Source organism: Netta rufina, assembly GCF_964035555.1.
Source record: "Netta rufina genome assembly, chromosome: 3".
NCBI lineage: Eukaryota > Metazoa > Chordata > Aves > Anseriformes > Anatidae > Netta > Netta rufina.
In genome coordinates this window covers 106122360-106189526 of record NC_140125.1, presented here as the reverse complement: position 1 = coordinate 106189526, position 67167 = coordinate 106122360, and the positions used below count along the sequence as shown (strand labels likewise).

Below are 67167 nucleotides of genomic sequence, written 5' to 3'. Positions count from 1 at the left end.
CTTAGAGGAAATGCACCCTCATGCACAAGTCCCCCTTACTATAACAGCATGGGTATATGCTGATATTGCTGTCTAGATTGTGGTTGCCCCCAGCCACGATCAGGCCTGGCACAAGGAGATTGTTTCCTACATGGCCACCATGGCAGCCCTCTGAACGTGTTGTGGGGATTATTGCTAATGCAGCAAAGACATGTTTTGGCCCTGAGTCATTGCTCATGCTATTCAGCCGAAATTTTCATGAGAGTTATTTACTAGCAGTTAAATGCAAATGCGTTCTGCCTTACACGGAAGGCAGAAGAAGGTACATTCCCTGCTCTCTGAAATTTGTGATCTAATTAAGGACGGTATTTGTCAAAACATCTCTGTGCCCCAGTTGCTGTTACTAGGGATTTAAACCAAAGATACCTCTTTCTCTGAGAAGGTACAATACCGAGGAAGGTACACACCGAGAATCTTTAAAAGAATATTTAAAAGATTCTTTCAAAGAATCTTTAAAAATATTTTTAAATAAATAAAACAATTTACTTTTTTTTTTTTTTTTCCTTCTGTTTGAACTTCTCATGAGCTGAGGGAGATCAGCAGAGTCTACTTTTTGTGGCTTGTGCCCTTGAAATTGTATGGAACCTACTCACCGAGATGTCTGCTGCCACACTCAGTAACAGATTGGGTCTGAAATGCCATTGTGTGGGTTTTATATGCAGAATGCTTTGAATTTTCCCCTGGGGAACAGGCTCAGTATCTGTAGGTGATCGCATAAGATCACATACATTGTTATAGGATTAGACAAGGGCGATGGGACTGCAAACAGTCAGAGTGCTTGGGGAGAGAGGAAAACCCTATGAACACTTGCAGATTCGGATGGCTCGGGGCTTCAGGCTTACAGTGACCTTTTAAAGAACTATTGCAACACTTTGAGCTGTGTACTGTTATGGTGTGGTTCATATCTGCTAAAGGTTGTGACACTTCTTTCTTTATACAGCAGCAGTTTCTGACTAATAGTCACCTAGCTGTCGGCAGTATTTCTCTTGGGGACAAATTTATCTGGGTATGGGTTTTGTGCCCTTGTGCCTTAGCTCCTGTGCACTCATCCGGACTGGAGGGAATAGCAAGATAGCTGTTTCACTGACGTCCTCTTTGTGACAACATTCTTGTTTTGTTTTGTTTTTCATATTTTTTATTTTTTTTTAGGCTTCTTTCATAACCGTTTAAGTCATCTCCTTTCCAGACTGGAGTTGTAAACCATTTGGTGACTCCTGGTGCAGAAGTTGCCCAATATCTGGCATTTCTGTAAACATGCAAATCGTGCAGCGCAGTTGGTTTGCTGAAAAGCTATTAAAGAAGCATTTTCCCTTTTGCTTGGAAACTAGGCTTGGTTTCTCTCAGCTGTTATGGGGTGTAAGAGGAAAGATCCTCCTGGGGGTTAGTAAGTTGTTACAGATAAGAGGAAAGAAAGGGTGACAGTAAATGGGCAATTTCCCTGCCAGAAGGAGGGGAGCAGTGGGGTTTCCCAGGGGTCTGTGTGGAGCCCTGTGCTCTTCCTTGTATTTATAAGTGCTTTGGGAAGATAAATTATCACCCAGGAAAGTCAAAAGCAAAGAAGACTGCAAAGAGCTGTAAGGGAATTCAGCACACTTGGGGAGGAAGCAAGGTGACAGCTGTCACTGTGGCATGCTGTGACATGAGAGTGGCGTGTCAGCTCTGAGGAGTCATATAGACGGGCAGGAAAATACTTTGCTGCAGAGACACAGCAGTGAGATCTACACTGGTTATTGGTACCCAGCAAAGATATTGTGACTGGAGAAAATTCTCTGAAATCATTCATTTCAGCAATAGACAAGTGTTAGTGGAAATGAAAGAAGAGGAAGAGAATAAAAAAAAATATTGTGCCATATAAAAAAATACCCAGTGCTACTGTACCTTGGGTGTTATGTTTAGTTCTGGTCACCTAACTTTAAGAAGGGGTATGGTACAACTGAACTAAAACAAGGATTTCATAAGAGACATTAAGAGCTTCCTTGCAAGTACAGATTACAGAGTGTGGGACTAATTAGCTTAGAAATGAAGACAGCTGAGTGGAGGTGCGATAGAAGTCTATAAAACAGTTTGAATGTTTTGTAGAAGATGAATGCAAAACTGTTGTTAAATATTCTTCATAAGGTAATGTCTGGGTGCCATCAAATGAAATTACCTGGTAGCAAGTTTAAAACAAATGCATGGAGACTTTGCGTGTCCGATGTATAGGCACACTGTGGAGTTGGTTGTTTTAGGCTGCTGTGAGGCCAGATGTATTTAGCAGTCCTAGAAGGGGTGAGATATGCTCACCAGGGATAAATGCTTAGATGCTTACTCTATCTGAGACCTGGATGCCACCTCCAGCTGACAAAACCAGTGACTGCCTGAAGCTGGGAGCATGTCTGAGAAAAAGATCACTCTGTCCTTGTCCTGTTTCTTAGATGCTTCCCTACATGTGGGGCAGCTGACAGTGGTCTGTGGGTGTTTGTATGCTGCTGGGAGAACACCGAAGCATTACATCTGTGCCGGGGAAGGCTATAAAGGTTTGTGTAATCTTCCCAGTGTTACTCTCCCTGTGGGGGCCGAGGGTGAATTACACGGCTGAAGTGCACCAGAGCAGACTTGCCAGGATGTGACTCAAAAGCCAGGCTAAGCCATAAGCCGGGGCTGTAGGCATTGTGCTGGTCTGCTGTGCTACCAGCAGCCTGCCCAGGGGTGCACGTGGCACAGGGAGGTTGCTTTGAGCCCTGGGAGGTGGGAATTGCAGGCACTGCGCCTGCAGGCCTGAGCTGGTGTTATAAGGTCACAGCACGGGTGACGAAGGCCTAGACGAAGCACCTAAGGAGCAGTTTCAGAACGCATCTGACCCCTGATCTTTCCACGGGAGAAAGGACAGAACAGGAACAGGCTGAGAGATGGCAGTCTCATCCATACTGAGGCAATGCCGTGGGGAAGCTACTGCAGGCTGAGTGTCCCTCCCGCTCCCTCTCAGCAAAAGAAACCAATCCTTGTAGATAGCATTGAATATGAACAGGCATCAGGCTGTGCTGGGAGAAAAAGATAAAAAACAAAAACAAAACAAAACCACCAAGTTTCGTATTTGCAGTTATGGAGAGTAACTGAGCTCCCAAGTTACTCAAGGAACATAGCAAGAACTGGCATTTGAAAATCACCACCTGCAAGAAAAGGTACAAGCAGCCAGTGCATTTCTGCATTTCCCCCATCTCCTCTCTAAAATTGTCTGAAGATTTATGTGAGCCTTTTTTTTTTTTTTTTTTTTTCTTTTTTTTTCCTCCTAGGGACTTGCTCTGTGGTCCTCCATTATTCACAGATGAGTAGGACTGACAGGAGGACAGCTGAGTCTCTGACTTTCAGTCCAGCTCATCGGCCCTGCATTTAGGAGGCCGGACCTTCATCTAACCACAAACGTCCAAGCCTGGAAATCCCTCCTCAGAGGCAAAACAGATCCCAGGCCCTGGCTGGCTATTGTGCAGAAGCATGAAGCTTCTTCCATGGCTGCCTCACGAATGTTATGAGGCTGAGCAGTCAAAAGGGTTCGATGGCTCCTACCCAAGTCAACCTCAGAGAGTCTACCACATGTAAAGCATGAGTAACACCCAGCCTTTGAACCACAGGTAAACCACTTCAGTATACTTCCATTAAGGTATGTTCTACAAGTAATAATTGCAAACAGCTCCCTGCAGTCCATAAATACGTTCCAGCACCACAATCTCTCTCCTTTTCATATGGGGCAAGATCCTAACGCACTTGAAACCAGAGCAACAACTGAAAATATTTCCATCTTGTTTTCAACCATTGCTGACAACCTCTGAACTGATTAGAGAGCGTGGTGTGGTTTTGTTTGCTTGGTGGTTTGTTTGTTATTGCCTTCATGAAATCCAGGTGTAACACACACAAAAAAAAAAAACGGAGCATAAAGGATGTGGTTGCGGGATAAAACGTGTTTGGAAGAATGAGCCTGACTGCTGGTAATCTTGATGGTGGTGTTTCTGTAATCCTGCTGAAGAATAGAGCATGAAAGAGCACAACACACCTCTGCTGTTCCAAAGGTTGTTCTGCATTTAGCACCAACAGACAGAAGGAATCATGTCCAGCTTAGTTAGATGCATCCTGGAGCGACGGCACGGTGGATGCAGGAGGGAGTCAGTGTGGTATTAGCCCATTATTGTTTGCTTGTCCTCGTTAGCTCCCTGCATTAGCAAAATCAAAGATTATGTTGCAACATCCTAACTGGGATGAGTGTTTATAGGGAGCAAATTATTTGTGAAGAAGTGCAGTTTTGGCCCATCTAAGCTCTGATCTGTATTCCCCAGATGTTTTAGGTTGGACTCCTGAAGGATTTAGGGCGCTGCTCACAAGTGGCAAGAGACCAGGGTCTTCTATACAAGCTGGCTGGAGCCGTCGCCCTCTCTTCACCTCTGAGGAACAAAGTGTTTTGAGGTAGGGCTTCCCTTGCTCAGCAAGCAGGACAGGTGTACTTCACACAAAAATTTCACTTGGACTGCAGAAGGAAACAAGTACTCTATAGCTTATTGGTTAAAACCTCCATCTAGGAAGTGTTACTCACCCATTTCCCAATTAATACTGACATATTTTGCAGACCCCGGCACACTTTCATCAGGAGAGGCTGAGATGACCTCCAAAACCATCTCTCCTCTGCACCTCTTCACCCTCTTAGGACTAGCTCTGGCAATCCTTTTGCACAGGTATCCCCCACCTGCAGCTCTGAACTCGGCCATTCACTTGCACTGCAGGTAGGCGACACCAAAAGAGAGTTTTCCATTTTCATGAAATTAAATAAAATTAAGCATTTTGAGATTCTGGCCCGCCTAAAATAATTTTTACTTATTTTCTGTTCAACACTGCAAGCCCATCTCCTCCGCCCCCTTCCCCAGTGAAATGTGTGTGTCCCTAATCCTAGGATCTACTTAAGCAAGCACAGAGGATCCTGAAATGGCTTCTTTTCCAACTGCTTTGTCTCCAGCTGGAGACAATTACTGATTTGTCCAATTCTCACCACATACATTATTAAGATCAAAGGCAGACCTCAAAACATTAACGACTAATTTCAGTGTTATAGTTCTAATAAAATAAAAGCGGGCCACTATTAGGCAACATCTCTTTTGTATGTGGTAACTTCTTCATTGAATTCCGAGTTTTTTTTCCTTCCCAGATAGAATTAATCATAGCTGCAAGGATATATGGATTATTGCCGCTTTTAAATTTGCAGCAGGGTGGCAGATGGGAGTAATTTGGGTACATCCCTAGCAGGAGCATGGAGAGAGGCAGAATAGTGTTAATAATTTGTTTTTTTCCTTATTCTAATAAAATTCTGTATTCAGTGTTAGAGACACTTTTTGCAAGGGTCTCCTTTTATCACATGGCTTGGTAACAGATGTTAATTTGTTCTGTATTGGTGCAAGGAAGAGGAAAAGAAAGTTTGGTCTTCTGAAGAGATTTTGATAAGTACGGGGAGCAGTAGGCAGGTGTCATAATTAAGGGTTTCAGAATTAAGGAGTGGTGAATGTAGAAGGTGGAAATGAAGAGGGCCAGGGAGTAAAGCGTCTCATTAATATAGGGGCAAAGGCAGTTGCAAATCATTTGCTCTCCCTGAACTAGAAGATAAGAAAAAAAACTTTCTTTTAAAGTATTTCTAGTTCAGGCTCTGCTTTCCAGAGAAAGCACCTGCCTCGTCAGTTGCTATCTCTGGTAAAGAAACTTCATGGCCTTCAAATCTAGGCTGAACAACCATATATAAGGCAAAATGCTGCCCTGGACCCACTGTTGGCTCTGATGATGATGATGATGAAGGCGTGAAGCACAGCTTGCCAGCTACAGCACAAAATGGAGCACAGAGGGGACCATATCAAAATGGGGGCAGAGGGAGGGTGCCTGGGTTTTAGGAAGTTGTGCCTGGTGGTTATGACCCTTGCCTAGGATTCTGGAGAGCTGAATGCCAAGCCCTGCTCAGCCCAAGGGTGTTTGAACTCCCACCTTAAGGCAGAATCCCACTGCTCAGGACAAGGCTGACCTGTGTGCTGGCCCCAGCAGCGTGGTGGTGGAGTGGTGGGGATCCCATAGGCTCTTTGTTTTTTTTTTGCCCCTGTGGTGGACCCCAACCGTGCCAGGTCAAATTCTCCCTCAGCATGAACCCACCTGGCCGCAGGCTGGCTCCAGCTACCCCTAGCTGGATAGCCAAGGAGCAGTAGGCAGCCCCATCTGGGTGGGCGCACTGAAAGATAAAGGAAATGTCTTAAAATACGGTGGCAACATTTGCTGGGGCTGCTGTCAGAGTCTAGAGTTGAAAGAGGCATTGTCCCCATCACTTCAGTGTGACATCTCATCTTAAAATCCTTTTTTTTAATTTTATTTTAAGGCTGAAATGATACACAGGCTATAGTGGTATAAAATAGGGCTCTGGATTATAGTGGAACCGTAGCATAAAAAGTAGGTGTCTGGATTTTTCCTCCCGCTTCCCCACTGCAGCATCACAGACCCAACGTGCCTGGCGTGCTGTGCCCTAGATGTGACCGCAGCCACAGAGAGTCTCACAAGGGCCAGTCTGAATGCTGATTTAGGCATCCTACCTCAACCCGCAATAGCCATTAGCTCACTTCTACCACTTTGCGAAGTTTCCTGCAGGAAGGGAAAGATGGGATTGCTGTAGCATAGAGGCCAGCTCCTCAGCTGGTCACTGGAGCTTTGCCCCTTCCTGGCAGGTGGGGATTGGACTTTGTCAGATGAAATACTACCAAGCCAAGACTTAGCAGCATCTGGTTAGATGTTCTGTGCTTTCTGAGAGATTTGTTGTTACTCATCCCAAATACTTTGCTCTTGTATCTGGCATTATCTGACTACTGCTTTTCCTCCAGCTACTTGCAGCGAGGTTCTTGCCTGCACACAATCGCAGCTGATAAATCTCTTCTAAAGAGATCGTCGCAATCTCTTTAATCAGCATGCTGGAGTAATCCCCCGTGAACAGACCGGCTGCAGCAAACCTTTTAGTAGGTCAGTGCCACCACCGATGTCTCTCCTCTCTTCACCCCTGCCCTGTGGCAGCCATGTGGCAGGAGGAGCTTCAGAGTGAGCAGGAAATGAAACGACCGTGGGTGCCTGCAGGAGCTGATAATACACATCTTGCGTGCATGTGCTGTTTGGTGATGACAAATCTGAGACCAGCATGCAAGGATGAGTAAGAAGAACACAAACACAACTTCCTTGAGATTTAGCACATGGCAAATCCCAGTGACTCCCATCTTGGGGCATTCCCTACTAAACCAGCACTTACCGTGCTCTTTTGTTCACTCTTTGTTCCCTGGATGTTAACGATACTGCTGACACTGCAGAGGTTACGGTTTGTTCCTGGTTGCACGTGGTGCACACACGTTATGGTAAACTTACCTGTATTGTGGGATGGGTTATTGAAAGTGCAGGCAGCCTGGATGGCACACCTGCCTCCAGCAAACTCTCCTCGTCGGTATTTTCTTTTTAAGTTGCTGTGGAATCAGTAAAAACATTTCTAAAGTAAAAGGATTCATCCAATGAACCGTAGCGAGAGGTCAGCTCTGTTCAGACCCACTCCAGCAAAAGGGAGAAGGGAATACCCAACCCGAGGAAAGGTGGCTGTGCTGGCTTTGTAAAGAAGACTTGTTTTATGTGCTGGGGGTTCAGCGTGTTGATTACCACACCAGAGGGGCTCCCGGTAAAGCAAGAAGAGGAAAGGAGAATTGGGAAATGGGACGAACTTGTCTAAATTGTCAGGACATATTCCCATTTCAGACAGGGCACTGTAGCTCCATGTTTAGGGCTGCCTGGAGAGACCAAGGAAGTACGCTCAGAAAAAAAAATGGGGTTTGCTTTGGAAGAGAGGAGACTGTAACCTTTAACGTTCATTTTTGTGCCTAATTTGCAGGTCAGCTTCAGGAGGCCTGCACGCACTTGAAAAAATGACAAGCTGCGTCCAGTCCTGTGGGTCTTACTCATGGGACTTGTCCTTACTCATCGGATCAGCCCCCGCAAGGTCGGTGAGCCTGCTTGCATGATCGAGCCTTTCGGCAGAGAGACCTGCTTGTTGCGATGGGTCTCTGTTTGTTCTGCACGCTGCAAAAATACAGCCGACTGCGGAAGGCAGCAGGAATTTTACCCGTGCCAGCTCAGATGCACACAGGGTCTTAGTTGCCATAGGACTTAGGTCTCTCAGGTCTATTTATGTGATGCACTGTGAAGGACATTCCTCTGTGTGCCTTTATTTCCCCACACAAGCAAAAAATGTGGCCACCCTAAACTACAGAGCAGCCAGGGATCAAGGAAATGGGGCAAGCTCCGACAGGGGCTCTGCAGACCATAAAACCACGCGTTGGAGCTGGTCCAGGCGCAGATGCAGAGACCCCCCCCCAGCCCTGAGGATCGCAAACATCCTGGACATCCGTTTCGACGTGGCACCTCCATCAGCGGTGTCCTTGGCCGTGGCTACTGCCAGCGGCTGTGTTCTCCCCGCAGAGATGGATGTGTGTGGATCGCCCCGCTCAAAATAACAATGGTGCTTCCTGGGGCATGGAAGCGCTGCTGGTAGCCTCCTTTGTGTCTCCGCTTCCTGCCAGATCTGAGCGGCTGGAAGGAAGGATGGTCTCCCAGCTAGGACGCTGGACTGGTAGGAATAAACTTCAGATCTGGTTTCTACCTGCTCTCTCCCGTGGGATTTTGAGGAAGTCACTTAAACTCTGCCTCATCTTGCTGCATGTTAGGAACAGCAGTGATTTTCTGAGAGGAGAAAAAGTCATGAAAGTTTGTGGATTAAATGGAGAACATGCTCAGGTAGGCTGGGGCACTCAGGCATTCTGTTTGCTAGCAGTGAAAGTATCACAGTGGCACAAATCCTTGGAGTTTGTTGTGTTTCATTTTTATTTTTTTCTTGTCCTTGGGTGTCTCCCACAGACACCTGAAGTTCAGCTTGTTGTAGGCAGTGCCGCCTAAAACCAAGGGGGGACATTACCCAGTTGTGTCTAACTTTCAAAGTTAGAAAGTTATCTTCAAAGTTGTCTAACTTTTCAAAGTTTTCTACCTGCAGGCAGATCTGCCCATGAAGGGAAGTCCCCTTCTTTGAGGTCAGCACATGGCTGCCGTGGTGGTGTGCTCCCACAACATTGCCATCACTGGCAGACAGATCAGGCATTTGCCAATCTGTTTAAAAACCTCTATTTCAGGTGAACCCGTTCTGAGGAGCAGGCATCCAGACCTGCTGTATGATAAGAGTGGAGACTGATCAGCTGCCCTTGCCCCATTGAGATGGCACCATGGAGGATTGCTTGGCAGCCTAGGATGGTGCTTGAATTTCACCGTGATTAGTGGTTTTGATAGCGCTTTTCCCATCCCTGTGTTTTGCTCAATGGAAGGCGTTTTTAAGTGGGGCTTTTGTCCCACTCAGTAAAACAGTGTTGATCAGATCAGAGTAGGGAATGAGAGTAGGTTTTGCTGCAGAGCACAGAACAAGGAGCCAGAAGGGAAGGCACATTAATGACTTGGGGTATGACAGGCCCCTTGAGAGCAGCAGCGGGCTGTGACAAAGCCATACTCTCAGCCAAAGTTGGTGCTGTTTCCAAGTCAGCTGTCCTGCCTTGGACAGGCCCTCTCCCTCCATGGAGAGGGAGCCAGCAGTTGAAAACTGTTGATTTTCTTCTAGAGCTCGTTAGGAATCGATAATATTACAAACTCAATTCTCTCTATTTTTTTTCTTTGGAGGAGACACCTTAAATATAAGCAGTAAGGTCAAAGGGGGACTTGAGGATGTTTCTGGTGTGGTTTATGAAGAAGGCCCTCTCACAGTGAATCTTTACCGAGCATTTTAAGGTGCCTGTGTTTCCCAGGCATCAGTCCCATCTCTCTAGCAGCATTCCAAGCTACACCCCAAGCTGCTCCAGCAGGTAGGCTGATGTCTGAGCTGGGCCTCCCTGTAAGCAGCTTTGGCCACCACAACCTCCTTTGTGTTTTGAGGAACATGAGCATGTTGAATTTGCCAACACCAACGCATTGAATCTGCCCATGCTTCTGCTTGATCTTACTGAGCTCCTCATAGAGAGGAGGCCAGCTGTGAGGGGCACCAGCTTCTCAAACTGTTCCTCCTATTTCCAAATGGAAGATGTTTCTGCAGTTAATGGTTAAAATGAGGTAGTTGCTCGTGTTTAGCTGTAGTTCTGCTCTGGCTTTGCTTAAGCACATGTTTTCAAAGGCTCTTCTACGTGCACAGATAGCAACATGCTTCTAAACCAGGTGTGCTGGGCTTCATGGCAAGGTTTTGGTAGCAGTGGGGCTGCAGGGGTGGCCTCTGTGAGCAGAGCCCAGTAGCTGCCCCATGTCAGACCAGAGCCAGCTCCAGATGGCTCCAAAAGAGATCCACTGCTGGCCAGAGCTGAGCCAGGGAGCAATGCTGGGTGGGCCTCTGGGACAGCAGAATTAAGAAAGGGGGAAAAAAACTGCTGTGCAACTGCAGCTGGAAGAGTGAGGAGTGAGAACATGTGAGAGACAGCCCTGCAGCCCCCAAGGTCAGTGCAGCAGGAGGGCAGGAGGTGCTCCAGCCATGCAGAAGTTCCCCTGTGGCCTGTGGAGAGGCCCCTGGTGGAGCAGGCTATCCCCCTGCAGCCCATGGGTTCCACATGGAGCAGATCTCCACGCTGCGGCCCATGGAGAGCCCCCACAGGAGCAGGCCCTGGGTTGGAGCTGCAGCCCATGGAGAGGAGCCCACGCAGGAGCAGGGGGTCTGGGGGGAGCTGCCACCCGTGGAGGACCTGTGCTGGAGCAGTTTGCTCCTGGGGGATGGACCCCGTGGTATGGAGCCATGTGGGAGCAGTTCTTGAAGAGCTGCTGCCTGTGGGCAGCCCCCACAGGATCAGTTTGGGAAGGATGGCATCCTGTGGGAGGGACACCATGGGGAGCAGGGGCAGAGAGGGACTTTGTGGGAGCAGTGGAGACGAAATGTCAGGGACTGACCACAGCCCCCACTCCCCCACACTGAAGGCTCACACAGTGTGCCCAGCTTGGTCCTGCGCTGTGCCCAGCCTTACAGCAACCAAGTTCATTGCAGAGACTCTCAAGCATCATCTACAGGTAGTTTAGCGCTGATTTAACAAATGCAATTTAAAGCCCATTATCTAGTATTGTCAAATTGGTCAGGCTTGAACATGGTTTTGCTGAAGTCATTTTCTAAATGAGTCTTTCAAGCACGTCATTACACTGCTGCAGAAATCTGTACAGATACGTTCTCTTGTTTCTTTGCACTGCATTAGACCAGCTTTTACTTGTACAACAGGGCAGTTCGGTTCAGAAGACAAAATACTTCTTTGACATTTGGAAAATTAATTTGGTAAAACCTCAGATCTTGTTCTTTTTATTTAAGATGTGCTGAAAAAAAAAATCTTGGGAAGGCAAGTTTTAAAAAAAGGAAGGAAGTACAACCAAAAACTATCTACTCTTCTTCATATGCTATAAAGCAACACAAAGAGCTTATGAGTATTAAAAATACTTTCACAACGCCATTAAATCTATTTATCTTCTCAAGGTCCAGTGTTTCCTTTTTGTCAGTGGACTTTGGCTACGCTTCTTTATGATCTCTTTCCCACTTCAAGTCCACAAGCCTAAAAAGCGTGCTTTATCTTTTCCATGGTGCATTTCCCCCTTCCTGTTCTTGCCTCGTCTCACTCAGCTTCAGAGATTTAGGATGGTCTGAAGACAGGACAAAGCTTCTGCTGTGTCTAAAGATAGCTACTGGGCTGGATAGTAATGGGATATGGGGCCTTTCACCCTCTGAGTTGCTAATTTGGTGGTGAATCAGATCAGGCATGAGTGAAACATGCTTTTCTTCAGTAGCTTTCTAGTGGTCTGTTTGATATGATTTACTCCTGTTCATTTCAACCGAATCCCATTTGTCACAAATCACCACCACAGTTGAATTAACCTGCTCTCAACCAGACCCCTACAGCTATGGTGAGAGCCTCTGGAGGTATCTGTCCTGTCTGGACTTTCTCCTCACCCAGGTCCTGGCTTGGGGATCAGCTTGGACCCAGTCTCTGTAAGTGGTCTGGATGCGGCCACCCTGCAGAAAGCTAAGCTGGGCAGATACAGTCTGGTTGTCCACCGACCTCAGGATCAAATAATGGGTCTGAGCCCAGTATCCACACCCCAGTTTCTGAATCCTAGAGACATATTTGTCATCCAAAGGCACTATGCAGAGACCTGAAATCAGACTGGTCGTTTAGTACCCAGGGAGGCATCTCTTGGGTGGTTTCTTCACCCCAGAGGTCACCCTATGCAATGTGCTCTTAAGGGACAAAGGAGATGGGCTGGATTAGCCAAGCAGGGCTGGAGCAGTGTGGTCTCCAGTCATATTTACAAGTAGCTTTATGAGAGTCCCAGCTAACAAGACCAAAGGAGCTGAAACATGAGTAGGAGCTGAAAGTTTGGAGCTTTTTTTTCTGGCATGGCAGATTTGCTGCACGGCTTTAGCCAAATTTCTCCCAGCTTCAGTCTCTTGGCATTTAAAATAGAGGAAATACTTTACTCCCATGATGACTGCAAAACTCATTGAGGAGCCATCAGCGGAGAGTTCCTTAGATCAGCAGATGGAAGGGTTTGTGTGGTATTCATTATTTGCATCGCAGACCTCCCTTTTTGTCCGATCAAGGTTTTTTTTTTTTTTGCCTGGGTGTCTTGTTGGAACTGCCACCGGCAGCCTAGTTCTGGGCATGCAGCGCACATTTTACCTGCTCTCTGAACATTGATCAAAGCTGCTGGGAGGAGAAGCCAGCAACATACTAAATACATGTCAGTTCAGTTGTTTTCACACGCAGAGCTTTGCTTAGCCTGCTAAAGCTCATTGTCTGCAAGCCAAGTAATTGAAGGAGTTGAGGCCCTGTTTAACCTTTCGGGAAGAGCAGATGATCTGACATCCACAAAGAACTTCTTTGTTTGAGGAGTTAAAGGATCCTCGCAAGGTTAGGCTCAGACACTACAGCCCTGCACATGGTCACTAGCTGTAGTAGGTAAGGTGGTGGCTGGGGCTGGGATGTGGGAGACCTTGGGGTTGACAGAGTCCTCTGCCGAGGGAATTTGAAACTGCACCTCCCACCCATGAGGACGTTGCCCAAGCCACCAGCTCTGAATTTGTGTGCTTGTAAGGGAGACAGAGAAAGACACTACAAGCACCCTCAACCCTCATATTGGAATTTCTGCTTTCTCTACGGTAACTTGAATCATGATTAATCCACAGGAGAAAAAAAAACAACAGCAAACAAAACAAAACACAATTCTGGCCCTTGACTGACTAGGAGACAGGGAAATTTGGGCTCTGGTTCCTGCTCCTGTGAATACGAGAGAGACTGCATTTACACTATGGTACCTTAGAGTTTGTTTTGTGATGGCAGTCCCCCAGTTATAAGCTCTGTGATGAATGAGGCAGAATGGATTTGATCTGGGAATGTCTTATTGACAAGAGTCAGAGCAATGTGAATTTCACCCCACAACCACCCAACATTCAGTGCAGCTATTGATTTATATGCCATTTTGCATTCTGCTGTGAAAATGTCTATAATGAATTCACCAGTGGTGCCTTTTTCTTTCTTTCACTTGTCACTCATACTGTTTTCTGTGTTTCTGCCTGTACTGGAAGAGAATTTGGACCAACACGCTGAAGAACTGTCATTCCTTATCTAGTAACAATCATACTCAGCAACTCTTTTCAAAGCAACATAGGTAATAGGAGGAAAATTTAATTGCACCATCGTTATTCTGTTTTCTTTATTTCCTTTGGGATTGATACCTTGGCATGTGCAGTTGCAGATGCCCTCTTTTAACCCGTGTCACCCTCTGATTGATCACCATCGTTCTGCACCCTGGAAAAGCACGGCTCTGCCTCACCGCAAGCTGGAGCAGGCACCACGTGAGGCATTTCTCCAGTGTCATGCCTGGTATTAGCTAGCTATGTGCAAGCTACTTTGGCATCTTCACCCCTATAAATCTGTCCAGTGTAATGAGGCTTGTGGGTCATTTGAGGTGGAGAGCCGTTGGCTGGAGTGCCAAAGACCTGTCTTTCATCCACATCCTCGTGTAAGCAATTCCACATGTTTGCTGTCCGTGAGGGTGCCACAAGAAGAGAGGAATCTTGAGAGAGCAATTAATTACCTTACATTACCTCAGAAACCCGTTCGATTTGCCAAATTCTGCAACAGTTTAAATTTAAAATGAGCAACGGACTCATCCAGGTCCCACATAGTGTAATGAATATCTTGATTGCAGTTAATTAATAACATGCTCCCTTTTATTCCAGAACATGCCCAGAAAGCCAAGTGTATCATTAGCACCTACTGAGGGAGTAACAATTAATTAGGTTTACTGTTTATGTCCAGAAGAAAACCAATAACTGTTTTGGGATGTGGAGGGACCTTAATGTATCCTCACACTCTTATAGCTTTTTTTTTTTTTTAATTTTTATTTATTTATTTATTCATTTTGTGCTGAGAGGGGTGATTCTTGCTCTTCAAGACCTGGAATAAGCCATGCAAGTCTAAAAACAGCTGGGCCAGTGCTTTTCAATTGTACTTAACTCATCCCCTGTTGGTGCCTTGGCAATGAGCCTAGTGTGATGTGAGGCACTACCTCGTGACCCTGCAATCCATAGACTGAGAATACTTAAAAGACTCTGGTCAACAACTGAAGAAATATTTTCAGGAGCAGACTTCCCTAAAATCCAATTACTAGAAGTAACTGCCCTTTTCCTGCAGGGCCTTTAGACTTGCACTTATTCCTGCTTGTCCCAGAAGAGCACTTGGTGGAAGGTCCCTTCACAAGCATTTTAGAGTGGGCTCTTATCTTTTGAACCCACAAAGAGGCACCTTCATCTTTCTCCAAAGCCTACATATCCACAAACCAAAGTGCTTGGCACATCAGAAAACCCTCCACTAGACACCTGAGCCTGGCTCTTTGAGGATAGAGTTTGTGGGTTTTTTGTTTGTTTATTTGTTTGTTTATTTTCCTGAAGATCTTAGTCTGAGGGAATTTCGGTCTTTTTTAGATTGATATGACATGGAGAAGCTCTCCTGCCACCATCCAAACCAACCTCTAAGTGGAAGTCAAGCCATGGCAGTCTTGACTGAATATTCTTGACAAATATTTTTGTGACAAAATTCTTGACAATTCTTGACAAATATTCTTGACAAAATACCCTTGACTGACTATCTTGACAAAATATTCCAGCACAGTATGCTGGAGCTTTCTGCAGCTGCATAGCTTTGGCTGCACCTGGTCTTTAATCGATCCACATGAAGCAGGAACAAAAATCACTCATGCTTGATGTGAAAGGCTGTGTGGAAATGCCCCACGTACTGTCTGACATGAAACAGGAGGGCTCAGAAACACATTCTCTTCCTCAAAGGGCCAGATGAAATAGCCTTTGAAGAATGGGACTATTAAACAAGCCGTCGCAAGTCCTGGGACATCTACTAGGAGTAAGCTTTTAGTTCTTGTGCCACATAATTTCCTGGCCTTTTTTTCTGGTTGCACTTCTTTCTCTGGTTCCCCTTGTTTGCAGGGTGGTTGTGGCTATGGCAGAGCTAAAAGTGCAAGCTATCAGGGAGCTCAGCTCCAAACTTCCACCTTCCCCCTGTCTGGCATCTTGCCTCTCTGGGGTGGATGATGCAGCCCCGAAAATCATTCCGTGACACATCATGCAGACGTAGGCAAGCGGTGCAAACTGTGGCAATCAGATGATAATCCCCTATGAAGGAGCACAAATTAGAGAGGAAATGCTCATTTTCAGTAAATGGTTTTCAAATAAAACAACCATGACAGGACAGCTTAAAAAGCTTTTTAATTAGTCAATTTTCCTACCACCGCTTAGTACCTTATGACGGGTAAGCTTTTTATTGCTTTACATTTCTGTGCCAGCTTGTATGGTAACTCAGTAGCCTACATCACGCTCCGGTAGCAACAGAAGTTGCACCAAAAGCAGCTGACAGATGGTTGAAAGCAGCCTTAGGCTTTATGGCCCAAAGGTGCAATGACTTCTGACAAAAGGATAATCGGGTAGAGCATCATTTCTTTTCCCGTCCTCTCTTTTGCCAACCACACCAAGAGGAATGGCGAGGCAGGCTCCATCTCAGGAAGGCAGTGCTGGAGGAGCACTGTGCTAAAGCCCAGTCCTACACAGCTGTGCTGCTCATGGGAACGACCTCATTTTATTCTGCATTATGCAAGTGAAGGGGAGATGACTTCCCTGGGTCCCTCTGTGGCTTCTGCTGCCCGTGGCTGTGTTATGGTGAGGGCTGCAGCTCTTGGCGCTGCACATTTCCCTGAGGTGCACTAGGCCGCTCGCAGGGCTGTTATTTATGTGCAGGGGCTGAGGGTGTCCAACTCATTGTTCAGCTCTAATTAGTCTTCCCTAGGGACTCTCACACTGATGCTGTAGGCACTACTCTGTCCTGCTGAGCTGTGTTTGGTTGGGAGCGATGCAGCAAGCAGGAGGGCTTTGGTGGAGGCCACCCGGAGCCAGCACAGTGAAGCCCTGGGTGCAGGAGCATTTGGGCCTCTCTTTGAGTGTAGGCACTGACACGGGACTGGGTGCCAGCATTTCGTCTCCTGGGGTTTCTCAAAAAGCTCTTTTGGGCAGAAAGTCTTCAGGCCTGTGTGTTTGGATGCACCGTGGTGGACCTTTCTTCTCTTCCATTTCCCTTCTTCCAAGAAGGCTGTGACACAATCCTTTTCTTCCCCCACTTAACACCCCTGTTAAGCACCAGATTTCTTACTCCCTCCAACCTTTTCCTAGAAGTGGGACTAGCTCCTCTGGGCCTGTAACAGCCCCAGTCCCGGAGTTAGATTTCACATGCTCAGGGACAAGTGAAAAAGCCATAATGGATGTTGTAAACACCGTAAGAAGACAATCAGTGTTTAATGAGCTAGCATGGAAAAATCAGTCAGAACATGTGTGTGTGTGTGCCCACGTGTGGCTCCATGTTCAGTTTCTCCTTGGATATTCACTGGGTGAAGGGCAGTGTCCCCTGCCTCACAAAATCCTTCTTCTAGGACAGACTGCATTGATGTAGCTGGTCTGCTGCTGCGATATTGTGACCTGCCCCTGCTGGGCCTCCCTGCTCCTTCTGAGGTCTCCTGCACCCTCCTGAGACCTGCAGATTTTAAAAAGCAGAACTAATCCAATTGCTTTGTCCTTCTCTGTTGGGATTGCTTGCCAACCCTCGTTCTTCTGTAGAAATATCAGGAAGAAAACTTTTGATCTATCATTTTATTTTTATTTAGATATGTGTTTTGTTTTTTTTTTCCAAAAATAATATTTAATTTTGGCTTTAATTTTTAAAGATTCCCTTCAGTCTAGGTGACACAGCCTTGTCATGGATGCTAAGACACCCAGTGATACTGCAGTTTCATGTTACCAGCCTGAGTTCATGACTTGTACATGGAGAGATCCCCTGTGTAATCCCAGCAAGTCCACCAGGTCACAATTTATAATGTTGGACTATTTATAGGTACCACTCTCAGATAGATATGCTTTTGTCCAAAGCTTGGTTTCAGTTCAGTGTCCTCTCATAAAAATCGTGGAGTAGACAAAATATTCTGGACAGAAATCTGCTGAGCGGGAGAAATCTTTAGTTGGAAAGTACCCTTTCTGCAATCTCACCCAACCCAAAACACTGGCTTACAAGTTAGAAGTTGTATCACTTTTTAATTAAGTACGGACTGATGTTACCTTTAGAATCACGGGCTGGAGACACCGGCTTCTAATGATTAAATATCTTGATCCCTATTCCATAATCCTAATGTTCTGCCAGTTAGCTATCAAAGTATGTCCGGAGCAGAGCAAGCATTTGGCAATTTAGCAGCCTTCAGTGATTTAAGAAAAACCCCAAATGACTCTGTAGTATATACTCCTATTTTAATCTATAAGTAATATCTACAGCTGCTGAAGAAATACTTTTCAGCATTTTCTGTGTCTTCATAAGCTTTGAGGAACACTCATAATGAACTCTTTTCCCCAGCTATGAAGTGCTTGGTAGTTTAATAACTAACTGTACTTTGGACAGGAAGGCCAATTCTTCTCCAGGGAGTGACTTTAGGATTCAACACAATAAAAAGGCCTTCGTCACAGCCTTGTGTACATGGCTGCAAATGCACACTCATAATAGCATTGTCTTTGAGGGATGTTGTTGAGTGGGCACAGCTGGAAAATCCTTTGCCACGGTCCATCTCCTTCGATGATAGATTGCTTAAGAATTTGTCTTGAATTGTGTCCTGTAGCTTCCTGAGCTTGTTTGCTTGTGTGGTATTTAAATTCATTCAGAAGTCTGCGAAGTATTTGGATAAAAAACTGAGCCGTGTTTCTCAGAGGAAGTTACCTGGTATTGCCATAGTGCCAAATCTGGCCAGAGGGCAGTCACACAGCCAGCAGATGACATCAAGGCAGTCCCTCCTCTGACAGACAAGTTTTTATGGCATCATAACTAGCAAAACAAAACTGGGCAGGGTAGGTGGTCCTCCCTAGCAGGAGCTCATCCACCTCTGGCTGAATGTGCTGTGAGATTGAGCAAACTGAAGATGGGAGTCCACCTGTAGGGGTGGCTTCATTTTTTGTGCTGAATCCCTCTTTTGTAGGTTTTCCAGAGGTGGATAACCTCTCCACTTACTTCAGTGGCTGGTGTTTCTACTTCTCTCTTTCCTTCGGTTTGGTTTAAGAAGGCCACCACCCCTGATGCAGCTATTCTCATTATTTGATTTTGGCTTAATCGTAGATACTTTAAGTGTTGCTTTTACCAACTACAGACTGTTTCTGAATATCCTACAGTAGGGTGGCCAAAGTTTCCAAAAAGGATTCATTAATTGCCTGAATTTAGCTCACTTTTCAAGCAAATGTAACACAGAATCACTGGATCACAGAGCAGTTGAAGTTGGCAGGGAGCTCTGGAAGCATCTGCTCCATCCCCAGCTCAATCAGGGCCACCCAGAGCAGGGTGCCCAGCACCACGTCCAGGCGGCTTTTGGATATCTCCAAGGAGACCCCACCGCCTCTCTGGGCAGCTTTTTCTGTTGCTCCAGCACTTTCTGAAATGGGAATCTGTTTAAGATGCCACAGATAGCATACAAGAAGAAGAGGCTACTCCAGCTGCTAGTCTTTTTTTGAGAACTTGGTCATAACCCTGTTACAGGTGTGCTGTAACTTACATCTATTTCACTCCGTCCAACCCACTTAATATATTTTGCTTGGGCTATTTCTTCCTGAAGTTTTTTGAGCTGGGGGTGAGTTCAAAGCATGATGTCTCTGTCCTGTGACCGTTTCCCTTTGGTGGCTAAAGGGACTCTCCCACAGCAATGCTGAATCCTCCCATCATCTTCTTGCCCGGGTTTTTCAAGTCCCTTTGGGTTGTCCCCATATCTCTTGGGAGGGAGGAGAAAGTTAATCAACTCCAAGGAGTGAAACTCAGTGATGTTCACGGTTCTGAAAAGTGAAAACTGGTTCATGCTGAAAACTGTGTGAAAAACAAGTTTTTCCACATGATTTCATTTGCTTCATTTGCCTATATATATATATATATATATATAAATCAGTGAGAAAATGTCCATTTCACTTTGGAGGTCGAGTCTTATTGCTGTTATCACACTGAGGCTGGCGCTGGCAATCACACCCCAGCTGTTAATGAGGTACTTAACATGCATCTCATTACTGAACCAACATTTCTGCTCTGGTGTTTCCCAGGCACCATTATCTGATCTTCTAATTATCACAACTTAATTCTTGTGTGGGTAATTAGCAGATGTATCAGGGTTCTCTGTGTGAGATGCTGTGCTTGTCATTAACCTCAGAGCTTATTTAAGACTGCGTATAGAAGGTCCTGTGACAGTGACCATGACTGCCTGGTTTGAGGTTTGGTGGTGGCTGAGCTGGTGACTGGCATGATTTGTGGGGTGCTTTGGGAGGCTGCTGCCCTCCGTTGGCCACAGGTCACCATCCCCAGCCACATTTTATGGAGCAGGGATTGATGCCAGCTTAAATCTAAGGTACCTGGCTGCAAGCTCTGTTGGTTGAAGACTCAATGTGCTTTGGCTGGAGTAGCAAGGAACAGTAACGTCTGGTAGGAAATAGCAGATGGCATGAATTTCCTGTATTAGCCCATCAGAGCTCAAGAAACATTTGGATAATGCTCTCAGACACATGGTATGATTTTTTTGGGTGGTCCTTTAGGGACCAAGGAGTTGGACTCAATGATCCTTGTGGGTCCCTACAAACTTGGGCTATTTTGTGATTTTTGGGAGCACCCACCCTCATTTCTTCTATGTTTTCTATAAGCCATCTCCATGCCAGAATCTAGTGAGCCTGCATTACCACTAGCCCAAAACAGGAGAAGCAATGACCTCCTCCATCAGTGAGGGCAGTGCGAGGGGAGGAGGTGCCCAGGCAGCAGGCAGAGCAGGGGGACAGAGCAGTCAGCTGGAACAGCAATCCTGGATTCCTCACCAAGTCTGGAGCCCTTTTGGCTGGATTTTTAGGGCCAAACCTCCAAAAAATTTCTACATGATGGCATTGCACTGCCTTGAAGAGAGTGTGTCTCTGTAGAAGCAGAAAATGGAGCAGAAATTTAATATCGGGGAAGGGGTTGTAAGTGTAAAGTGCAAGATCAACTATGGAGGGGACAGCAAAGTGCTCTGGTATCATCATACCAAACTGGGGAGAGTGCAGGAGAGACTAAAATGAGATCGTATAAATGAGGAAAGCTGTAAACCAAAGCCTGTGCATGACTCTGTGTGTGTTACACCATACAGGCTGTGGTCCTCAGTAGGCAGCATGCCTTGCAGGGAACAATTGTGCTGTCCTGTGAGGGCATAGGGGTTGTCCCGCTCTCCTTGGCTGGCTCAAAGGATCTTGAAAGGAGTCAGTGGGGAGGGGTGGTGGTTCCAGCAGTGCTTCTGCTCCCTGGAATACAGCCACGAGGGCCTAGGGACATCCACATCTCTGTGTCCCCCAGAAACAGCCTCTGAAAACCCTCAGTGATGATGGTCCTGTCCCCATGTCCACATCCTCTGCACCCTCGATGCTGCCCCTGGGCACTGAAACAATGTGCATTTTGCAAACCCCTGCAAGCATTCATTCCTCTTCTGTTATATTAATTTCTATAGGAAAGAAAAAAATGCATCTCTGTCCATTGAGCCTCTACCCATCACCTCTTCCAGCATCCTAGGCAGTGACACTCATTTTCCCCCTCCGTGCTGTCGACAAGCACCCCTGCTGTTTCCATTTGTAGGCCGTGGCTTTGCCATTGCTGGTCCCAGAGCAGCTCATCTCCTTGAGAGGAGCTGCAGATCCCTGGATGGCTTGTGGAGCTCATCCTGCCCGGTCCCATGGTGTAGGACTCACCATCGGGGCTGTCTCGGTCTGCGTCACTCCTCCGCTGAGCACTTCCCCATGCGGGCTGTGCCTCCCCGGCTGTGACACTAGAAAGCAGATGTTTGTGACTTCTCTCCCAAAAAAAAGCTGCAGTCGAATCCTGGAACGTGTTTACATTCCCAGTAGATATGCAATGTGGAAATGTCGTGAAATAGGAAATAGTGTCCCAGCTGAATGAGTAAAAGGCATGGGATGTAAAAAAAGAAAACACCGCTATCATCATTTCCGAGAGACTTGCCAAATTCTTCATTTCTGTGCTGATTTGCACATCCTGCAGATGTGTCTGCTCAAATTTCCCTTCTGGTATTTCCCGCTGACACGGTACGTCAAGCGCAGGCACACATTTACCTGGATGAAGAGCGAGTGCAGCTCATGGTAAGTGAAATAACTATTGGCCGTGGAACAGCGTGAGGAAGGGGATGTGACTCCGTGCGCCCACGTACGCCGCAGACCGCATGCCATGTGTTGTTCCTCGCTTTCTAAGCAACTGCAAATGGTTCCCTGCTGCGAGCCTAGAGCTTTTGCAAGGGAGAGATGGTATTCACGCAGCCCCGAGAGCTGCTGCTTGTCTCCTGACAGCTCCTCACATTTGTGCCTGATGTTAGAACGGAGCCTGCTGAGATACGGGGACCAGCCTGCACAAGATTTCCGAGTTGATTTCCAAATCTTGTTTAAACAGAAATCGCTCTTTTTGTTGGTCTTTCCAAGGGTACCAGCTGCATGTTGAGTTGCAGGTACTGTTGGGAAACATTGCACGGGAAGTGAGGCTAGGAGGGCTCAGGCGTTGCATAAATATTGACTGGTTTAAAGGTTTTGATGATTACTTTTTTGTAATAACCTAGGCCCCAGAGATGTTGTTGTGAGCTTCTATTATGGCAGCTTCTACAAAATACAACTTCTACCTCCACCAGGCCAGAGTCTGACCCAAGTCAGATGTGACTCCCAATTGTCTCCTCTGCTTTACCCAGGTTGAGGTCAGAGCAGGGAAGAGCTCAGCGCTCACCTCAAGCAACACCCCAACCTCATTTTTATACATCCAGAGCCATCTGCCTAATCAAAAGATTAAAGGGATAGAGCTGTGAAGGCTCAGCTCTCAGGTGAAGGCTGGCTCAGGGGTGTGAGCTCCTGGTACGCAGAGGATGAAGAGGATCTGGCCAGAGTGAACATCTGTAGGGACACTAACACAGTCCTTGTATGGCATGGCTGGGACCTTCTCATTTGTGCACAATATGACGTGCACAAGCAGTTGAAGTGGATGACCACAAAGGACAGAGCTGCCCAAGGCGGCAGGACCACCCTGGGGCCAACTTCACACCAGCAGGCCTTGCTGGGCAGCACAGCATCGGTGACCGTAACAGGCCCGATGGTGAGTGGGATTCCCCACATTTCTCTTAAAATTGTACTTTCAGGGCCCCTCAAATAGAGGAGATACAATCTGACAGAGCGGCGGTGTGATGTGGTGTACTGAGTGCCGGGATGCTGGAGAAGGGGGATCTTCGTCAAAACCACCGTAGGTATAACGACAAACAAATCACTGAGCAGCATGGGGGAGATAATATCAAGGGAAGAAGATAAATTAAGGAGATGCGTTTTGAATGTTAAATTTGAGTCTTGCAGGCTGGAAATGTCGAAACAGAGGTAGCCTCAGGGGACTGGAGCGCCAGTCCTGTGCCAAGCACAAGTGGAAATGAATTTGCGGGGTAGTTTTCTGCTCGTCCCTAGGAATCCTTGTACCTGACTGTGATTAGTGCTCAGGGCTGCCAGGAGGCCCGGGCCAGGAGGAACAATAGCGAGGAGAGATGAAACGCAGAGATTATGGTCTTGTCTATACAAGAAGGGTTGTATCGCTTTATCTAGGTGGATTTGGAGTGATGTAGTTAAACTGGAGAGAAACCTCAAGCGCAGGGGCACTCCAGCTCCCGCTGCAGTGGGTTTAACCCGAGCTGCAGCACGGCACCGCCTCGGCACCTTTGAAGGGCTGGGGCCAGATGCCTATCTCGACGTCTAAGTGCTCCTGAAAATAACTTCGCCTCCGTGCTGCGAAGCGGGACAGCGGCGGTCAGAGGTGGTGTGAGGACAGGCAGCGGGGCAACCAGGCCTGGTGGCTCCGGGCCTACCCTGGTGTGGGGACGTGTGGGGACAGGGGGATCTTTGGGGTGTTTGCAGGACATCCACCTCCAGCTGGAGGATGTTGGGGCACGTGGAGAAGCACGGCCAGTGTGAGCAGCAGTGCTGGGACATGGGGGAATACCACAGCAAGTGCTCCCATGCCACCCAGGCTGGCTGCCAGGCCGTGTCCTCCTCCTGTGGCCATGGAGGAAAAAGCCACCAGAACAGGCTCTGCACCTTCCTCGAGCTGAGATTGCCCTGCTCAGCAAAGCTTCTTCACATCTGTGCAGGCCTTGCTTCTTGCCCTGTGTGGCTAATCCACCAAAGATGATTAGGATTTTATTTTGTTTTCCAGGCTACCTAATGAATGGGTTATCCTCTTAAATTCTGTCAAACGGAGAAGTAATTTTTCCTTCTGAAAATCATGCACCGGCCATAAATTCCCAGCAGTCGAGTCCAGATGTGCAGTTATATTATCTACATGCAATGTGAAATCTGCTGCAGAAAAAGAGGGTAGCACCAGCCACTGCTGCCTCATGATAGCTGTATGAAAGCAAATAGCGATTTTTCTCAGTATGTTATATATATATATATATATATTTATTTATTTATTTTTACTATTTTTGATGGGCTTGATCCTGTCAGACACTGAGCACACGTTTGTCTGCACCTCTGCTGACATTAACACGAATGTGATATTGGTGAGAAAGGTGTTTTGTTGGTAAATCACCAAGCTTTGCTGGTAAATCACCAAGCAGCAGTTGGCTCTGTGCAGAACCCAGCACCCTCTCCCCTTACATGCACATACAGAGCTTGCATAACTCCTTCACAGTGAAAGCAAATGCTATTATTAGTTTATAAAGCAAGTTTTTTGTTGAATTTGGCAGACAGCGTGCATGTGTAAATTCCCCCAAATTAATTAAAACGTTTAGAGCGATGGTGGAGATAGCAGTGCTGCTCATCTAATAGATAGTTTTAACAGGTTCACAAATGCTTTTATGTAATTAATTAATGCTTGGCTACCTCAGGTGAAATAATCTGGGCATGCATGTTTCCTTAAATCAGAGCAAAGGTAGAGGGGCAAATTCATGCTCTGTTTAAGCAGCTTCCATCTAGGTTGGTCTGAAGCCCATTGCGGGTTCTAATTTATCTCTGGAAGACAAAATGTGATCTGAACTGACTGTATGAGCAGAAGAAAGAAAATGCATGAAATAATAAATAAGGCCCTGGCGCTTGCCAGGAACCGCTGCCAGAATATTCTTCCTGCCCGAATTAGCTTCTCTCCTTTTGTAGTCATGGAGCAAAACCAGACTTGGACCTGGCGAACGGTGGCTTGTGCCGACCCCGTCACTCTGGCGGTGGCAATGCCATTTGGACAGTGTGGCAGGGCGCCAGCCACCTTGCCTGGCTTGCCTCCTGCAAGGAAAAGCAGGGATGGCTTGGTGAGTGAGCTAACAGCACTAATTTGCCTGAATTTAACGGGATGTATTAAGGGTGCTTCAGCCAAGCAGGGACAGCTAATGGTATTACTGTGAGTGTGTTTGGGAACACTTCAAAAACGATGTGTCTCAAATGTAGCTCCTCTGCCTCCTACCAAGTTCCCAGGCTCAGGACTTTAAATCTGGGCTCAGTCCTCCCCCTGCCTGGTGTACGGGGCCACAGGTACACACAGAGCTTGAAATGCTGCACAGCTACAAATGAAAACCTTGCGGAGAAAGCCCACAGCTGGAGCTGAAGCAGATTTTCTGAAATGACCAGGCAATCCCAGTGTGACTGCAAAAGTGGCTGAGGAATATAGTCATTTCTTAAAAACAGACCCCATGTGTGCTGAGGCTGCTATCCGCTGATCGCCGCAGCATATAAATACACACTTACTCACTCTCTGTTAATGTTCACCAAGGAGGATTGCCCGTGTTTTCATGGGTAGAAAGCTGTATTTTAGCTCTTTACTGCATCATCTGAGTAATTCTTTGATAAATGGCTGTCTGTTTTCCCTGGGCAAAATCAGGCAGAATTAATGACTGCAGTGTAAAACAACCAACCTGGCTCCCAGATTAAGGTGAGGGAGAACCTCTTCCTCATCTTCCTTTGCAAGCTGGGCATATCTGATCTGAGTCACAGAGGGAATCAGCTTAGAGACCTACCGTCCCACTTTCACCTCCTCGCTTTTCAGAACAGCATCACACTTTGAAACTCTGCCTAACACTCAGCCCATGCAGGTACCTGAAATGCAAAGCTGTGCTACCTGCAGACAGGACGGAGGCACCCGGCTGGTTCATATTCAGCTCCATCCTGTAAGCCTGGACACAGCTCAGAAGCACATCCAGCTTTCTATAAAATGTGTTTCCAAGTCAGTGTGATCAGTCTCTGGACACAGCTCGGTCTGTCTCAGTCCCCTGATGACAAGGCTGCTTCTCACCTGGTCACCTTCTGACATGATAAATCTTGCAGTCCAGGCTGCACATAGCCTTGCTCTGAGTGGGATTTTCTCGAGCACACCTGCCAACTCAGACCCATAATACATTTTAGGGGATTCTAGTGCCTAAATCTGAGACCGTTTCAGTCTTTTCCACATCTGTGTCCAGACCAGGACATTTAGAGCATCCTCTTAGGAATTTCCAAGTTATCACTTACATTCCTAGTGAATGGTCTGCAGGACTGTGTGCCACTGCAGAGCAGCTTCAGAAGGTTCTGCATTTTACCCTGATTAGTTTGTTATGAACATTAAGGAGACCCCTGCAGGGAGGTTGATAGCATTTTCACTGGATGGTTGTAGCTGGAGCTCATCTAGTTTTCATGCAGGTAGTCACCTAGGGATATCTGCTCCAGTGAACTTTGGTGTGGAATGGACATTAAATTAGAAAGCCAGCATTGTTGCTTCCTGCATCACGTTCAGTAGTTTCTTTCCATGACTCTGATGCCTAACAAGTGAGCTCCCACCCTGGAAAAAAAAGGCTTGTAAAGTAGATATCCTGCACAGCTGTATGTGAGGGTATTTCCTATTTATTGTTTAAAGAAAATCTCTGGAGTAAATTGTGGAAGAAAAACACGGGAATAAATGTGGGTTAGGTTACTCCCTTGTAAAAGACACAGCACTTCAAAGAGTGTGAGGCAGAGTGCTCACATTCCTCCTTTGTTTCTTCCTTGCTTCCTTTGACAGATTCCTCTTCTTGGAAACACAAATCCTAATCCATCGCGCAGCAGATTTTATCTCTGCCACAGGTACAATTCTGGAGTAACTCCACTGGCTCCAACAAAGTTGTTCCAGATCTAGGGCTGAGCAAGAGACAGCAACAGCAGTCAAGTCTCTGCTCTCCAGGACCACGTCTGGGTGCTGCTGTAACACCTTGCAGATTTACACCTACGTCAGGGCCCTGCAGTGTACAGTGCTGCTCCCTCCTCCGACGAGGGAGCATCCTGGTCACACGGGATGTATGATCCAAGACAGGTTTACAACTTCAGCTACTGCATGGCTTTGCTGTCTATCTCATAGTGTTCTTTGTTTTGCCTCTTTCTTGATTTTCCCTGTGTTGTTTTCCTTCTTTTATTTTGTTTATTTATACAGATAAACGTGTTTGTGCATACATACATATGTGCACACATGGAAGTACACTCTTTCTGGCCTCTCATGAACAAATCTCATTCTAGACAAACACGTATGCATGTATATACTTTTATACATATATGTCTATTCATATAAATGTATACGTAAATATTTTCACAACACCGTTCTGGCCATGGAAACTGGATCTCTGACGTGTGTTGGCATTTCTTGACTTGCATTTCAAGACTTCAGTCAAGAAACAAGTAAACACCATCTCAGTGTGAATGAACTGAATGCAGCCTTGCAATGATCCTCTAAACATGCTCATGAGGATCCACCTGTTCTCACCCTGAAGGCACCTTCATCTGTAGACACAATCTCTGCTGCTGGCCTTCTGTTCAGCAGAGTTCAGAGGGGCTCAGCACTTCCTTCCCCAGGGAGAAGGGCAGGTCTGGGACATTCAGCATGATGGAGCATCGTGCAGAAGGAAAGGTCTGACCGTGAGCTCAATGACTATGCACCATCAGTAAGCCAAGGTGACCAGAGCTACCAAGTGGGTTTATTGAGTTTTGGTGGCTGGGTGTCACTTGTGCCACAGCTGGGAATTGTCGGCTGATGGCCAAGCCTGGTATGTTTGCTACTCAAAACCCACCAGTCTGGCTGTATGTAGAGGGATGCAAATTGCACCATCTTTTTATAGAGACATCGGAATGAAAGAGATGTTTTTAAAGGTCTTTTTAAAATTCCTCATCCTCATCTGCGGTTTTGGTCTTTGTCATTCAAAAAGTCACTCTCAGAACAGCCCGTGTTTCCTTAATGGGCTAAGGAAAGAGCCTGTGCTACTTTTGGATTCTCTTCTCTGCAACAACAATTGAATTTGGCCTGGAAGTACGGTAGTCTGCAATTAATGGAGGAAGCAGATCGTCAGGTTTCTTTTTCTTGGCTTTATGAATGGGCCTGAACAGTGTCGCTCAGACAGCGATACCATCCAGGCAAGGTGAACACTACACAAAAGGCTGATTTTTAACCAGTCTGGAGAAGCAGCTATTTTACTCTGTTCACCAAAAGCCTTTCAGAAAAGAGACCGTGGCCGTGTCCTGGAGGGAGACCTTACTTTTGTTCTTTCTTGTTGTGTTCCTTCGTATAAACATATCCAAGACTGAAAGTATTTGGCTGTTCTTCCCGTCTGGAAACATAACAAGAGTCATGATGATTAGGTAAGTTAGCTGTGGGGGTGATGCATCTCGCTTTGTCTTAGCCACCTGGCAATTAGGCGTCTTGGCTCCGCGAGGCACCTTGGCTCTGGGAGCTGGTGGAGGGGAAAGAGGCACCTTTGTGGGCAGTTCAGCCCCTGCCTTCAGCACCTGTCTTGGGACGGGATGGCTGGCTCCCCAGAGGTGTTTGTCTCTGCCATACCTGTTGAGGAAACATGTGCAATTAGATCAGATCACGTTTGGCACTGAGAAGAGTGAAGCCATCCCTCTATTCCTAGTCTTAGCCTCATGCATCTACTCTTTATTTGTCTTTTCTTTCTTTCTTCTCACAGCCGGCCAGCGAGTCTCCGAATTTCCACTGTCGTGCCTCGGTGCTGTGTCCCTGCTGTCCTGTGAACGCTGCTGTTCCGTGTGAAAATTCAGACTTTCTGGTTTCCAAAAGGCTGCTAAAATGAAATGTCTAAACTAACAGGGACACACTTTTCAGGCAAAACTTCCTCACCTCCTAGACTGCACAGACTTGTGTCTCTCTCTCTCTCTTTTTAAAAAGCAATAAGAATTCTTTATGCAAGGAGTCTAAAAAGACATCAAACAAGTGAGAAGATCACTTTGAGCTGTGTCCTCATGTCTCTGTGTCAAACCATGCCCATATGCAGTTTTATCAGCTGTTTCAGAGCTGTTATTTTATATCTAATGTTGTTATGCTTTGGGACAAAGATACAGTGGTGCTTCCTGGATGAGTGTTTTTCTGCTATGAAAAACAGAACCCCTTTCTCCTTCCCTAAAAAGCAGCTCCGTTAGAAGTCTCTTTAAAAAAACAGATAATTTGCTGTCTACTTCTGGTTAATGCTTGATTTACACTGTTGTTACTGGGCCCTATAGAAAAGGGCTGCTCCTATCACAACATTTCTAGATACATAAACAGTCAAGACCAGCCATTTGAAAGTTCCCTCTTCTCTAACCCAATATTATTTAGCTTTTGCTTTGATCTCACGCCTGGAAAAAATCTTTTCCTTGAAACACTGCAAGTTTTCACAGTTCTAATAACGCATCAAAGCCGATACCGTATGCAGTCCAACTAGTCCCCAGCATTAGCTCACTTTGTGAACCCAAATACGTCTCTTTCCCCCTTCTTTCAGTTTTAATTTTGTGCTTTCTTTGCAGAGGTTCTGGGGAGTAGCATGCTGCCAGTGCGTGGGGAAGCGAGAGGGTGAGGGTGCTGGCTACGGCCAGGCACAGCGCCGTCAGATGCTTCCTCCCAAAGGACTGCCAATGCCCTGAGCACCTCTAGACGTCTCGTGAGCACAGACTGCTGCTCCTGCCAAATTGCATGGCGGTTTTGGGGATGGAGACGAATATCCATTGAGTATTTACTTGATGCTATCAAACTCGTTTGTCTCGTAACCAAACTCCGAGTCCCTAGAGGTGAAATTCAGTGCATCAATCCGCCGCTCCATCTACCCATCTTTAAAAGGAACATCATTAACATGCCTTGCACATGAACAAATGTGGCTTTGTTCCATGTTACTTCATTACTGCATTATTTGGGGCTGATAGGTCTGAAAGCCAGGAGGCACCTTTATGATCACCTAGTCTGATCTCATGAGTACCACGAGCTAGTAATCTAGGCAGTAACCTGTGGTTGATCTGTATCACGTATTTTAGAAAAATAGCCAGTTTCCCATGGCAGTTTGGACCGATCTCCCTAGATGTGCTGATTTCCAGCAAGTTGTATGCCAAAGGGGGGAGCGGAGAGCACAATAGCAGAGCTGGTATTTGCTGTGCAGATCTGGAAGAGGAGTTTCACCCTAGGAAGCCAGACAGGCCCAAATACAAACAAAGATGGAAAGAGCACCACTCTGTAGATCTGAATTTAGATCTAACCTCTGGCTGAGGGCCTGTTTCCCATTTTAAGTCAAAGTGGGAAGCAGTCTGCTAAAGGAAGAGAATTTGCTACCGGGATACCGTGGATGAGCTCTGAAAAAAATACATCCATCTGGACTTGGTGTGGGGTGAAGAGACCTGTTCTGGAGGAATAGAAACACCTTTAGAAATGTTCATAGGTTTATGTTTTCCTTTCCAATTGAAAAGTCCATTCTTGGTGTTGACTGCATGGTCAGAAAAGACTGACCTGTGGAAATGTGTTAGCTTTGCTGAAGGACTGATGAAACAGACTCTAGCCCAGGAACCTGCCCAAGGTTTTTTTTTGCCTGCTCGCTTTGTGGGCTTTCAAGATCCAGCCAAGGTGACTAGCCAGGTTTCCTTCTACAGAACCAGTATAGGACTGGTGCTTTAATGAGGTATCAGCTCCAAACCTTTGGTCCCAGGAACCCCTCACTCTCAGGATCTCCCTGAAATGAGATTAGCTTTGCCCTACAGATTTATTCCTGAGTGTGTCACCTTGGGCCAAGAGGAACAGCTGCTAAACCCAGAGGATTTGGCCATCCAGGGAAACCAAGCACCCCATGGATGTGGACCCCCTTACAAGTTTGCTGCATCAGAGAAGCAGCAGCTGTCAACACATTCTCCATAAATTAGAGGAAAATGGGAAAGAGGAAGGACAAAGTTATCTTGGGCATGCTTCGAAACCTATGCTCTATGATTTCACCCTCGGAGCTGGACATCGGAGCACATCATCCACCTAGTTACAGCTCTGGCCTTGCAGACCCGCCTGGGGGACGGAGACGAGCTGACTGCTATGCTAGTGGGCTTTAAATGTGAAATGCTGGGGTAGGGGCTGAGCAGCAGCACCCTACAAAGGGTCCGAGAGCAACGCAGCCACTACACATCCCATCAACGCTCCAGGCAAGCGCTGGAACAAAAGGCAGAGGCAGTAAGGGGGGCTGTGGTGATTAAGTTCTGGGAAGATTATTGATTTATTGAACGAAGGTCAAAACTACTCAGCAAAAAGGCAGGAAATCTTAGCACAAAGAGGCTCAATGTGGAAACAAGGAGCCTTAGCGTCGAGCAGGAAAAAACAGCGCACACGAGTGTAAATGAAGCATTTAGGAAAGCTAAATAAGGAAGGTCAAGGCCTTTCCATGACACAGATCGGTGGGTGCAGCGCAGCAACAAGCAAACAGATCTCAGCAGGCATGACTGGCAGCGTTGGCCCCTGTGTGATGCATGGATGGCCGGCAGAACAGAGTGATGGGTGATGAATTAGCTCCAGGGCCAAGGAAGGATGGAGCTCCTAAGCCAAATCTCCTCAAAAAAAAACACTAAAAAGGCCAAGGCCTGGCCTCTACCAGTGGATCTGGCTGGCATGGCGCTACCACAGCCTCCCTGCTAGGTTCCCTTTAGCTTCCAAACCACAGTGGCTACATCCTAACCACCTGTCGGGAAGGATCTCAATGCAAACTCCTAGACCGTGCCCAAGAAGAGCTTGGGAAAACGCTGTCTGGCCTGGGTCAAAACACACCAGGGATTTCGTGGATGGCTCTGACTGGTTCTTAATCTAGACACAGGGGACACGGGAATCTGGTGTAGCCTTTCTGTCTGAAGCATCATTGGAGGCATCACCAGAACTGCTGCTCTCCTACATAACTCATGAAATTTTCCTTATTGCCCGGTGTGGTTGTGTGGTTTGTAAACCAGGAGGGCGAATCCACTGAGGAGCCAGCCAGGAGAGCATGAAGCGGATTCCCCAGCCCTCAGTGCTTACAACCAGCAGAAGCTGCAGGTGCCCAAACCCTCATGCCTCCTTCCTCCCTCCATCAGACCTCAGTTTCCCCAGCTGTGGCTTTTCCAAGGCGAAGGTGTGGGGCTGCTGCGGGAAAGAGGCTGCTGAGGGTGGCGCGGGAGGGCAGCAGCAAGGGCTGGGTTAGGTGAGAGCAGGCAGCCTGCCGCAGTGTTTTGGCACGCGTCTCCCCGCTCACGTCTCCTCTCTTCTCCGGGAGCAAAGGCAGACGGTGTTAAAACCTCCGTGGCTGCTCCCCCGAGCAGTTCTTGAGACGGGAGCTCACGGCTCCTGCCGTCTCCCTGCGGCGTGTAGGCTTCTGCTCCACCCCACCCTGCCTTCCCCTGGGCTGTCTGATTATGAGTGTGGCTTACCTGGCCACGAGCGTGTCTGTGTATATGCAATCACTCATTTGTTTGTGTACGCTCGCGAAAAGACAACAAAGAAACCAGTGCTGGCAAACACGGCTCCTGCTGGCTTCGGAGAAAAGCTGTGTGCATTTATTTGCTTGCGAACAAAGTCATACCAGTGGAGCTGAGCTGAGCGTGGAGCAGCTCACCTGAAGATCCCTGCTGCAAGACAAGAAGGAGCAAAGCTCTAGAGGGATTTTTCTTTGCAGGGCTTTTTACTGGAGCTAGCATTCATTAAAACGGTGCTTTGTGGAGAGCAAAGCACCTCATAGGAAAGTACAAACTGCCTTTGGCTCTCAGGCCTGAGAGTCACATGTGACTGCTCAGGTAAGGAGTTTAGGGTCAGGAGCACATATATGGGACATCTCAGTTACTCGTCAGTGGCTTAGGGACTGCTCTGGAGACTGAGAAGATTCACCCAGTAGAATAGGTGGATCCATCCCCCATGAATTTGTCTCAGCCACTTAGGAACTGCAAATTTTAAATCCCTGCTTTGAACCTTTGGGCTCCCCAGTAGCGTGTGGCAATGGATTCCACAACTCCTCGTACAAGTCACTTGGGGGTGGATGATTTTTCACCAAATCTCTCGGCGTGCCTGGCACAGCTGCCTGGAAGGGCAGGGGTGAAGCTGATGATGTGCACCTAACAGGTGAGGACACAGAGCAGAGGAGGCCACGGTACCACTCTTTGGAAGAGCAAAATACGGGCCTGGGTGAGCAGGGGAGCAGGAGCTGGTTGTGTGGTGGCTCTCAGCCATGAGTGTGGCAGGTCTGTTTGCTCCTCTGGCTCTAGGTGCTGTCTCCTGCTGGCTGGTGTGCTGAGGTTGCCCACAGCCAGGCTTTCCTTCCCATCTGCAAGGCTTTTCCAAAGTCTGTGTGCAGGTAGCAGTGCTGGGAAAGTGCAGAAAGGGCCACGGAGCTTAACCAAAGTAAGGGAAGGCTCCTGGCCAGGGGATGGCTGAATGGACTGGGAAGAGAAACAAGTGGAAGAAAACATGGTATGAGTCCACACAATCATGAACGGCAGGGAGAAAGCACGTCGGAGATCAGTGTGATCTCCAGTAAGAGAGCTGGGAACCACCAAATGAAACTCCCAAGCAGCAAGGTCAGCTCAGAGGAAAGGAGACGGTTGTGCTCCCAGGGAGGAGGTGAAGGTGGTAGGTGCCGAATATTTACATGAGCTCAAATTCACAGAAGAAATATCTATTGATAGTTATTAAATGCAAAACCGCAACCTCTCCTCCAGGATATCCACGGAGTCAGGAAGAACGTCCCGGAGCAGCAGTATTACTGGTCTGTCCTCTTATACTCTTCCCTGGCATCTCCTTTTTGCCAGGAAGGGAAAAGATCCTGAGATAGATGGATCCTTGATCTGGCACACTTGGGCTTTCTTAGGAATGCAGGTGTGTTCTCCATGTGAAGGTAAAAGACATCTCTTTTGGCACTTTGGACAATTTGATCCCACTGATCTTACCTAGCCAGTGAAACGAGGTTAAGGTTAAGATGAGTGCTTAGGATACCAGTGCACAAATGGCATCTCCCCTCTGCAGCTCTTGGCCCAAAATGGCTTCTGACTTGCCCGTGTGTCATCCAGGTCCAGCAAAGAGGAGTAACTCTTCTGTTTGAGGGAAAGAGTGCCCTGCAGCCAGAAAAACTGGTAGAGTTTGCCTAAGGTAGCTGGACGTGTTGGATGGTCGTGGATGCTGGTGTCCTCTGCTCAGCGTTCGGGCTGGTCTAGCTGCGTGAGATCATTCAGCCTAACAAACCACCACGTGTCACCTAGCGCCAGCAGTCAAATCACAGCCTTCTACTTCAATTTGTCTTTCCAAATGTGTGTATCTGGGAGGTACAGCAGCAGAGCGTGCGTTCAGTGATGCGGGATGCAACAGCACCTTTTCCACATTGGGCTTTTCTTTGGAAAGGGGCACTGCATGAAGTGACATCGCCTTTATGGGTGCTGAGATCCCTGGTGTGTGTGAACCCATTTGGGTGCAGTTCACACAAAAAGCGAGGTCACCCAGAGATGTGGGCCACCCAGCCTGAGAGCTTGGCTCAGCCACGCAGGAGTCATTTCCTCAGCCTGCCAAAGCATGAAGCCGGGGTTAGCATATGCTCGTGTATGTCATGCTGTTCATCTGATAACACTGCCTGATGATTAATCACTGTAATTAATTGCACGTTAATGTAGCTCGCTGCAGCATATTGAAACAGCAATGGAGATTCCCTCCTCAGCAAAGCAAAGGAGTCCTGTGGCTTGTAATAGGACAGGTAGAAAAAGAACTTTGTTTTAAATATCTGTGATGCAACGTGGTGAATCCACGTGTCCTCTGTGTTGTCCTATCTGTCCTTCCCATTCTCCCCTCCCTTTTACCTCCTCGTGTGCAGGACTTGCTCATTACCCGTCTAGCAAACTTGGACATGGAGAGATAGTGGTTATCTTGGACAACCTCTTGCTCAAAGTACAGGACCAAAGAGCTGTGCCAAGCCTCGTCTGCCACCCTGGGCAGAAGCCCTGCATTTTTGTGGGGAGAGGCATATCATGGAGCTGCCACAGGGTGGGATGCTGCCCTGGCGGCGTGCAGATAAGGGAGGGTGCTGGGCAGCATGAAGGAGCCATGAGGCTGCTCTGGGGGTGTGTGTCCCACCCCTCCCATGGCTCTGTACAAGCTTCCCCGGGAGACTAACCCACAGTTCAGTCATTTCTACCCCTTGAGCTCTCGGGGTGGCAGGCAGTTCTCCACTCTGGGGTGTGATAGGACCGCCTCTGGTCTGGAAAAAAAAAAGCTAAATCCTTCCTAGGCTATACCTATTTCATCTACAAACGAGGCAGTGAATGTCAGGCTGGGAGAAAGGAGATTTCCTTCCTGCAGGTGACTCACCTGTGCCTCGGAGGCAGAGTCACAACACTCTTGGACAAGAGTGTTCGTGATGGAAATGGATGGACACAGCAAGGACCAGGTCTGTGATGAAACCAGTCGTGGTACAATGGCTGGATGACAACAATCCCATGAAAAGGTCATGGGAATGCAACATGTGTGAGGAGAGTCAGATGCAACCATGAGCAGGTCCTGCTCTGCTTCTTAGCCTGAATTTGGCCCAAAATGTAAATTCTGCAGAATTCTTGGCTCTGGGTTATTTCTGGAAAGAAGGAACCAAGACAGAAAAATAGGAAATCTAAAACACATCTCTAGAAACAGAGAAAAGTTAACCCATGCTTGGTTGTGTGTAGTCAAGCTGTAGGTGCCAGCAGAAGGAAAGCAGTCAAGAAGCACCCACATTTCTGGCAACAACTGCTGCTGCAGCACTGGATTGTAGTTTTCCTTGTGACGGATGGGAGCACGCTATCGGTGATTCTCATCTGGCAGAGGACTGCTGAGAGAGGTGCAGGACAACACATGGAAATGGAGCTCATGAGCAACAGGGCATTAAACAGAGCAAGAGGACGACACCTGAGAGCTTGTAGTTGACCTGAGCTCATGGCTACTGAGTGGTTGGCAGAGATATTGCCACGCTCACCCTGTCCCCAGGGAGGTGCCCGATGCCCAGGGCTGGGACAGGCCCTGGTGCCAGGCCCTGCTCCTGGCTGGGGCACTGGGACAGGCCCTGGGGACAGACCCTGCCCTCACAGCCCCATGGAGACACCCCCAGCCCGCAGCCCACCTGGTGCACTGACACTGGGCTGGGTCAGAGGAACCAAATCCCCCTAAAAATAATGTGACAGGAGTGAGATGGACAAAGTCTCCTCCTGGCCCTTGCCACATGAACCCCTAATGAAGGAAGTGGAGTCTGCTAAGCAGTGGGCACCGTCAAACCCAGATGGAAGACCATGGAGTACAGACTGTGCTGACACGTGGGGCCCTGAGTGCTACTGAGATGATTCTTGCTTGTAGTTCTGTGCCTCTATTCTGAATTTAAAGTGGAGGTTCTCCAAACTAGGTGACATTTTATGTAAAGGCACCCAAGATGGAGGTTTCTTGCATCATTGTGAAAGGCTTTGAGCTAAAAACTAACTAACTAAATAATAATAAAAAATAAAAGTCATGTAAGGGTAGAAAAGGCCTCAGATGTTTTATCCTAACCCTGAAAGAACAGTAAATGGAAGTGCTGAGGGAAGTTCCCAGTGTCAAACACACAGCCCAGTGGAGTGACAGGGCCCACGTTAGAGATGCAAGATGAGAGACTCCCCAAAACGAGGTAGATACAGAGACTTCTGTCCTTTGATTAAAGAGGCACTTAACCAGGTAATCCTGCATATCAAATCTATTTTTACAAACTAGTATCTGCTGTTTAAGCACATTGCTGTGAAATGCAGGCTTTGACACGAACCTGGTAAGCACAATTATCCCCAACCCAACGAGCTGGTGGAAAACCTATCAAACTCAGGGGAAGCAGCTGGAGCAAGATGAGGAGTGATCGGAAGGCAGTCAAATGGAGGATAAATGGGAAAAAGCTCAAAAAGTAGGAAATGGACGTTGTCATTTTAGAATAAAACATGAGTATGTTGTATAATAGCTAAACTTTGTCTGAAACAGACTTGATCATGTGGTGAAAGGGTTGGAGAACTACTAGGATTTTATAGAAATTTATTTTGTGAGGGAATAGATGATATATTTTAGAGAAAAATACATTGAGAAGTCCAATCTAGGTCTGGGAATTCAAATCACGAGTAGTTACATCCCAGAGGGACAAGTGTAAGAAGCTGCTCTCTGAACACTTATTTCTCACTCGTGAGCAGTTGCTATGAGTAGCAATGAGTGTTTTACTTTCCTGATAAAAAAAAATAATTAAAAATCTGTTGCTCTAAACGGAGGACCTTCTTTCAGTAGTCATCTACATGTTTTGCACAACTGAAACTGGGAACAAGAGTGCCTGGCTTGCCAGAAGCCCAGAGCAGGGCCACTGCACACAGAGCCAAGACAAAAGAAGCTTCAGGAGAGCTGGGGTCCGTGCGACTGCTGCTTCTCTGTGGGAAAGATGCTGCATTTTCGGGTGGTACAAAACAATTGCCACAAGCAGCTGTGGGGGTCCTTGGATGGGTGAGGTTATCCCAAAGGACGCATGGGAAATAGGCAGCATCTCCTCCAAACCCAGAACAGAGAGCCCTAAGCTGGCTGCTTTGCCCAAGAAAACCTCAGACGAGCACCAGCCACAGCAGGCTGGGACAGCTGAGCCCCAGGGCATGGCACAGCCAGAACCAGTGGCCTTCTGGTGCTTTGTAACGCTGGTGCTGATGTCTCACTGGAGACACCCTAAACAAGAGCTCAGTGTACGTCCAAGCTACGCATGCACACACGCTCTGCTCTCTCCTGTCCGGATGAGCCTTCTGCATGGCACATTGGCCACTAACAGAGGTCATCCCTTATGTAAGCTGCTGTTCCAGCAAAATGTTTCAAAAGATGAGGTTGTTCAAAGACGAGCTTGGAGTGGGTGGTGGTTTCTTTCAGAATTCGGTCACCAGAAGAAAGGAAGAGGCTGCGAGCCCTTCTGGTTTAATTATTGAGCCTCTCTAAGATACAGTATGATTCATTTAACTGCTCTGCCCCTGCTACCCCCCTGTGGAAAATAGAGACAGTGAATTCTTGATGCCAGGCAGCTTTATTTAGAGTGTAGATAATTTATACAGACCATAAACGCAATGTCAGTGTTGTGGAACTGTCTTTCTCCCAGCGTGGACACCAGCTCCGAGTAACTAATGTTTTGGAGACTTCTCTAAATCCCCCAATTCACATGGGACTAGGGGACAGGAATGCTAATTGTTGAGCCACCAGCAGCTCAGCTGGGCAAAGCACTGAACTACTTTTCTTCAGTTTCTCCATCTGTGGGACTGGGATGTCTGTCTGTTTTACAGTCACGTAGTGAGGATTGATTTATTGTTTAATGTGTGTAAAGAATTAAAGAAGTACTAAGTATTATTATTATCAAGCCAGAAGGGTGAGTCAATGACCCATTTCCTATCTGAGCTTGCCTTCAAGGTGTTGATGTTTCTGGCAGATTACAGGAATTGAATATCTGCCATAGGTTGTATTCATATAGAGATGCAAATAAAGCACTTTTTGTGGGCATTATGTTGCTTCAGGGCCTGTGATTACAGAAGGAAGATGCATAGATTAAAACTGCTTTTAGATCCACAGCATCTCCACAGGCTATGCCGTTTAACCTCTCTGGGAATCACAGCAGTAGGTATCTCCACATGCAGAGATGGCTCCACGGGGCAGACAGGGAGAGTGGATAGGACGTTGGTTCAACTGCAGCTCTACTGCAGGTTTCCTGTCAGTGTTTGGCAGATCAGTCTGGAAAATCCTCAGAGATGTGCTGTAGGCAAGCACAGATGTAATCCATCTGCTACAGCTCTTAAGGTACAACGGGTAACTGGTGCTTACCCGTGTGTCATTCAGGCACACAGTGCTGATTTCTTATCCCTTGACCGTGACACCAAACAGAGAGCTCATTCATCCTTTTTCCTTGCCTTTGAGCTGCTGGATACAGTGTACTGCCAAGACCATTTATAAAAGTTAGTCATTATTTATTGAGAAGCATTAGTGTTCCGAAGTCTATCATTAAATTTGCTGAAACTGATGGGATGCTTTCTTCAAGTATATGAACACACATGCCCTCCTGAACCCACCCCAAAGAGCTCGTGTAGTCAAAGTTTGCATTAATTGCTTGGCTATTCACTGGCCTTTCCCATACCCCCTTCTCCCGTTCTCCCCCGTCCCATGGGGGCATGTCCATTCTGGTGAAAGTGATGGCTGACGGCACAGTCTTGTCCTCATTAAAAACAGTAAGGTCTTTGCCACTTGGAAGTAAATGTGGGTCTGTCCTAAAGGCCATGTTACAGAGGGGAGTTCATCTGGATCAAGGTAGATTGTGACATTTAAAAGTAAATAGCCTCTTTCCACAAGAAAAGTGCACAGTCTGGGTACTTGTCTCCAGAAGCAGCTAAGCAAAAATGTTTAATTTTGTTTTATTGTTTGGGAATGGGACCTCTCAGAAGCTTTTTAGCAGACTTTCTTGGGATTTTATTTCAAATCCAGACAACTTCTTAGTTGTAAACTAAAGAAATCTGAAGCATTTTTTTTTTTCTAATTGTCAGTGCCTAAAGTGAACCATGAAGCCATTTCCTAGTATTTAGGTAATGAAAAAAAAAAAAAAAAAAAAAAAGGTTGTTGAGTACTGTCATTTTCTAACAGCATACTGAAGACAAGTTACTGCATTTAAAACTCCTATTAATTGTCCACTTACACCTTTCAGCACTAAAATATATGTGCAAAGCCAGCCCAGAATTCCCAAGGACCATGGGTTAAGTTGAAGCAGACAGACCACAAAAACCATGGTCCTATAGCTTTTTTAAGATCTTTTTATGCATCCTTGGTGCTGGGAGCAATTGATTTCATCAACATACCCAGGGTCCACTGAGAAAGTATGAAACCAGCTGTTTCAGAACTGAGTCTTTGTTCTGTTTTATTTCAAGGCTGAATTTAAGCTGTCAGTCAAATACCAAATTCTGGGGCAACTATCAATCCTTGTCAATGGGATTGGCACTGGCACATGATCTTGCCTGATCCTGTTTCCTCACACTCACCTGTTCCCTGTAACCACTCCCTTGGCTTTGTGTCTCGCTGCTGACTTGGCACCATCACCCACACTCGCCTTTTTTTCCTAGAACAGCCTCCCACTTAAGCCTGTCAAGTGCCCACCCCTCTTCCGTCAAAAATGCCTTTATCACAGATGAAACACCTTTGCTCCAGTCTTCCCTCAGTGTCTTGAGGTGTGCCTGTTGCCTTAGCAAGGTGGTGTCTGTCTCAGTAATAAGCTGATATATTATCTGTGCTCTCAAGTCATGAGGAGGTCAGCAGGGCTGATGCTTATACTACCAAATTTTGTCTTAGGTGGATCTGTAATGGCCTCGCACTCATAAAGACATGATACTAAATCAGTATAGCCAACAGTCTGTAAGGAAAGGCAATTATTTGCCAGAATTTTTAGAGGTTCCCATTCATATTCTTGTTCTCTTTTTTTTCTGTTGGACCCTTTATTATTGGGAAGAACTGATGGCCACCACAGAGAGTCTTAAAAGTAATCCTAGAATGACAGAAAATGATGAAAATTGTGAAGTAGAGAACATGCTATTGGTATATTATGCTTAAATGGGCAAAAACTGTTTAGCCACTAGTGCTGCCTGATAAAGATAATGGAAGAGAAGGCCCAAGGATATTTTAGATCTTGGAGACAAGGACAAGACTGGGACAACAATCTGAAGATGTGATTTTCATCTTCATTGTCTTGTCTCCTTGGTCCGTTTCTAAATCTACTTCAACAGTTGTCACTCGTACTCAACCAAATCTCAAGACAGCTCTTTCCATGTGGTGGTGTTGCATCTCTCCTTGTCCAGGTCCATCTGTTTGGCATGTACTTGTAAAGGCAAGGAAGGGAAAGACAGTAAAAGCAGTAAAAGAGTGAGAGCTGAGGAAAACCAGGTAACAACATCACAACAGAGAGAAAGAAATTGTGGAGATAGTGAGTGGCCTGCTGGCAGGAGGAAGAACAAGGAGACGAGAAGATACCCAAAAACTATGCCTTAGGCAAAACCGAGGTCTATCCAACTGGGCATTGCTAACCAAGAAGAAATGCTATTCTCTTTGTCCTCATGTTTTCAGAGAACAGCAAAGCACACTGGCCTGCCACATACACTGTTCTGGGCCTCATTTTTGACAGCCAGTTTTAACAGGTGGCCAGAGTAAATCACACACCTGTCAAGTGTAATGCCAGCCTAGATGAGATGCATGGCGTTAGAAATCAGCAGTAAGCCTACAAAGCATGGCAGAATGCAAGGAAACTGGTGTCTGGAGAACTACCAAAATCAAACTGATTTCAGCGTTGTAAATAGGATTGAAACCAGCAGCAGACAACTTCACTCTATAAATAAAAAGAGAACAAGGAAGAGGAAGTGGTTCTGCTTCGCAGTGAAAAGCGGTAGAGATAAAAGATAATATCATTTTGGCTCCAAAACTAAATGAGTACCTTGCTTGAGTTTCTTAGTAGGACACTGGCATAGAACCCGTGGGCAAGCGCAACTTGTTTAATGAGAGGGTCTCTGTCTCGGTGGAGTCATGGTATAAGCAAAATCTAAAGGGTTTGCTGTGTACAAACCAAAGGGAACTGGCAATATTAAAGAGCTGCTACATGAAATTGCAGTTCCAACGAGAAGGAGGCATGCTACCAAATCCAGCTTGGTATGCTCTGGCTGGAGAGTTGCAATCATCGTGCTTATTTTGAAGGGTGGCCCAAAAGCCATCTGGGAAGCTTGAGTCAGTCTGACCACAGAAGTACATAGGCTGTAGGAAAAAAAAGTGTGACAGTAAGACTAATTAAAGACATGTGGGTAAATGCAAATGAAAAAGTGCTATGGGGATCTATCTAAAGATGGACAGTGTAGAAATAACATGCTGAGTTTTTAGAAAAATGATACCTTAGGGAAATGCAACGGATCTACCCTACTTGGATTTCGCTAAGGTCTTTGTTATTGGACCAGATAAGATAGCATGGACTGTAACAGTGTGAAAAGACCTTGTGAAAAAGGGGATGGCAGCCAGGTACTTCACACAGGGAGCTGATGGGCTGGAGGGAGAAATTCCTCCATAGAGGGTGAGAATCCATCTGGGAAATACTCGATAACATTATAAATGACTGTGGCAGGAATGACAAAAGAACGGAGTGCGTTAGTGAAATGCGATGATGTCCATCATCGGTGTAGACAAGGACACTCGAATACCAAGTAAATTTTGCCTGTTTGCAAGTATGATAAGGCAGCTTTTTTCCTTTAGCCATTTATGCAGACTTGTTAGAGCACTGGGAAATTGGATCACGCTCCCATTTTTAATGTTTCTGTCTTCACCTCCACTGACAAAGGGATAAGTTATTCTGCAGGAGGTATATGTCAGGAGGTAATTCAGCTTACTGTGGCTTGGCTAGGTTGGCTTTGCCACATTACCCTGAGGAACAGCAAAGTAAACATTTATTTTGGCCTGTGCGTGGCACTTGCAGGGCAGATCTGATGAGCACAATGATGTCACGCTCGGTTTTCTGATCTCAGACTGGGCATAAAGGTAAGAGTTACATAAACAGCCCTTGGGTAGGTCTGCCGCTCTCTGTGTGAGATGGTGGAAACGAAGGAAAGCAAGAAGAAACGAAGGAGAAACTTGCAGTCTGGAGTCCATGGAGGTTTCCTCTGTCATAGGAATAGTCACGCAGTGGGGTGGATGGAAGTGTTTAAGGCCAGGCTGCTCTGGGGCTGGCAGAATTGGGCAGTAGGCTGCAGGGAAGTTGCATCTGAACAGTTGTGGTTCCCCTTGGCTTGTGTCCCCGTGGGCGTCCTCAGGAGCCAGCCAGCCAGGAGGGATGCCTGAGCTCTGTGGCTCTCCTTGGCCTGGATCATTGCGGTGGCAGGAGCAGCCAAGTCCCGAGACTTCATCCATGGGCACACGGAGTTCAGCTTTGCCTCTGCTCACAAAGAGCCTTGAATTAGCTCCAGTCTGGAGAAATCTGAGGTGAACGTGCTGTTATGCCAAGTTATGGGACTGCCACCAGACTCGGGCCTGCTTAGTGCCGCTGCCAACGCTGAGCAGGCTTGATGAAGGATGGATCGGAGGAGCCAGCAGCAGCACATGGCAGAACAGGCTAAATCAACACAAGGCACTGCCCAAAGCACCAGCCTGCATGGTCCAGAAAGCTCAGCAGCTGCTGTAGGCACAAGCTGCCTACAGATACCAGTGCTGAGCCCCGCAGCTGGTGGGATTCACCAGCGGCAGGTGCTGCAGGCAGGCAGCCGGGGCTGGTGGAGCAGGAGCCTCTCGGACCACGGTGCTCTGGGGATGCAGTGCTTACGGGCTGGCATCCCTTCTGCTGTGCTCAAGGGGAGGATGCTTGATAAACATCTTCAGAACTGCACCAAGCACTTCCCAAACCCGTGTTATTTACCTGCCTTCCTGCTGGAGCCGTTTGTTCCACGTCTGGTCGCCTTCCCGTGGCGATCAGGTGCAGTTCCTTAAGCTCTTGCTGGCACTCCAAGCTGAGCGGCTGGCAGGCAGCACTACCAGGGCATGTCAAAGGATGAATCACCGTCAAGCCGCGAGAGACAAAAAGATTGATTACGGAAGAGCTGAGAAATAGGCAGCGATAGTGACTCACCACATCCCACCCTTTCTGCATTCACACACCTGCCAGCTGATTCATATTTTTCATTCTGCCTTGTTTTCTCCTCCCTGTCAAGGTGATCAATCAAATAGGGGTCGATCAATTAGAATTTCCTCCTGAAGGAGGGAGGTTGTGTGTAAGGCATACAGCCCTTTTTCCATCCCCACCTGCTCAGCCCCTTTCTCTGCCCATTGTGTAGGGCCCATCATTTTGGGGAAAGGAGGTGATGGAGAGCCACCACGTAGGGTACTTGGTGAAAACCAAGGGATGGAGAGATGGACGTGTCCTACTGAGTGCCTGTTTCTCATCAGGTGAGATCTGCTGTGTTCCCTGTCATTGCCATTCTCCTGGCACCCAAAGGAGGTTTTCAGCAGGGTTTATCTTTGGGCTAACAGTTGTCACTGAAGCTGCTGCTGTCCCCGATGGTGCCCTCACAGCCACATCTGGCAGCCCTGGCACTCCCATTCTGTCTGCTCACGGCACAGCCCCCCGCCAGGGGCGTCCTGCTGTCCCCTCTGGCACTGTCCCGAGAAGTCCCCCGATGTCTGCTGGTGGCACAGAGGGCTGGCATTTGTGGAAGCTCTTCAGAGAGGTCCTCATCTACTGTGGTTGGCCAAAATCTGCTTGCCAAATGGTAGGCAAAATGCCAAATCGCTGCCAGAGGGACGTAGTGGGGAAGCCAGGAGATGCCAGGGTGGGGAGGGTTGGAGACTGGAGGACGGGGAAGCCAGGGGAGCCTCTACCATTGACGGCTGTTTTGCCCAGAGCCTGGCACAGGCTCAAGGGAAGGGCTGCATTGCAATTCCTCTGGTAGAAATGCAGTGGAAGGGAAAGAAGAACAAGCATGGCTTTGAGAAGGAGCTGGATGAGCATCTGTTGGCTTCCAAAACAGGGGAGACATGAGGAATCACGAGCAGGGGACAAAAAGTTTGTCCCTACAAGTGGATGTCATCATCTGCAAGTTAACAGACAGTATGGAGAGCCTCTGAAAATCCCACCCTGCATTTCTAATATTTTCCAGGGCACCTAGAACCCAGGACAGACATCTCCTAAGATCAAAAGGGAAAAAAAAAAATGAATCAAATGTATTTTATTTTGCAAGGCGTAGCCTTTTTGATCCTTTGCCTACTTGCCTGAAGACTGTCAGGAAAAAAAAAAAAAAAAAAGTGAATTGGAATTGTCTTAGGGAAGGGTAAATACATGTCTATAACGAGAGCCAGTCAAACTCACAGCTCTTATCTAGGATACAGCTCTAAAAATAGCGCTGTAGGGTTTCAGGAGTGTTCAGGCTCAAAAGGTCTCAGTGACTTCACCGGTCTGCTTGCTTGGGTTTACATTTACGAGTGGTGTCATCTGCTAGCACCTTTCCAGCACGCTTGGCTTAGCTCCCCAAAAGTCGACGGGGTTCTCCCTGCCAAAGGCATCGTCACCAGCAGCACAAGATCCGTGGGGCAGATTCTGCCGTCCGGGACCTGACTCAGTGCTGGGGGCTCCTGCAGCTGAGGGGCTCCTCCTGTGTCGGGGAGGAAAGGAGCTGTTCCTGGAGCTGGGATGAAGTCAGCAATTAAACTTTCACTGACTGAGATTTAATGATGGAGTCCTGAGTGTTTTCAGCCTCTTCTCACTGTTTGGTTGAGCAGGACAAGGAAGGAAAAGCCAAAGGAGGCTTTTCCTCTGAAGAGGCTTTCAGCTGTGTGACTCCTAAACCACGAGGAGCCCAGAGCCTCTCCATGTCCCAGAACTGTAAGCTACAGCCTCGTATGAATACAAAGGTCTGTGGGTGTTTTTAGCAGGTGTATTTACATGCACTATGCACTCATTCATGTATACTTACATGATAACACGCTGCTAACGCCCTCAGATTTCTGCATTTGTTTGCTCTCCGTTTTCCCTGTGGGTCTCCCACTTTCCTCTCTTCTCAAGCTGTGATTTCAAGATATTTCTGGGCTGGGAGCAGCCACCCTCAAACACTTCCCTCTTTCCCTGGCCAAGAAAAAAATAATAATAATAAATAAAAAGGAAGGGTCTTTCACCTGCTTATTTTTAAAATATGAAGCATTTGTAGTGCTGCAGTCAAAGGGATGGGCCAGGAGAAGACCCCGCAAGCTGGTGCTGGTGGGAAGGGATGTAGGTGAAGTTGCAGTTTACCTTTCTTGCAGGGGACCTGGCTACCAGCAGCATGTCTCGCTATAAGCACCGTTGCCTTGTGCTCTCCTTCCCTCCCCATGACCATCTGGTGCTCTTCCAGCACCGGGTGTGACTCCTTCTCTTGTGTTCATATCATAGAAGGTTGGAGAAGACCTCCAAGATCACCTGGTCCAACCATCCCCCTACCACCAATGTCACCTCTCAACCATGTCCCTAAGCACCACGTCCAACCTCTCCTTGAACACCCCAAGGATGGTGACTCCACCACCTCCCTGGGCAACCCGTCCCAATGCCTACATGGCACTGAGTGTGGGGGATCCCTTACCCTTGAAACCAGGGCAGATGAGGGGTTTGAGGTGCCACGCTGCTCAGGGGAGGTGTCACCCTTTCCAGACCCCTCAACTGACAGAAAGCCTGGGGAGAAAATGCATTCAGGAGCTTCTCAGTTAGAGGATCACAGGAACCACGGGCTGGATCCTGGCACTGTCTGTGCTGCTCTGCCCAAACACCCCCACCACGTAATCCACACGGTTACAAGAAGGTGCTCACATCTGTCCCAGGGAACTCTCAGGGGGTAAAACCTTCAAAGATGAGGGCAAAACATCCTCCTGCGGCACGGGGTGAGTGGGTACTCATTGGTCCCGTGCACGGCACCCCAAATTTCCATCCTTATTACTTAATACTTCATTTGCACTTAACGATGTGTTGCCGTTTTCTTGTGTGCCGTTTGCCTTTATGACTGTTCTCCCGGGTGGATTAATCTGTCATTAGTGCATCATGTTTTAAAGGCTTTTCTTTTCCCCTGTTAAACAGCTTAATGGGCTCAGCAGGCACCCGTGGGTGTGTGCTCTGCCCTCTGCGTGCGCGCGGCCGGGGTGCGGCCGGGCACCCTGCACGCACCCAGCGGGTGCCTGGGGGGCCCCCGGGACACCTCCTGGTCCCACACATCCCCACCGGGGTCACGGTGGGACCTGGGGGTGCTCAGAGTCAGAGAAGACCCGTCGGGAGCTTCAGGAGCTGTGTGACAAACCCTGGCTCCAGAAATGGCCCCGGCTTGTACGGGCTAATGAATAAATAAGTATAGATTCAAAAAGATTTATTTATAGCCCTTGGTAAGGAAAACAAGTGAACTGTCCTTGGTCGAGTGGTATAGAGTAGCAGAATTAGGAATAAACAGTAGGACTTCAACCCGGTGACTTCGTTTGCCTTTACCTACAGCCATCCGTGTACGATGATAGACCAGATGTATGCTTCCTTTATAAGGAATATGAAAAAAATATCCACAGATATTTTGTCAGATTTACACAATAAGGGGTTTACATAATAGACACGCTGTGATTATTTAATGTCTTATGAGATCAGCTTTGCCCCTGGTCTTTTCAGAGAATTATAGGGCTGGAGGAACCTCAGAAGATCACCCAGTCCATTCCCCTTTCATTGCTTCTGCCCAGCAGAATGATTTGTTGGGGCTGACAACATGCACATACAAAAAAAAATAATCTATTTTCTTATCCACCTAAATTAACAAGAACACGAGTGCAAAGCTGACGACAATAAATACGCCTTTACACTCACCTTAAATCCATGCGTACATAGAGGAGGGTGAGACCTACGCCTGCCAAGGGGTAATTCATACATCTGCAAACGTGAGCGTCCACAGAAGTGCTGACACGTGCAGAACACGAGCGCTGCCGCATGAGCTCATTCCAAGGCAATCATTTCCTCCTGGTGAGTGCATCGCTCTCAGCCGTGCGGTGGGAGCAGGGCATGGGCCTCCAAGCGATACCACACAGAACCTGATCCTAATCTCCCCTGCACTGCAAGGGCCCTGATCCTGCTGATGTGCGAGTCGGGAACAGAACTCCCCGATGATGAGGTCCCTGCACCACAGGGGTTGCCGGCTACGTCCCCAACCTGTGTGTGCAGTCGTGCTCCAGCAGCTCCCCAAACGTGCGATGGGGCGTGCAGAGACCTCCCCTGCACCTCTGCTGCAAGACCGAGGGGAATTCTACGTCTGACACAAAGGAAAGGTCTTGGGTGGCAACAGGGAAGAGGTGGAAAGAAGGCGGTGTTGATGTTTCCAGACATCCACTTTGGGAACACCACCTGCATGTGGCTCCCCTGTATGATCAGCTCCGGTGGATTTGGTCCTTTCTTGCAAGGGACTGAAGGCTTCAAAGCTCGTGGCGATGGTCGTGAACGTAGCAGTCTCCAGTGCTCACATCCAAAGGCCCCAGTTCAGACCAGCATGTGGAAGCCTGCAGAAGCAACGCAGCTTACAGGGCTTGAGCTCGAGGTCAACGTCAACACGTGCTGAGTGCTCTTCTGCACCAAGACTATGGCTTCATAGGTGGCTGTCCAAATTAAGGACTAAAGAAACTCCTCTTTGAATGAAGTCTATATCTTAATATTCATGGTGAAGCTCCCAATGATTGTGCCTGCATGGCTGGTAAATGGGGCAATAGATCGGCATCAGGGGACACAGTTATCCCTCCAGTCCCATGCAGGGAGGTCTGCAGTCATGCAGGTACTGGCACTGATGAGTTTCTGACCATGCTCATTGCCTATGGTAGAAATTTTCTGTCTCTTCTTGTTTCAAATCAACTTTCTTTGAAGCAAATGTAGACAACAGAAGGGACTTTTATTATTTATTTATTTATGTATTTATTTTGAGGTGCTGTGCAGTTAATTTTATTCCTTTCTTGAAAGCAACATCTTCACTTCTGCTTGTGACCCTGGACATCTCTGAACCCATCTGAATTAGGCCAGTAAGTTAATGGCAAAGGCCAATCAGTAGCCCGTCATCACGCATGGGCTGATGAGCAGCAGCTCCATCTGAGAGCATCGTTTTGTTCCTCCTGTCTGTGGGAAGTGGTGGTGTTGGAGCTCCTCTGCCACCGGGAGAGGCAGGAAGATGGAGGGCACCATAAACAGGGCTCCACAGCCCTCCAGCACTGAAACCCTTGGAGGGAAACCTCCAGATATAGCAAAGACCTGAGATCTGGGACCCGGGGTCGTTAAAGATTCCCTCTGCCTCTGGTGTATAAACCACACAATATAGACAAACCCTGGTTCAGATAAATCCCCTTGCTGCTTCCTGGTGCCCCTGCTGCTCAGGCTGGGTGTGAAGCTCCTCAATTCTCCCCTGTTGCTGTTATCCTTGTTAGCTCTGAGCACTCACTACTGTGATTACTCCGATTCTAGGGTCCAGGAGATGTAGTCATCAACCATGAGCTCATCTGACTATGGAAACAGAAACCGAGGAGAAAGGTTTCTTCAAAACATTGTAAAGCAAGAGATAAGAGAAGGAGAAATAGTTAGAGAAAATGAAGCAGGAGCAGTCAGGATGGCAGACCACAGGTGATTTTAACACATTTTAGCATAACTGTGGTACATATATTTTGCCTGCACATTGGCAGAGGATAATTGAGTTTGAGGGAAAATGAGAGAATGAGTGCAGTTCGGTGTTATTCTGCAAGGTTTTGTGATTTTAAAGCTTACTCAGGAAATACCTAGCCTGAGTCATCCCTGGATCATGCCTTTCTTTTTTCACAGCCACCCCCAGCTCACAATCCTCCCAGCATGGCACTTCCCTCAGTAAATTCGCAGATGACACGAAACCGGGAGGCATAGCTGAGTCACCAGAGGGCCGTGCCACCGTCCCGGGGGACCTTGATGGGCTGGAGAGGGGGGGAACAAAGATTTGTGAGGTTCAGCAAGGAGAATTGCAAAGTCCTGCACCTGGGGAAGAACAACGCCAGGCACCAGGACGTGCTGGGGCACCCAGTCTGAAGGGATGGACACGGGGCTCCTGGTGGACACCAAGCTGAACATGGCCAGCAACACGAGCCTTCACCTCTACTGGCACCAGCAACCTCTCCAGGCTCATACTTCCACCATACTTCCACTGGGAGTTGCTTCATCCACTTACCGGTTTCTGCTCAAAGAAAGGTCCTGGAGAAGGGCCGAGTTCCCCAGCGCAGGCGGAGGTGCTGTGCCGTGGGCAGAAGCACCTGCAGAGGAGAAATTCCTTCCTCCGTGCTCCTCCGTGCTGCATTTCCACTTGTCTCCAGTTCAGGGAGTGGAGAGGGTGACAGTGTGACATCCTCAGAAAGTCTGGTGGTGAAGCGTCTGTCTGGCAAACCTTCAGAAAGTTTCATCCCAAAATCTCTGCTGCCTCTTTCAAAGCCTCCCTGTGGCTGGAGATGGGCCCCTGCATATAAATTCGAACCTAGGTTAGGTTTAGGCTAGGATTCCACAATGAGGCCAGGGCATAAATCAAAGTTTTGGTTTGGGATTTGAAGGCACGGATTTTCATGAGAGCTTTTCTTGCAAAATTTAACCTCAAAACCCTCTCTGCTACTTTCTGGCAGCGAGATAACTGATCGCTGAGTAGCAGCGAGCCTGTTATATGTATTTTAAGCCTCACATTTAGTTCATCCCGTGGTCTGCCTCGGTCTCCTATTTCCCAAGAACAAGTTTCTGCCAAATGGTCATGGAGGATTACATCCTTCCCTGTAGCATCTGCATTTTGTCACGCCTTCCCTTCAACCACAAAATTGGTGGCGACGCACAACACTGAGCCTCATCAGTGGAGTAGATTTGGTTACGCCAAGGCTCTCTGTATAACCTAATCCAGCCCAGCTAAACTTGCTTTCAGAAAGGAAGGCATGAAGATAGATAATAAAAAACTGTTTGAAAAGGACTGAAAAATGGAAGAACCAATCTGTGAGTGGCCACGGACCAAAATGTTGTAACTGTGCTCTCCTGCTTCCACAGGAAGCTGGAGAGCAGATAACTCAACCCGTGCATTTTTTCTACAGCCTGCAAAAGTTCTGTATATATTGAATTTGGTAGAGCTTTGCTTTTACTAGCAAGAGGCATCTGCTGATTTATTATTATTATTATTATTTATTATTTTTTCCTGTAGGAAATACAGAGGAAAAGATGCAGGCCAAGCTGTTGCTTTGCCAAATACCACAACCAAGCATTCTCCGCTGATCGTGCTTGTCATTATTTTTATTACGGCCGCATTTCATGTGGATTGCAAAACGTCGTAGAAACGTCATCGCCCTCTTTAACCAAAGGTATATAACAGTAATAATTGCCTCTTACAAGTTTATTTTTTTTTTCATCTGTGGATGTCAGAAGCTCTTTAAAAAAAGTCAGCATCATTATCCTTATTTTATGACTGTGAAAAAAAAAAAGAAGAAAAAAGACAAAGGCCAAGCTGTTACCTCTAGCTTCAGGCATCCTTCTAGCATCGGTGAAGACAGAGAGTGACGCAGTTATTTGCCAGGAGATCTGGATGGCTTTGTGGAAGGGACACATGCTCCCTGTGGCTCCCACAGGGGTGTCCCCCCAGGGCGATGGCACCGTGTTTCTAGCATTACCAGCAGAGCCAGCCTCATGTGGCTCCGTGCACAGACAGGACTTCATGCTTGGGTTGTGGCACCACGATTTTTGCCAGCCAGTACATGATGGTATAAGAGGTAAATCATAGAAACAGGAGTGTATGGAGTGCACTCTACAGCCCTGCTTTCCCAAATACCCAAACCCTATGTTTTACCTCTGCTGGGGAACCTGGTCTTCCAGGTCCTCGTAAAAATGATGCCAACACCACCGTGATTCCCTAATCTCCCTTTCTCTTTCACGGTGGCAGCATTGTTGGCAGTGATTCATTCACTGCTTGGGCTGACCCGAAGTGATGGCCTTCCCCAGGTGCTTCTGGTATGACGTTCCCTCCTGCAGGTGCTTTACACGGCAGTTCTCCTAGGAAACATTTTCACAAATATCTTCTAAATACCGCGACTGCCAAGTAGGAGGTGTTTAAGGAATTTGATGCTTAAAATAGAGAAAATAATGAAGTTATTCACCTAATTCTAGATACAATTATACCAACTTTAATGTAAATACAACTGTCAATGTAGGCATGTGTGAAACAGAGCAAGGAGTCTCGCTACCCACCTGCAGAGAGGACGCTGGCTCCGCTTTGCATTAATGCACTGTGAATGGCTTCCGACCCACTGAAATGCCCTGTGGGACATCATATTAATCTCCCGCACATTTTGCTTATGATGGTAATAGGTGAGTGATCTCCCTGTCCTTATCTCAACCCGTGAACTTCTGCAGCGTGGTGGGGCTGAGCTCCCTGCTGGTGTGTGGCCACCACACTGTGCCACCAGGCACGAGAGCAGGGAAAGGAAGACTGAGAAAGCCTTTCTCCGGCCTTGTGATTAGGGCATTCATCTCCCGGCTTGGGGACAGGGAAGCCGAAGCACCCAGCAGAAGGGTCTGACCCCATAGCTGACCCTGGCTGGAGCAGGATTTTGGTCTGGGTGAGCTCCTGAGATCACTCCCAATCTGAGTTACCCTACGGTCCTATAATGCCTGCTCCTGAAACTCAGGAGACCATCGGGTCCAACTCCCCTGCCAAAGCAGGTTCCCCAGAGCAGGCTGCCCAGGCAGGCGTCCAGATGGGCCATGAATATCTCCAGAGAAGGTAGCTGTGCCCTGCAGCCACCAGGCTCAGGGGCTGAAGGAGTAGCCAAAGGTAAATCCCAGGCTTTGTCATGCCACAGAAATCAACCTGAGGTGTGTCGCTGTCACACGTGGAAGGACTTGGGGAAATAACAGCAAGCAGATAACTGCTGGTGTGGTTTAACAGCACAAGAAAAGCTTCTTACACTGAGTAATCCTCTTCTGCTGCTTGCTTCAGTAGGTTGGTCCTCACGGGCCAAAGCTCGAAGCATTTCTCCTGCTGTTTCATCCTGAAGTTGAGGCTGTGTTCAAAGCACTCGCCTGGAGAACAGTCTGCAGGGAAGACCAGTGTGGTAGGTGCAGGTCCCTTCCAGATGTAAGCAGCATCTGCAGAGTATCCCTACACTGACCACGAGTGTTAGTAGAGAAAAATCCTCGTGTTTGATTTTTATTGTGGATTTTTTTATATTTTTTTTGGTCTACTTTTATATGAAAGAACCCATGCATGTGAAATGTCAAGCGTCTGCTGAAGCACATGTTTGAAGTTCAGAAAGACCCACTAGCGATGCTCTCCCTGATTATCTTCTCATCCTGCTGTAACCAGCTGGAGTAAGGTACAATTTGATGTGGGCAAGAGCAGAGGAATCAAGGTCGTCATTCCTCAGGAGCCTGAAAAATACTTTGGTCTTCTGCTCTCCCGTGATAACAGCACTGCAACAACACTGATTGCAGCACTTGGGGAGGTGACAAAGGGGCAGGGGGGTGGCTGCCCATCACCTCCACTGCCTATATCCAAAGGATATGTGCTGGGAGCAGGATCCCCTGGCCCTCTGCTGGGGATGAAATCCCTTCCCTTCACCAGTCGGTTCCCGCTGGATCCCCCAGATGACTCTGCACCCACGGCACACAGCACTTCCCACACAGCACGCGCTATCTGCTGCACATCCCAACCACCCTTGAAAACCTCTCCGATGACCAGCTCACGAACGGAGATATTACAAAACCTCCGTGAGTCATTTTCAGGCTTTGCTTTACTTATTTATTTATATTTTTTTAAGCGTGGTTTTAAGCGAGTGACCCAAACCCAGTGCTGCCTAGCCAGGCAGCGGCGCATGGCGGGACGAAGGTTGGTGCTGCATCGCTGACAGACAGCTGCCTGCTGCCCCTGCTTGTCATCACAACAACCCTCGTTCAGGCTCTGAGTCATCTCCTGGAGTCCAGAGGCTGCCCAAAAGCTTGCTGATGACAAGCAGAGCAAGGCTGACCGGCACAGCCTGTGCCGTGCACCCCGTTTCTGCTGCGGGGGTTGTGCGCCGGTCGGGGCTGAGCCCAGGGCATGGGCTCCACCAGCTCGCTAAGAGTCCCTGGAGGCTGTACCACCCTAAAGACACCTGAGTCATAATCCCTTGTCCTCCTCCTTCCTCCTGGGAGTGGCAGCAATTTGCTCTTGGCATAGACCTGCAGGAACAGACTCCTAGCCCTGCTGTGCGGCCAGCGGACAAGCCTCTGCCCCGCTGCCCACCTACACCCTGCCCACCTATGGCAGGAGGATGGGAAGAGGGAAAAAAAAAAACCTGCTGGCTCCTCCACACCCGGGCCCCAGGTCTGGGTAGCTCTGAGGAGTCAGAGGTGTTTTTTCCTGGGCTGGTTTTCTTTTCTTTTCTATTATTTTTTTTTTGACAGGGATTTTTCTTGCGGAAGAATTCGTTCTTGCTCTCCATCCCTGACGCGGGAGCACTGCCAGGCTCTGGTTTTCTCTGGCAGCCTCTCCTTGAAGGTGATCTTCCACCCGAGACGCTGGCCTCTTCCCAAGGCGGCCCCCTTTTAAGAAGGGGCTGCATGGAGGAGGCAAGATGTGGCTCTCAGCGATTTCCTCTTCGGAGCCAGGGCTAAACACAGCTCCTGGAGAAGGACCCTTCTGTTTGGAAAAGCAGGTCACCTCCTGCTCTCCTCTGGCTCCCTGATTTAATAACTGGTGTCACGGATGATGAATAACCACTTACCACCTTGGAATCTCCGTGCTGGCAAGTTACGGAGAAGCAAGTGTCTACCCCCAATTCTGCATTTCCTTCCCCTCTGGACTACTGGAGCATGTGCATTAGTTCATTCAGGGATATATTCCTGGTCTCCCCATTTAACCTACTTATCTTAAACTATCTTATCCCATTTGCCCCAGAATTTCTAAAAAGATCCTACCCACGGACAAGATCATGCTTGTGAAATTTTTGTGTGTATTGGTTTAGTTTTGGCAAAGTTAGGAGGTAGTTAAAATGAGACTTATAATGGAAAGCTAGCTGCTAGCGTCTCTCCATAATACATGTCTACCTCGCAGGAGAGTTGTGAGGATTAATTAATTTGTGTTTGTTAAGCACTTTGAGATCCTAAGATCAAAGGTTCTATAGAAATGCAAATTGTTATTATAATGATAAATTCTTTATATGAGCTCATGTGTTTTGCCTTAGAGGCACAGTCTCACCCTGAGTTGCGTAGTTATACACGTAAATCTTCAAACATTATGATGAAAATATACCTCTGAGGGCCTGATCCTTCCTTGTGCTCCAACGCTTCATGCACAGAGCTCCTTTTGACTTCAGGCAGGTCCTGTGCATGGGACAACTGCAGGACCGAGGGTGTTTGCCGAACAAAAAGCCCTCTGCGTGCCTCCGGGCATCACATTGAGACAAATTCCTATTCTCACGCCCTGAAGCTGCTGCCTATAGTTACGTCCATCTCGCTAATGAAAGGACTGAGCAGAGCACCAAGTTCAGATCCGAGGTCTGACTCTCCCAAAGCTGAGTTTGTCAGGTTCCTTCAACCTGGGAGAGGAGGTGGAGGCTACGTCCAGCTCAGCCACAACCTGTTGCCATCTGCAGTGGACATAGGACTTCATTGGCACCACCAAACATGCTTCGTGATGCACCAGATTTGCTCTCTTGGTCCTTCTGCTGGGTGCTTTTGCAGGAGAATGAGGAACACAGGCTCTCAGGCACTTATTGCACAAGTTGCCCGAGGACAGATGGGTGCACCCCCCTCCCAAACAGAGCTCTCTGCTCTTCCTTCCCCCTAGCACAGGCTCAGAGAACCACGCTGCCTGTTCCCAGGCTGTGAGGGCATCCGTCTGTCCTGTTCATCATGTCTGTCTGAAGGAGAGCCAGGAGAAGGGCTGCTGGGCTCTGCAACAGGCACCTTCCATCCCTCCGTGCCCTCCTGGCCCTGGCCCCGACACAAAGGCACTTCTCTACTCGCACCTTTAATGGATCAAACCATACTTGGTTTAATCTCCGGGTATGGACATCCCACCCCTCTCAGTACCTGCCTCAGGACTGCGCTACCCTCCAGGAGAAGTTTCTCCTGATGTCCAACCCGATCTTCCAATGTCACAACCTATAGCCATTGCTCCTCTCTATACTGCCTGGCAATGCCCAGAAACATTTTGCACCATCTTTGTAGCTACCCCTAAGCTATCCACCTCTTAAATTGCTCTTCCCTAGGTTAAACTAATCCTGAGTTCAAGTGCAATCATAATCCAAAACGTGGGGCTTCCAGCTGTGACGTGTTTCTTCACGGCCGTTTGCAGCTGATGACACTGGACCAGATGTGCAGTGGCTCTGTGGGTATTGCGTAGGTGAAACTGCAACACTTCCATCTCCCAGAAGATGAATGAAAAGTAAGGAGCCAACACGCTTTCTCTTAACATTCATTTAACATTTGATCTGTAGTCTCACAGTACTTCTGTTGCATGAAATCCTTTCCAGAAGTGAAATGTCTGCTCCAAATGCTGCACTACTCCCTTCCCCTGATATGGAAACCTTTGGAAGATCTCACTTAGTCTGTGAAAGCCTTTGGCTACATGTATACACCTAGCATTAGCACAGACAAGAGTGAACATTTCTCATGTTTAACACATCCAGACTTTACAATCTTCCAAATTTTACCCTCGTGTCTCATTTCTTCCAAAGGGTTTGATACAGATTTGATGCATCATCCAGGCTATTCACATCTAGCCGCCACGCTATCGATTCCTCCTGGTGGAGATGATCACTCAAGCCTAATGTCATAAACCCAGGGAAGACTTCTGATAAGCTTTTCTGTTTTGCATTATGGTAAGGAACAAGATGTCCTTTGCATTCCTGTCACTTGTCTACCTGAAGACAGCAAAAGCCAGCGGAGGAGAAGGCCGTGGTGAAAACAGGGACACCGAGGATGACTCCCAGTCATCCTCACCTGTACCACAAAGCACAAAACACGTGCTGAGAGCTCTGTGTTCAGACACATTAACCAGAAGCCAAGCCTTTGTGAGCAAACATCAGTGGGCACCATGTGCACACACAGCGCCCTGCGGGGCTGGGGGATGCACACAGGGGCTTTTCTCTCCCTGACCCCATGGTGCAGGCTGACCTCTGTTTTTCAAGCTAGCTCTTGGGGAATTTTGACGTTGTCTTCAATGCCAGCAAGGCGAGATGACTCTATCTAAGCCTGTTTGACCATTACGTGTTGCCTATAGAAGGGATATAGAGCTCTTGTATTAGATATAGTGAATAAAAACCTTACAGCCTGCCTCAGCTATGAGGGCTGAGCTCACGCAGAGGCCGACAGCTCGCAGTATCAGGTCTATTTAGGGATGTGCCTGAGAGCACTGGCTTTTTTTTCGGTTTCTTTTTGGTCTCAGATCCCAAAACGTGAAGGACTGGAGCCGCCCCAGCTGTGGGGTCAGAGCAGGGCGCTTTGTCTCATGGCGCATGCCTGTGGACGGCTCCTTTTGGGTACACGGGGGCTGCTTCCCCCAGCGAAGGCAAATTAGGAAACAGAGTTAGGAAACTGAGCCGTGTGGTGAGGGTTTACGGTACCTTCACGAGGTTTTTGGCCGCCCGCTGCGAGGAGCTGTACGCTCTGTAACCTTGCTGTGGCGAGGGGCTATTTCGGTTTGCTGCTAAAAGCATGTAATACCGTGTTTGCAGCACAAAGAAGCTGCGTGTTTGGAAAACGTGTGGTGAAAGATGTCCGGGATGTGTTTTGGGTACAAATTGTGTACTCTTGGGACTGTTTTTGCACGGCAGGGGCAGTGTGTAGGAGGAACTGTGCATGAACAGGGGTGGCGTAGGGCTGCTTGTGCAACGGCAGGGACAACGTACAGCTGTTGGCGCACCGAAACGCCATCTCTTATTTAGAAACCGCGAGAAAAGAAGGAAAAAATCGGGGAAACAGGCACAGAGACACACACACCGGGGCCCCCTGTGAGGGCAGAGCCCCGACCCGCTCAGCGCACCTCAGGGGAGGGGCGGGCGGGCTTCAGCGCGGGGGGCGGGGCTTAGGGTTGGTGGGCGGGGTCTGAGCCAATGGGCGTGGCCTGAGGAGCGGTGTGTTCCTCCACGGGGCGTGTCCCTCCGCGGGTGCGGTTTGAGAGCGGTGTAGGGGCGTGTCCCTCCCCGGCGCGTGCTCCGCGCCGCCGACGTCACAATAGCGGCCGCTCGCGGCCCCGGCCCGGCCGCAGCCGCTCGGGGCTGGTTTGAGCTGGTGCGTTGCCATGGCAACGCCGCCGGCCTATAAATAGGGGCGCCGCGCCGCCGGCACCGCTTTGTCAGACGCGGCCGCGCCGCCGCCGCACCTCCGCCTCCCGCCGCTCCGCGCCGCCCCGCGCCGCCGGGGAGCCGGGCCCCGGCCGCAGGCCTGCCTGAGGTGAGGCCGCGTGGCTGCCGCAGGGCCCCCGGGGATGGGTCGGGGCGCGGGCAGGGGCTGTGGGGAACGGGGAGGGGACGGAGAGGCCGCGCGGGGGGGACGGGAAGGTTCTGGAGGGAGCGGGGCGCTTCTCCTCAGGGGGGGCTCTGAGAGGGATCTGTGGAGAATTAAGCGCCAAGGAGATCCTTGAGCGCAGCGGCTGGGTGTAATTACGGTGTAAATGGGAAATAACGGGGAGGTGGGGCCGTGCGGGAGCCTGCAGCCCGCTGTGCGGCACAGCCCGCGCCGGGCTGTGAGGGGAAACGTGGCTCGTGCGCTGCCCCACGCGGGGAGGGGGCTGTGAACGCTCTCATTAAGAGTTTAATTGATTAAAAACCCCGGGCTGCGTGGCGCGGAGCTGCAGCATCGCGCTGAAGGCGCCCCGCGACAAGGTGCAGGCTGTCTGTAGGAACAAGTGCCCGAGCAGCTTCCCCAGAAGCCTTTAACTTGCTGGCTTCTGAAAGCCGCTTGGGAAGAGCCTTAAGGGCTGACTTTAATCCAGCTTCTGGGAGAATTAACGCCGCATGCGGGGGGGAGGATGAAGATTGCTAGGTTTCATTTTGTTAGAGCTTAGTCGAGTTTGAATCTCAGATCTAGTTTGCGTGGTGAGAAATTATATTTAAAAAAAAAAAAATAAATTGGAAATGTCCTTGACAAGTAACCCTTGGCAGTGGCAGTTCAGGTGCCATATGTTTCTGAAGGCTGGGATGAAGTTTTATAATCTCTTGCCCAAGTCGTTACGTGGTTGAAGTATAATGGGTTTTAGTGTGCACACTGAATGAAATGAATGATTCTAGCGGACTTTGAACCTTGTTAATCAAAAAAATCTATCAAATGTAACTTAGGTTATCTTGCATGTGTAATAAGTGCCCTTTTTCACAAGAGGGCAAGCAGTGATGTAACTCAAGATTACTGAATACTTTACAGCTGACATAATCCTCAATCCTAATCTGTACAGCTAGATTATGTAGAAAAAGTGCTGAGAGGAGACAGAGGGCTGGACACAGTTACATGAAACCATATCTTCCCCATGAGTCACTGGCAGCCTTGCGCTGCTGAGCTCTTTACAAAGCAGCACACACTCTGCTTGAGCTAACAGTTGAAGCAGGATGCCGTGCTATATTTGGAGTGCTCGGGAAAAGTGACCGAGGTAACTTGCCGGGGACTTGATAGGCTTTGGGTGGCAGAAGAATGTGCTTTTTGCTTTTTAGTTCTGGGTTTCAGGGGGTGGCTTGCTGCTTGGTTTGTTAACTGTATGGATTTACTACAGCCTGCTGTAAAATCTTGTTAAAAAGTGTTACTTGGAATTGCTGTCAAGGCTTTATGTATGTATGCGTGTGCATCACAATTAGGGACCACTGTTCTCGGGTGTATCTGCCACTCCTGACAGCTGAAGTTTTCTTTTAATGTAGCGTGGAGGTTGTGGATAGAAGGACAGGGGAGCTCCAAGCACTGACAGAGCAACTTCAAGGCTCTGCTAGGTGCAGTCAGAACTGCAGTGAGAGTCCAGATGCTTAGTTTGCATTGACCTAGCGAGACTTGTTACTGCTCAGTTCAGTAACATGCTCTAATTCTATCTCTAATAAGTAGTAAACCCTTTCCCCAGAAACTGGTGAGCTACTGTAGTGCTTAAGAGATATTAGAAAAGTGCTGAGTATGTTGACACAGGCACTAGCCACAACATGAGCAGAAACTCCAGTGTGGAGGTCAAGGAAAATATGCTGGAAGCTTCCAGGGACGGACTAAAAATATTCAATAGCATTTGATATTTTTAATGGGGTTCAGAACATCATACAGTCTATGAATAGAAGATAACTCGTCTTCAATCTGAGAAGGCTGTTTTGTGGAGTGTCTCTTTGGTTCTGATTAAATCTGATGTCATCTGTTTAATGCTGTTAGTGATCTCTATAGAAATCAGTGGTCAGGTAATTGACAATTATAAGTAGTGATCATATAGCAACCATGGATTTGAAATCTTGAATGAATGACTTCAATGAATTAATGCCTTATTTTTGTGTTGTGTTTTTTTTTTTTTCTTTCTGTATCAGAAATTTGTACCCAAGTCCTTCTGCATAAACCCAAAAACTCAGAAATCATGAATAACTTCAGCAATGAAGAATTTGAATTCACCTTCCTTGATGAAGGCTTTACTGCCAAGGATATCCTTGACCAAAAAATAAATGAAGTGTCATCTTCTGTAAGTATGATAGCAAAATGACTGCATTTCACGGTGCTCTCCTCAAATGCTGACCTCCAAGCTTATCCTGTTACCCATCGGTTGTAACTTTGTGTATTTGCTCTAGGATGATAAAGATGCCTTCTACGTTGCTGACCTCGGGGATATTATAAAGAAGCACATACGGTGGCACAAAGCCCTTCCTCGAGTAACCCCATTCTATGCTGTCAAATGTAATGACAGCAAAGCTGTAGTGAAGACTCTTGCTGCTCTTGGTGCAGGATTTGATTGTGCCAGTAAGGTAAGATCTGGACCGTGTTCTGATCTGTGGTAGTGGTGTATGTTCAGCCTCGGGGTGGGTTTGTATCCAGTAAAGCATAACCAAGCACCCTCACTTTAGTTTTATTGATTAATTTGCTTATTCATCTAGAAGTAAAGAGAATCTTTTATGAGTGTAATCTGTTCTTTCTTCAGACGGAAATCCAGCTGGTACAGAGCATCGGTGTCTCCCCGGAGCGAATAATATATGCAAATCCCTGCAAACAAATATCTCAGATCAAGCATGCTGCTAGCAGCGGTGTACAGATGATGACGTTTGATAGTGAAGTAGAGCTAATGAAAGTTGCAAGGGCCCATCCAAAAGCCAAGTAAGTTTATTCTGTAGTTGTTTTATAATTCTTGATTGAATTCTTAGGCTAATTAGGCTGTTACCAGCAACTTCTTCTTTAGTTAAAAAGTAATGCAAAATTATGAGAAAACAGGTTTAATTTCAGCCACTGAAGTCTATAAGTCTGTAGAACTTTCTGACACTAGGAGGAGACAGACAGGAAAGCTTGCATGCTTAAGCTCAGCCTTATTCTAAAGTTAAAAGTGCCTGATAATGATGTATTGTATAGTAGAACTTAAGCATTTGTTTTTTTCCTGTTTCTAGATTAGTCTTGCGCATCACAACTGATGACTCCAAAGCCGTTTGTCGTCTGAGTGTCAAATTTGGAGCTACACTGAAGACAAGCAGGCTGCTTCTGGAGCGTGCAAGGGAACTGGACCTTGCCATTGTTGGTGTTAGGTGCGTTGATAACTGCAAAATGCAGGCATATTCAGTAAGACTCCTTTAAGTGATCCCTTTAAGATTTCTTTAATCTACCTGACAATAAAGATGCCTTTGCATGTTGTGATTTGAGTTTTTTATAAACTTATTGACTAACTTATAAAACAGCAACTAATATTTTTCTCTTTGTAGTTTCCATGTTGGCAGTGGATGTACAGACCCAGAGACATTTGTTCAAGCTATTTCTGATGCCCGCTGCGTGTTCGATATGGGAGTAAGTTTGATTCTACTTCATCTGGAACTATTACTCAACTGTTTTGGCAGAACTGAATCAATTGTAAAACCGATTACAGGGTTAAAAGCCTGTTAAGTAACTAATTTCATGCTGGAGTTCTTGAGGTCTTGGCTGAGTGACAGTTCTGCAAAAACTCACCTACAGGTGCAGTAAAATCAGTAGCTCAAAAGGCTGTTACTTGAACCCAGTGAGCTAGTTCTGTTGCTATATTGTAATAGAATGACTTTGTGTTGATTTTTAAGCTGAAAAACTCAGCTTTTCTTAACACTGTTCTGCTTAATTTCATTTTAGACTGAGCTTGGCTTCAACATGTATCTGCTTGACATCGGTGGTGGCTTCCCTGGCTCTGAAGACGTCAAGCTTAAGTTTGAAGAGGTACAGCTTTGCTAAGAACTTCTTGGGTTGTGGGATCTTTCTGAATATCATTCTGCATTAAACAAAATACTGTTCTTCTCTTACGTTTTTTCATGGCAGTAGAATTTGTGTGGTCAGAAATAGAGTTTTAGAAGAGAGGGGAATGTATCTGACAACTGAACGTTAGATTGGCTCATAAGGTATTGCTGAATGACTACATGAACAAGCAGAGGCATCAAACCTGTAAAGCAAGCTTTAATTGTGGACTTGACAGTCAGCTGAAAGAAGTTTATGCCAGTGAAGGTCATCTTCAGACATTCTAGATCGGTTAAACTTCCATCTAGGAAGGTAGTCCTGAACCCATATGGTTCTGAGTGGCATGAGCATTGTTGCAGCCAACAGGTCAGTGTCTGATCTGTTTTGATCAAAAAGCACATCCAAATCCTGGTTATAATTGTGTAGTTTGCTTTCACGCAAATACTTCTGGTTTTAGGAGAGGCAAGGTAGCTGGATATTAACAGGGCTAACTTAAAGCAGCATTGTCAGAACACCTGCCAGTCTGAAGTGGTGTTAAATGACTTACACCAGGAGAGAGCAAATAAATTCCACAAAGTGAATTTTCTACTAATAACGTGGGCTAATGTCACCTCACTTGTTACACCTCTTAATGCAAGTTGCCTTCTAGTGTAGTGTTGGCTTATGGAAAGCAACAAGAGCAAGTGCTGTTGTCACTGGGCTCCATGGTGTAATGCAGTTGTGCAGCAGTTGGAGACTGGTAACTTCACTGGTAACTTCAGATCTTGGCAGTAACAGTGCTCATGAAGGCAATGTGATTTCAAAGGTGATGACAAAGATTTCTATAGTCTTAAAATCCCGTGAGATGACTTCTTGAGGACGTGGTAAACTGTGGATGTTGTGTGATTAGCAGAACCAGAAGTGGACTGGAAGTTAAAGTTGAAGGGCAGTTACTTGTGGGTCACTGATGCTGGTTTAATGAGTCTAGGAGGGATGACTTCACTTAAACTTAAGCAGCCAAACAGTGTGTGTGTGGTTTTTTAAGCTGCAAGTGCCTGCTTTTGTTTTCTTAAACTTTGAAAATGGAATAAAGCAAAGGCAATCAATATAGTTAGCTACTTGCGTATTTTAATCCATGTTTGACTAGCATATTATCCTGAGCAAGAAAGAATGACTTCATCCCAGACTTAAAACAGTATCTGAGTAGCTGCTGAAACAGTAATATGTGCAACTGGTTACTCCCTAGATCACAAGTGTAATCAACCCAGCACTGGATAAATACTTCCCTTTGGATTCCGGAATAAAGATTATTGCAGAGCCAGGAAGATACTACGTTGCATCAGCATTCACACTGGCGGTCAACATCATTGCCAAAAAAATTGTATTAAAGGAGCAAACAGGTTCTGATGGTATGTAAATTTAGACTTAATCTTACTTCTAGCCCAACTGTATATGTCTTTTCAAGCACTCTTACGGGTGGCTCTGCTTCTTCCAGATGAAGACGATGCGAATGACAAAACGCTTATGTACTATGTGAACGACGGAGTCTATGGGTCATTCAACTGCATCTTGTATGACCACGCACATGTTAAGCCAGTTCTGCAAAAGGTACGGTAATCCAGAAGTATCTCATGCTTGTAGCTTGGCTGTCGAAAATCCTCTTCGCTGGAGGTGCTTCTGTTCACTGCTCCCTTCACGCAGACAGAATTTGGCAGTAAACTTCTGAAGCATGCAGTGGAAGTAATTTGGAGCCAAGGGTGTAGAAGGAACTGCAATCAGCTCTTCCTCCTCTTAGAGGAGAAATTGAATGCTGTGCATGTATCAGTTATGATATTACTTCTGGAAGCTCTGTTTTGGCTGTCAAACTAATTATCCTCTTTCCTTTAGCGGCCTAAACCAGATGACAGCTGCTATTCCTGCAGCATATGGGGACCAACGTGCGATGGCCTCGATCGTATTGTTGAGCGCTTCAACATGCCAGAGCTGCAAGTTGGTGACTGGATCCTGTTTGAAAACATGGGTGCCTACACTGTTGCAGCAGCTTCTACTTTCAATGGATTCCAGAGGCCAACAATACATTATGTGATGTCAAGGCCAGCATGGTTAGTAACTGAAATGTGTGGGAATAACTTGATCCATCAAGTGCTTTTGGTACAGAAACCACAGTTTGAGTCAGTTGGCAGTTCCTTAACAAAGCTGTGGTGCTGGAGTCCTTGAAAAACTTGATTTTGGTGTGGAGGGCAATGCCTTGGAAGGCTTTTGCTACATTAGCAGAGCAATCAGTGCTACCAGTTGTTTTTTCTCTGATGTACTTTTGTCTAGATGCCCTTTTAAAGGGACAGTGCTTGGAGTTTTTTCATTAACTTGGGTTTCTAGTTTCACTTTGTTTGGTATAACCCAGTGATTACAGATTCTGTAGCCAGTTTTTCTGCCCAGCAGTCAGTCACCACTCTGCTATTACGCTGTCTTCTAAACTGACAGCTTGCTAAATCCTGACTGTAAGGAACAGGAATATAAAACCCGTTCTTATCTGTGTAGCCTCACAGTGTGTTCTGTTTGAGAGCTGTTTGTTGACTTAGGTTGGGCTCTGGCTCACTGCCCAATGCAGTGTGTTAGATTTCAACAGGAAGTTACTGCTCAGGTAAGTGAGGAAAGCAGGATTACCTCTGGAGTACCAGCACACTGTGAAATTGCACTTTTATAGGGAGTAGCTGAAAGCAACCTGGATGCTCTTCGGTGTGAGACAAGTTAATGGATTGAGTCTTCTATAAAAGTGTCTTTTCATAAGAGGAAGTCCTTACCTCTGTACTGAAGTTTGCTTGTTAAAGTGATGGAAAGCATTTGGGCAGCAGTATTACCCAAAAGCATGATTAACTTCTTCCCAGATTTTTTGAAAGAACTTCAATCTGGAGGAGTTCTGATGATAAAAGTAAGAGGAAGTTTCCTCCGTTCTTCTGTTAGCCTTGCCTTCTGTATAAGCAAGAGTTGTATTGTCTTTTTTTTTTTTTTCCGCTTTAATGATACCTTCAGTCAACTGGAGCATTCCCTAAGCCACACAAAGCTTTAGGCTTCCTGTAAGAGCCCAAACTTGTCTGGCTGAACTACAGCTGGCTCTGCAGAAGAGTAATTGGCTTGTTCACTGTCGCACTGTGTGTCTGTTAAGATGTAATATTTGTGCTTGGGGCATATTGAACTTGAATAAGCCAACATAACTGTTGTCCACAGCTGTGGCCTTCTTTCTACCCTCATATTTCTACCCTCATATATGACCTCTTAGGTTTTATTTTTTGCCAAATAAGACCACTAGTATAAACTGCCCCTTAATTGTAGGGAGTGTATTAGTGAGATTTATGCTGCAGATCTCTTTAGCACAGACAAAAGCTTTTTGCTATGTATTTATGTATATGTGTACAGCAAAGTTCATGGCTTTTAACTGGAAGGTGTAAAGGACAAGCTGTTCACATGGGTTCAAGTAAAAGGTCAGAGCTTGTACCACATGGGCAGCTGGATGGTGAACACAGCTTCACCTTGCACGTACTGTAAGGTTACAAAGTCAAAGTTCTGTAGTTGTTAGTAACCAAAATGTTTTATTACATGTTGTAGTGAAATAGCCTTTTGACTTCTGTTTTTTCTTTCCAGGCAACTAATGCAGCAGATCAAGGAGCAAGGGTTCCTAGCTGAAGTGGAGGAGCAGGATGTTGCTAGTCTGCCACTCTCTTGTGCCTGGGAAAGCGGGATCGAATATCCAGCGACTTGTGCTTCAGCTAGTATTAATGTATAGATAATATTTAGTAACTAACTGCAAGTTTAGTCAATTTAGGGCATTTGGGGGACCATTAACTTAATTCTTGCTAGAATTTTTAAGTGTTTTTTTTTTTTAAAGTTTAGGTTTGGCATAAATGCAACAAAAATGACTAGGAGATGGGTCACATTTATCTGTGTTCCTATGGAAACTATTTGAATATTGTTTTATATGGATTTTTATTCACTTTTCATGTATGCTACTAAAGACTGACCCTCAACTGTCAAACAAGTATTTGTAGCTTGTGTATGGCAGAATGGGCTAAGCTTAGTGTTTTGTGACCTACCTGTTTTAAAATAAAGTATATTGAAATAACTGGCCATGATTGGTTAATCTGCAGCAAATTTCTCTTAGGTGGCTCTTGCCATGTAAGTGAAGAGAAAAAACATGATGGGTAGGGAAGTGAACTTGTTTCTTTTCCTATATGTGACCTCAGAAGCTTGGCTAACAGCATAATACTGTGTAAGTTCCCATGGGATCACACCTGTCTTTAGCTATTGAGCATGGGGTTAACAGTAGTGTATAGCAAGTAAAACGTGCAGGTTTTATTCATATTGCTCTGCAATTGGTATAAACTGCTTTGGCCAGGCATAATGACTAGATCATATCTAGTAAGCAATGAGAGAATACAGCACAGGCTCCGTGGTTGCCATTGACAAATTGCTTGTTACATATGGAAGGATCAAAATACACAGTTTCAGCCTCTCTTCCCACTGTGTGGCTGACTACAGTACAATCTTACTTGTGTTTGACACTTGTTCAGGGTTTCAGTATGAAATAGTTAAGGGGTGAGACTACATCCTTTGTGCATGCAATAGAATTAGAAGTTATTTAATAGCAATACAATTAAAGATACTTAATTTATTATTAATGGAAATATATAAGCTTCAGTTCCTAGAGTTAGATGTGATAAGTAGTAACCCGTAAGAGCCATTAGAGGGTATATCTGCTTACTGGAATAGAGTATTCTGATTTATACCTAACTTGATGCTAGCTTACTGCCACTTTTTTTGGCTAAAATAGTAAAAGTATTTTCAGCATATGCTCTGCAGGTCCCCGGTCTGTTCTGTTGGCCATAAAGCCCTTGGCTGCTGGCATACCTTAGCAAATGCTTCCTGTAGTGTAAAGGAAAACCTTAACCAAATCAGTATGTAAATCCTTAACACTTTAAGTTAAATTTAAAAGGTCAGCTGAGGGGTTGCATTGCTGATAAACAGGGGATCTAGCAAGATAAGAAATACAAAGCTGTGAAAGCTAATGTTCAATCTTCCTCCTGTGCTTTCAGCAGAGCCTCAGCTCTCCTCTCACTGAATGAGCTGGGTAAACAGGAGCAAGTTACTCATTCCTGCTTCTCTGGAAGCAGCTGAGCTGAAGTCATGCTTTGTTTTTTGAAGTTGCTTCACTCCTAGCTTCAAACTTGTGACTGGAATAGCACTTGCCTGAATTCTCACACATACAGGAGCCAGGTGGTTGGCTACTGACATACCCTTCTGCAAACTGCAGTATGTACGTACAGGAGATAC

General features: G+C 47.0%; 1 protein-coding gene across 1 annotated transcript; it reads left to right on the top strand.

Annotated features, from left to right (window-relative positions):
- Window positions 1-57700: 57700 nt before the first annotated feature.
- ODC1 (ornithine decarboxylase 1) lies at window positions 57701-65958 on the top strand. The gene is made up of 11 exons (XM_084285279.1): window positions 57701-57915; window positions 60003-60151; window positions 60258-60431; window positions 60605-60777; window positions 61062-61196; window positions 61371-61452; window positions 61765-61848; window positions 63089-63251; window positions 63338-63450; window positions 63730-63944; window positions 65482-65958. Exons 2-11 carry the CDS (start codon window positions 60050-60052, stop codon window positions 65621-65623), a joined length of 1383 nt encoding a protein of 460 aa, XP_084141405.1. The 5' UTR covers window positions 57701-57915; window positions 60003-60049; the 3' UTR covers window positions 65624-65958.
- Window positions 65959-67167: the final 1209 nt, after the last annotated feature.

Excerpts from the sequence above, each read along its gene's own strand:
- ODC1 (XM_084285279.1), top strand. The coding sequence starts at position 60,050 with ATGAATAACTTCAGCAATGAAGAATTTGAATTCACCTTCCTTGATGAA. Across the intron at positions 60,152-60,257 it reads TAAATGAAGTGTCATCTTCT|GATGATAAAGATGCCTTCTA; the intron begins GTAAGTATGATA and ends TATTTGCTCTAG. Across the intron at positions 61,197-61,370 it reads CTTGCCATTGTTGGTGTTAG|TTTCCATGTTGGCAGTGGAT; the intron begins GTGCGTTGATAA and ends TTCTCTTTGTAG.